The sequence below is a fragment of the Calliopsis andreniformis genome, chromosome 3, assembly GCF_051401765.1.
Source record: "Calliopsis andreniformis isolate RMS-2024a chromosome 3, iyCalAndr_principal, whole genome shotgun sequence".
NCBI classification, from domain to species: domain Eukaryota; kingdom Metazoa; phylum Arthropoda; class Insecta; order Hymenoptera; family Andrenidae; genus Calliopsis; species Calliopsis andreniformis.
Genome location: NC_135064.1, coordinates 12,611,940 through 12,684,028, shown reverse-complemented (window position 1 = coordinate 12,684,028; position 72,089 = coordinate 12,611,940). Strand labels below are relative to the sequence as shown.

At 39.5% G+C, this 72,089-nt stretch overlaps 1 protein-coding gene across 1 annotated transcript; it reads right to left on the bottom strand.

Moving 5' to 3' along the window:
• Positions 1-17,707: 17,707 nt before the first annotated feature.
• Positions 17,708-71,337, bottom strand: LOC143177181 (uncharacterized). The gene is made up of 5 exons (XM_076374994.1): positions 71,271-71,337; positions 22,653-23,032; positions 19,295-22,387; positions 18,883-19,223; positions 17,708-18,410 (listed from the first exon to the last, which is right to left on the bottom strand). The coding sequence occupies exons 2-5, from the start codon at positions 22,942-22,944 to the stop codon at positions 17,841-17,843; spliced, it is 4,296 nt and encodes a 1,431-aa protein (XP_076231109.1). The 5' UTR covers positions 22,945-23,032; positions 71,271-71,337; the 3' UTR covers positions 17,708-17,840.
• Between the last annotated feature and the right edge of the window lie 752 nt (positions 71,338-72,089).

Here is a 72,089-nt window from a genome sequence, read left to right as displayed (position 1 = left end):
GCCAGTCTCCTAATGGACGCAGCCAATTTAATTTGGCCCAGTGTTTGCCAGCGCCAGACAGTCTGTAATCCTAAACACCTTTGTGTCTCGTCACCGCCTGTAGAGGACGCCTCATCCTTTCCTAGGCTCGGTCCTCCGTTCCTACCTTTCCCGTTTGTTGGAAAACCCACAGGATCCAGCGTTGCAGCGCATCCCTCGGCACTTACGATCCCGTAGGTCCGAGCCGCAACCGAAAGCTACGCTTTCTCTCCATTGTCCGACCATTGTGCCCCGTTACCGCTGTGTGTCCGTTTCGTTTGTATAAGGGTGATTCATTTTCCGCGAAATATCAGTTCCTGCGCCGCATAAATTGCGAGTTGCACGGCCGCGTAAAACCGCGCCGCGTTTTCCGCCCCCTTCCACCCCTCACACGACACGCCAGCCCCGCGCGGCGCTCATTCGTTCCTGTCTCTTTCGAGGGCGCGCATTGTCGCGAAATCGGGTCGACGCTGGGCTGAAATGAGATACGCGGCTGGTGTCGCGAAAATTGGTCATTGCTATCTCGTTTTCCTACACCCCCTTTTTTTTTTTTCGTTCGTTTTCCCAGAGGGTCGCACTGTCTGACGCGTGTACGGGGTGAAATAGAAAACCGCGCCCGACACTTCCGCCTGATTGTTCCTGGCAGCCTCTTTAATTTCCGGCTTCGATTTTGGTGAGAATCGGATCGCCGCGTTGTATCGTCGGGGCGAAGTGTTCTTTAACGTAGAGGTTTCCAAACCTGTTTGGCCTATCGACTTCTTTTCAGAAAAAATTACCTGCAGTCGTTCTGGAAATCTACCCTCTGCAACCCATTCGAGACAAAAGATTTTTTGTAATGGTATTGTTAGACTCAGTGGAAGAATGCTCGTTCTTCTTCCATCTTCAGCAAAATTCAATTATTATGAATAGACGGCGGGTTTTTATGCATTTATAGACACTTTAAATATGTAAAGAATTACAGACTGCATATAATATACAGAAATATAGAAACTATGAAAAGTAGAGTGCGAATTGTGGTATTTGGAAGATGAAGCTAATTTTTGTTTAGGTTTCATTCCTTGAATTGTGTTTATAAAAATAGGAACTTGTATACAAATCCGTAGTCTAATTATGAATGAATAAAATCGATAACTGAAGAAGAGAATGCTCGTGTTACTTGAAGTTTGCTGAAGTGAGGGATGAAGGAATATTCCTTCTCTTGGTTTAAACTGAAACGCGCCATAAGACGGTCTCCAAGAGCCAAACTTTTTTATTTTGGTTCATATATTACACACACGGTGTATCATTCGTCTTTTTGGCTAGGTACTGCATTATACATCTGGTGTGTAATGTTTCTCAAATAGGTTAAACGAACAAGTAGAAAGATGCAGAGTTACAAATTTGCATTTTTTATGTATCTACATTTCTACCTACGTTCTACAACATGGTAAAGAAAGATGTGGTGAATAAGATAACCTCCCCCGGTACTCGTTTTATTGAACTGTTTTCATTCTACGCCCGTAAATGCAATCGGGGTTACAACCTACTTTCCTTACTCATTGTTCCAACGCCCTCAGCGTAAACAATACCTTAAGTAGTGTTTCTTGTATTGAAACTCGTGCGCGAGTATGTAAATTCCGAGTTAAGTTTCGTTTGTTTAATATTTTTCCTTGAGTAAATTCTTCGTCTATTAATATGTAGTGATTTTATTTGAAATAATTTGTTAGAATATTCAAGTACTTATAATTTTCAATCTTGCGCGCTGGTGTTATAAATACGTCACCACAATGTTGTATTACAAGGGTGTTACCTAATCCCAATGAAGGTATGCACACGTCAAAAGTGATAGAATGATACAGCAAGGCGCAATAACGCGTGTAACTTTGACGTCAACGATGGAAAAGGGATGCATAAAAGAGGGAAATAACGCGCAAGTAGTAATACGGCGTACATAGTCAGACGCTGTGTTCCAAACTCACAATCATTACATTTCCTCCAGAAGTCTTACCGTATGTACTTTTTAAAAATCTTTTAACTAATATTATCAAATATTTACAAGCTTCAACAACATATACACGTTTTTTAAATAGAGTTATTCGATATCCTCAAAATTCTCTCCAATATTTCCTCTTCCATAAAATATCGTCTACGCGAAAGAAAATCCAAAAATTCATGCTTCTATCGGAGCTAGCATTCAAGAATCGCTCTGTACGAGCCGCGGTTTCAGCATGTGTCAACCCATTAATTAAAGCAAACGACGACGCGTGAATTAATTAATAATCAACGACGCAACCCAATTCTCGTCTAGCGACCAATCCCTTGTAGGGAACGGATACGTGACCGCGCAACCGGCGGAAAAATTTCTGTTCCGACGACGAACCCGATGATTAACAGCTCGGCCATAACGAGCTCTTCGGTGCTACTTAATTAGAGATCGGGTAATTTATGCGACAGACGCGTTCCACGCACAGAGCGATACCTCGTTCTTTCTTCGTTTACGCTCCCGCCTCCTATACGTTTTTACTTTTCTCGCCCCGTTAGTTGTTACGCGCCCTTAAAGGAGCGCAATAAATTCCCGTCTGGCGAGCCTCTCCGGACGCCGCGATTAATTATTCAACGGCGTTTTGTGCGCGCGACGGGGTCCGTTGTCTCGTCGAGTCGACAGCCCCGTCGTTGGCGGAGTAATCGCGAGCACGCCTCGTAATCGTGCCGTCCTACCGAACCTGCTTTTAATCGAGATTTTCAAAAGCACTTTATCATCTGGCGGTAATTAAATTTCAAGTTTCATCAAAAATAGTCTCGGTTTGATAAGGGTAGAGGGGTATCGCGGAAGCTATCGAGGCGATTCGGTGGCCGAGGCTTTTATTTTTATTAGATGCGCCATTCTTATCGCGATTCGATAAGTAATCCCTCGAAGAGCTACTGCGGCGACTCTGCTCGATGGAAGGCCGCCTTTAGAAGCCCGCATTGTTTGCTCAAGTACCCATTTGGATGGGAACGGTGTTGCGGGTTGCGAAATTTATTTGATTTTAGGAGGAATTAGGTCGCTTCTGTATAGCGATGAAATTTCGGATTTTATGTGCTTGTTTAAACAAAAAATTGTTATTTGTGTAATAAATTTACTTTTTATTAGGGTTATAAATTAATTCGATGTTTTTTTAAGAAAAATGTGACTTTTATTTACTGGTCACGTAATATTTATAAAGCACCTTAATACTAGAACTACCAGGGTTAACGTATGTCAAAATTACAGGTTTTTGAAGAAGTACATAAATTATAGAAATAAAGTTAATTTACATGTTCCCTTAGCTTTATTCAATATTAACTAAGAAAACAGTAACGTTTGCAACAAATACAATGTATGTAAAATATAATCGTACCTGTCATTTTGACGTCATCGGTGGTTATAGCGTTAAAACTAGAATAAGACAGAATAATATTTAAATTTAAAATCGTAATTAAATCGAACTAATTAACACATTTAGTATTTCTTCCAAAAATCACAATTCCTAGCATTCTGCAATAACGCATGTAACTATTTTTAATTTTCTTTTTAGAATGTTTTAAATATTTCCAAGCACATTAGTGTATCCTTTTAAATGAGAGATCTTTGACCAAAGTTCAAGAAATTACATGTCCGCTTCGTGTTTGTGGGAAAGCAATTTACCTGGTTTTCAGTAGAAATCGTACTTATCTTTCGAGATCTCGCGGTGTTCCATATTACGTGTTGTTCCATATTGCGTGCACTTTCCCAACGAGTCCTTATTTTGTGCCACTTTGTAAGCTTTGCGGAAAATAGCAATTCTGTAACGAGAGAATGTGAAACACGTTAACGGCTAACAATATACTTAGAGAAATTATTCGAGCGATCATGGCACGATATACACGAGAACGTTAAATGAAGTACCAAGTTCCATCGATAACGGGCAATTCAAGAATAGAAACTTCCGTATAAATACAGAAAAACCGTTCGATAGGGCTCTCGGAATTTCAATCGACTGGGAACGCGAGTAGAAAATAAGTCGATCGAATCGTGATTCTGCTCGCCTTGCCTTGCTTTTTTCCTTCTTCTCCCCACGGCGCTGGCACCGAATCGATCTTCGTCGTCGTCGCGATCGGTTCCTTCGAAATCGTTTTTCCTCCCTGCGAGGACGCCGATAATTGATTTTACAAGTTCGAGCAGCCGCCGCTGCCTTTTCTGTCTGTCTGTAAATCGTCGGCCCCCGAGGCGTGAGCGTCGATAGTTCTCAAAATCGTGAAATTTCTCGGCTACCGATATCGACGAGCGTATTTCAGGGTAATGCGAGCGGGATCGTAATATTTGTTCGAGATTTCATCGAGATTTCATTGTGATTTCGCCCCTTTCTCTCGCTTCCCCGATGCACATGGTTTTCTTCAGCAGTACTCCTCTATCCGTTCTTGGTGTCTCATCTCGTTTCACGCTGCGCCATTTCTTATTGTATTTTTACATGTTCGAATCTCCTTGTATCTTCGTCTTATACTTTTTGAATGTCTACAACCGTGCTGGCCTGTTTCTGCTGGTTTCGCTTTTATGTATGGCAGGGTGTAGAAACCTCGTTTATTTTTCTATGAAAGCGAACAGGATTTGTACTTTTATGTGACGATTTATTATTAAGCCTTACTTCTTAATATTCTTTGCGACACAGTGTCTGAGGATCCACGCTGATTCTCTGTTCTTTTTTTAACTTCAATAAAAAGTTTTCTGAAACATCTGCTGAAATAAAGGTGAAAATTAGCCATCTTGGAATAGTAACCATCGTCAGTGAGTTTAAAGTGTCTGAGAACTCTTTCCGGGAAGAAAATTAGGGGACGACTTAAAATTGCTTGAATAAACCGGAAGACTTCAATTTGACTGGCATCTTTCAACATGGGTCTGAGAAATGCTCGACTATAACCCCGTATTCGCAAGTTCGATGGCTGTCTTCGCTCCCTGACTGTTTTCCTTTTGAATCGCTTCTTAGGAAGCTAAAACGAGGACACGATAATCCGTCCCGCAAAAACGTGGAAAAAGGTCCACTTAGGTTTATGTACGTCAGTATACTATGCAAGATATTGAGAAGCTTCGAGAAATGATGCTTCCCCATGCATATTGAGGATCGTTCAGAGATCTTGTATCGAACGTCTTTTCACTGCCTCCTTTCAGCACAGTTCCTCTGCCCGTAATTTTTCATCAATAAAATTTAGAATCTTAATTTTGAGTTATGTCGAACCATTCGGTTGTGAAAAATCAGACAAAGCCAACAGAAAGCAATTGAAATGGAAGCAGATATATGGAAAATATTTGATGAACGTTTTTAAAAAAAAAACCGCGGCGATTCGTGCTGAATGCTGATCGCGAACGTAGCAATAATTACCCAGCTGTTAAATCGGGCTAATCGATGCCATGTGAAATGCAAACGATGGTCACTGCTCGTCGATGACCAGAAGCTCGTTGAAACGTGCATCAATGTTGAATGCATACATTCTACGTGTAATTATGATCGTGCACAGTATTGTAATCTGAATCGCTTGATAATCTGCACTGTTCCGTTCAGAAAAGTTTCAACCTGGAAATCTCGTGTATGGTTACTTGAAACTTTTTGTAGGTATATGCGTACATCTTATTGAACAAAAAGTTTATGAAACAAATAGTAATGAATGTGGACAAACGACAGGTCATTTTCGTTTCAATATTTATTTTCTGTTGCGATTTTTGGGAGTTAAGATGTCTCCTTTTGGAAAAGTGTTCCCTCTGTTTCGACAACATTACAATTGGTATCCTCAGGAGGCAAACGGTACACTGATCCTCAGTATCAAAGAACGGCGACAATTTAAACTATATATCACTGGACCGTGAAAGCCTCAAATCTCTGATTTATTTCCTATTCATTCAGAAAGACTGGTCTTTTTTTGTTTCAGTATATCGTCTATGAAAAGATTACAGGATGCTTAAAAAGAACCACATCTCGTATCGAATTATTCTTAATCTAGAAAGGTTTTAAAGATTCCACCAATTGGACGATTCGGTAGGCGGAGCGTATTCCTCCCTTTTGTACCCTCTGCTAACGCTCATTTACACAGTTTTAATGATTTTTTTGTAATTCCTATCTTCTGGTCCAGTGAAATATGAAGAATAGAAGAAAAAGTGAAAATAATGGGAAAAATGGCTTTGAAATTTCAATATCGAGAAATTCTGTCGTGAATTCGTTCGTAAAGGTCGCAATAAGCTTACCAAGAAAGTATTCGATAAATGAAGTTAAAATCCAAGCTGCATGGAGTTTCATCGAATATATTGTTTCTGTTGAAAGCAGTTGTTGAAATCCATAACGCGTAAAGTAGTGGCATGGTTTTGCTAAAGTTGCATTAAACTCGGTGCAAGCTCTAGCAACAAATATTCTCGGTATTCTCTTGTACGAACACGATATGTGCTCACCATCAATTTATCTCACCGGGAACTGAATTTCTAATGCGAGAACTGAGAATGGCAAGTAAACGCAGGAGAGAAAGCATTTTACACGGTGCTCCAAATTCGCTGGATTTGGGTAACCCACATTCACGGGTCGATTTAATATCGTCCCAGTGGTAAGGATATGGAAACACAGGGAACTTAAGGGATATTTTCCACTGACAGGCCCTAAATTCAACGAATCCTTGAATTTATTTTTGAATTTATTCAAAATTTTATAGTCAGTTACGTTAGATATACTATAAATCGAATATTTTATATCTTTTTACGAATCTAAAGCAAGGTCAATCAAAGAAACGAGGACTATTTTTTTAACGAAACAAGCTTAAGGGATTACACATTCTGGAATTCACTTTTTTAATGCTATCGGAGTGAAGAGTAATTTTAATAAAAATTCAAGTTAATTTTTCAAAGTTTTCAAAAAATTGTTCAAGTTAATGAATTTGTTTGTATAGTTTAATTATTCGTTTTCGATTTAGAAATACTATCTGTGGCTTTAACAAAAAGTGTTCGCATATTTACAGGTCGGTAATTACTTAGTTAATTTTATAAAGCTTAGTTAAATAAAGTAATTACTACTGTGTCTTTTAGAACAATACCCAATGTTACAAAAAGAGTCTTTTGACCCCTTCTCTTATAATGAATTATGCTCGTTCCAAATATTGGTATAGACATTGTTAGATCGTCAAATTCATCAAAAAAAAGGTACTGTAGAATTTTTGAGCAGCTAATGGTTTCTTCATTTATCATGCAATAATGATTTACCTACCATTTAGTTAATTTTTTTATACTTCTCTTTTCTTTAAGCCAAAGAATAATTATGAGGCAAGATATTAAAGTTGTAGAAGATTAACTAGCAATATACAATCTACAATACTCCATTATGGTTGATCAGAGTCAGTATCGTAAAAATCATTTGTATGCATGATTATGATATAATATTTGATATAGAAATTAAACTATATCAGTAAAGATGGTTTTGGAAAATGTAACATTACTGAAAAGAGGTTTTTAGATTCACATAGTAGTTGTTTCATAAGCGGCTCACGATTTTCAACGTCCATTTTCCTTCCGCTACATTTCTGCCCAAATAATCCAGGGATGGTCGCGTGGAGGATTTTATTTCGTTTAATTTCCTCTCGGGGACAATATCTTCAGCGACGTGCATAATCAGCGCATCGACTGTATGGCGCGCGATGCTGTATTAAATATTATTCCCCAGACGAGGTGTTTCAACGAAATAGTTTTTGATACTGCATCGTTGACTCCGTATTATCACATAGGGAATTTTGTTTTTTTACCTCATTGTTCTTTTCTCTCTGGCTAAAGTAGTCGCATTACATTCGACCGCGATTGCATAATATGATTTGAAAGCGAAAATGCGATACTCAACTAAATTTTGAGAGATGTTCCTTTCAGCAAGTTATTCCCTAATTGTGTTTGTATGAACATGCAAGTTTCATAATACATATATCATTACGTTACCCGAGAAAATGAAAGAATTGGCTAGATATAATTAGCACATGTATTTGTTAGTAAAATGTTTGACTGATCATAAAATAAAATGTTTCGTCGAAATTTCAAGAGCGTCCTCGACTATACAAATTAAATCCGAGTATTACTATCGAGTATGCAGTTCCACTAATTGGCTACCCAGTTTGCTAGTTCTGTATTACTAATTGTCTACTAAATTCTACCATCTACTAAATTTCGGAATTACTAAATTTATGTGTATTATATGCCAATTGTGCTGTAAGTCTTTCAGGGCTAGATTGATTCTTTAATTTTAATGCACCTATGATATGATTTACTTTATTTAATTCTAACCTTGTCAGATATTACCGTCAAATTTTGAGTAATGCAATTTCGCTGAAAGTGGAATTATTACGCTTCTCCGAGATCATTTTTCGATGAAATGTTTTCATAGTTGTACATACACAGGAGTCTCGTCGTTCCCAGCGATATCGGTTATTGAAATCGATATTAAATGCGGTATCGTTATAGTTATGAGATTCGCCACCCGTGAAGTGTAATATACAAGCAATACCACGGTGTATTGCTAGTATGTATTGTTCTGTGATCGCGTTCATTTCATTGGAAAGTTTTTGCTGCGGTCTGAAGCACGAAGTTTCGCTATTACGATCATTAATGGTAGCTGTTGAGCAGATCACCACAAAAATTTTATACTCAATTTCCACACAAGTTGAAAAAATCTAATTGGTCGAAACTTTAGCAAACTTTTGCGAGAAAACGGTGGCTTCATGATGCATAGCTCTTTTTGCATTCTTAGTATCCACGTCAAGTTAAATACACAGTAATCATAGGAAAACATTCATTCATATTATGATTTGCTTCTACGCACGAAAGCCAGGTCGAACTTCATTAAGTTTTTGTTGATTTATGGTCTCGAGAAGGCAGAGAATATGGCTTCGCAGTTGCAACCCTACTAAGGGGAAAATTCATTGGTGTTCTCGTACCTAATGACGATTCCTGGAATTCGGTCTAAGTGCTCGATGGAGTTTAATTGACGGCACGGTCGTTAAGCCGCGAGAGTATCTCCATAGCTCAACTTCCGTGCGGATACTTTATTCAACTCTCTAAAGTTAGTTTCCCGCGAACGTCGAGCTGCTTAATTTCTTTCTTGTTTATAGCGCGAAATTGCGTGCGGCGAACTTAGGAAATTCATTCGTCAAAAAACTTTATCGGCTTTTTTATTACGCAACGTAATGTAATCTGTGGTTTTCCCTAAATCGAGACTCGTAGACATTCATCTCTTGACTCTTCATCGAAATCTCTACCTCCATTTATCAACTCATTAGGACCTTATCTGCAAGTTGTGCCTGCAGCTGAGCTTTTATTTCGATTGCTTGCAAATTTTGGATCTGGATGGCAAATACGCGCTATTATTTGCGTACACTGGTGCTTAAATACCTGCACGGAATGAAAAATATTCGCCACTTGATATACAATAGCTCAAAGGCAATCCTTTCATGTTTGACGCGCAATATTGATGGTTCTAGGATTTATACGGAAAAACTGTGCTTGAATCCACTTGTACTCAGGCCTCGTATAGCAAATGTTAATACACATTCTACTTGTCGAGAAGCAGATTTGCAGATATAGGTACGATTTAAAATAATCGGAATTCAACTACTAAACTAAAAAGTGCCTCTTACGCTCTATAATTATTTTTACTTTTACCGAATAAAACTATAAGTTTGTGACTGTGCAAAAGGCGAAAATGAGGACATATTTTGAAGAGAGAAAATTCGAAATAAATTTTCAAACCTTTTAAGACAATAAGCGCTTGAGGCAACTCTGTTTATTAATACTTCATAAACTCTGATCCATACGATGCCTAAACAGGTCGTCGACATAGAGGCCAAGTTCTCGAAATTAGCAGACTCATTAAAATATGTACGCAACACTTGAGGAACTCTCCTAGTGAGATTAACTCGTGCACTATTTAACCTGATCAAACCGTTAAACATCCAAATATCGAAGATACGAGTGATAGTATAAGCTTATGTATAGCTCGTTGCTTTAAATACAGCCAAGACGTAGAAAATAAATATAGTAATAATTTTGTAACAAGTTAGTACTATAATTACAAGAAATCAGGAGCACGGCGCCAAATTTGTAATAAGGAAATACTCGAATTATAAAGCCATCACGGAAGCTGTTCCACTAGTAATCCCAGATACTTTAGGCATCTCCTCTGAATTCCAAAAACGTGGAAACAAGACCATGTTTGGTCAGTTCCCCTCCTCCGAACCTTTACCACAGACAAGCAGCGTGGTGATTCCCATTCGCAGAACACGCCACCACGAAACGTCGGCCACGAATCATTGTGTAACACCGATGTCCAACCAAGGGACGACCATTTCGAGCGATACCGAATCCGTCTTACAGTGGAAGGGTAATTCCGTTGCTGGGACTTAATCGTAGCAAAGCACGTGCTACGACGGAGACAACATCCACTCGACCTGAATTCCAAGTACTGGACCCTCACCTCGCTCTCTATGGGGAGAAACGACCAGCCATCGATCAAATTCGATGGTGTAACTTGCAGCTGGCCGACGGGGAACTTTGGAAGTCGTCACCGAAACCGAACTAATACACTTAGCAGAGGGGGAAGATTGTCTGGCGATCTAATGGCAACCTAGGGACTATAATCGGTCTCCCTTAATGCTGATTCAGTGGTTTGTTGGTTGCTTGGTGGTCTGGTTACCGAGATTCTTTGAGTTTTGCCGTGGCGGAGAACTCTGCTCGCTTGAGGAGAGACGGTTCAGAGTCCTGGAACTTTTCATGTAAAGTTGTCTCAGACTGAATTCATGGAATTTGTAATACTGTTGGAAGGAACTGTTCGTTAAGAAATTTAGATTTTAGTTTAATTAAAACATTTAGATACCATTATAGAGATATCTTGTTATTTGGGAACTTCCTTCAGTTATTTAGCATTTCAGCAGTTTGTAAGTTTATTATTATGCAGGAGGTTTATCTTCGTCTTTGGAATCAGAAGTGCTTTACAGACTCTAGAGAATATAAAAAAAAAGAGTTAGTCAATCTAAAGTTAATCAAAATTGTCTTTTCAACTTGCAAGGAACATCGCTTTAGTGTTATCTACTGAGTTTGATGAAACTCGGTATACGACAGAGCATCAAGAAATATTAGATACATATCTTTTCTTAGCTGTTGATACTCATGTTTAAGAGTATCAACAAAGTTGGGGTGGAAAATACAGTCTCGTAAATATCTCGAAAATTAATGCAGGTAGAAAGGAATGATAAAAATACAAAATATCTTTTTTTTATGAGCAATAAAATAACACAAACTAAATTCCAGATATTTACGAAAATGTACGTTCCACTCCAACTTTGGGGGTGTTGTTAACCCTCTAAACATGATTACCAGCAGCTAGAAAAGAATACGTCTCTACTATTTTTCGATGCACTACTCGTATACCAAGTTTCACCAAAATCGAAAGATGACGCTAAAGTGATGTCCCTTGTTGGTTGAAATTTTGTTTACACAGACAACTCTGTTCAACTTTCGCTTGATAAACTCGGTTGCCCGACAAAAAGTTGCCTAATGTAAACCTAGCTTTACAGAAAAGTTCCAGTTACGTATCTTATCCTCGAAGGAAAAGATCGTATGTGATTTATCTCGCTAATACTTATATCCAATTTAGTTCTTGAAATATACTGTTGGAAACGAAATGATGGTAGAAGAGACTTACGTAATCTTAAAAAGGTTCCAGCCGGTATGTGGCATCGACTTCGACTCGGTTGGAAAAGTCTCGGACGTAATCGGAATTGTGAAGGGGAGAATTATGTGTGCGCGCGAAAAACGAACGGGAAATATCGATCGCCGGTACTCGAAGTGCTAAGCGAGTTGGCACAAACACGGCCCGGCGCGAAGGTGATCGCCTGGTGCATTAGTGTTCCTTTCGTGCCTCGGGAACCGTTTCCGAAAGAGGTTTTAACCTGGATCCAGAACAAAGATTCTTGAAAAAGCTTCCATAGTCTCTCCTTTGTTTCTCGAGAAGAAAGACCAGGTCTGAAACCGCTGTGCTCAAGCTGCAGCCGATCAAAATTAACCATTACCTTTAATTTACGACAGCTGGGACCAAACAATAGAAAGGATGTTAACTTTTAACCGCTGTAGTAGAAATCGTAGCATTTGTGCTAACTAAATTTTTAGTATTCATTATAAAAAGTAATTTATAGAGATTGGTAAACTGAAAAGTTGAGAACTTTTCGCATACTATTAATACTATTAATTAAAACTGCATACTAAAGTTAATGAATGATACTACATCAGTTAAAGATCAAATCGCAGAGTATAGAATTCTTGTTCCATCTTTATATTTGAGATTAATTATAAAATATACCTAACATGTGCTTAGCCATTTTTTTTGTTATGAATTTTTTGCCATGGCAAACGTCAGGGAGCCATAGATAAGGATGCTCATCGAAAGGTCGAAGGTGAGGGTTGAATTTATTACGTTCAGTATGTTTGATTAATAGTAACGAGAAAAGGGTGTTTGAGTTCATCGAAATTTCATCGCCAGTGGCCGGTAGTACGTGAAAATCGAACACTCGAAGGTACCATTACTTTAGACGGGACGTTGAAATAAGCGTCACGACTCCTCCTACCAGGGGACCAAGGGGTTCTATCAGTTCATTTCTATTCAGTCGCTAAGACGATGGACCAGCTTATTCATATTTTAATAGCTTAGTCAAAGTAATTAATAATAATCTCAAGCAAATATCGTTGCTACCACCATAGATACTTTTTTAATTCCATTGGGTTATTGCATAATTGCCTATGCTACACAGTTTGATATCTCGTCATGCTTATTGAAAAATATCAGTCTGTATTGGGTGATATTACTGCCTAATATTAATATTTTACTGGAAGTATATAGAGAAAATGGTGATTACTTTCATTAAATGAAATGGCTGAAAAAACGTGGTATATAATAGTATAGTATTCTATGTCTTCTGAATATGTGTCTTAAATGGGGCGAGTTTTATTCAATATATTTTTCTGAATAACACTAATACTGTGTATAGACTGGACTACAGTCGTTAGAAATTTTTCTGCACATGTTAACTGTTTTCTTATTCATACGATAGAAAAAGAATGACGTTGCTATCGCATGTTTCTAGCAATTATGTCCGAGTTTATATTACAAAAACTATAATGGGACATCTTGCAGAGTAAAACCCATATTATTCACTTTTAAAGGATATTCCAGTGCATAATAAAATCTTCATTACTGAAGAAAGATTAGATACAAATATGGTCTCGGTATGATTTTTATATTATATTTTATTGCTTTTTAAAGCATATTATCTGTTACTTATTGGAATTTTATCATTATGTGGATGCCATTTTACATACATTTGAACGTAACGTATATCTTCTTTTCAATAAATTCGTTAAATTCGGGTTTCATCACATCTGTTAAGTCTTTTGTAAAAAAATGTTCATTTTATACCACCTTCAATTCGTGTTTAACGCTCCGCAAGCTTTCTAAAAAGCTCCTCGAGTTTTTATGCGTTTCTGCATCCTGCCGCAACAGACGGGACGCTTTTACTCGTCTTTTTACCCATTTCTGAGCGCCGCGGTTCCAAAGTGCTGCGACTCCAAAGGGTTTCTTCCGACACTGTTTCTCGATTCTTTCCCTCACAGCCTCTTCTGCTTGTTGCGCATTTGCGTGAGCGTTTGCAATAACATCGCGATTTCGCGGAAATATCATTGAAATGTATTTGACGCTCTTCTGTAGAGAATGTCTGCGAGGGTCATCAGTGAAGTGATGTACTACTCAAGGAGAGCCATTTTACTTGAAAACAAAAAGGAAATCTAAAATATAGAATAATCTTCCTTAATATACGGCTTTATTTTCGAAAACTAAAGAATTATCAGATAGATACATACAATATAGCTGTAATTAGTGGTAGATTATATGTAGTAGTGTTCTTCTTAATATCACATGCGAAGTAAATCTTCGTGAACATTAGTTTACATCTTTGACTTACATTACATCATTGATGACACATTTTCGGCTTAATTAATTAAAAAATGAATTGTTTATTTGACTCGGTGTACAATGTAACAATGTGTACAATGTGAAATTTACATTTATAATAAAATATTAAAAAAATACCGCTATCAACTAAGCTGTGCATCATAAAAAGATAAAGAAAAGAAAACAATATAGGTAACAGAATAGAGAACTATCTTTTCCTAATATTTTTCTTATATTATTACCACTTTCTGGATACTATATGTATTGTATTTCATAAAATATTCGAAACAATACGCAAATTTTAATTTCATATCTTTTCGTTCGTATGTGTCAGGTTTTAATCAGTTTCTATGTACAAGTTTCAAAGCTGCAGTGTGCCGATGAAATCATATCGACAATATATCATTGATTGAACTCATAATTCTAGATAAAGAGCGGTATAGAATCTGTGAAATAATTCTTTATCAGAGACTTCGGCTATCAAATAATTCACGCAAAACTGCCAATGATAAGTCAGTGATTAAATTTCGCCTGGCAACGTGAAGAGATGAAAGCGCATGCATTTCGATTCACCGCGGTGCGCGGTGTCGGATCAAAAGGGAGTTGTTTCAGCTGAATGAGCACGGTGGAGAGAGAAAACTGTGACTTCCGGTGTAACATTTTTCCCCTTCCGAAGCATTCGCGCGGTTTAACGCGCAGTCGCGATTAATGAGGCTCGTTTCGAGCACGGCGACGATGACCGGTCAAACGAGATTAAAAGCCGAAAGGGGAGACGCTTGGACAGCTCTGTTGCCCGAGAAATATGCCTGCGCTGTGAAAATCCGCGTTTCTATCAGCGTTATGAGCCCCCTGTTATTTTCATTCATGCAAACGCGCATTTTTGCACCTGTCCTTGTTTCGAGATTAAATAGTTTTACGAGTTTTTTTGTTACTGCTGTACGCGGAATCCACAATCGCAATATTAACCGCAAAATACGAGATTTCATTGTTCCACTAAAAAGAAAGCATCATTGGCTTTAAAAAAGTAGTGTACTAACTTTGAGTGTCAGGCTACAAAGGGGTTGTCCTTTGTGCTTTGTCCAAATAACCACCATATGCAAGTATAATTTAATTTATCTCTGTCGTATGAAATAATGCAAAATGCATTTTTATGTGACAGTTTATATTTTGAGTGCTACTAGTAAGAATTAATGAATCTCATTAAACTGAATTATCATGAAGGGAACATTAAAGAAAGAAATTTTATTTTGAAGCAAATTGATCTAATCAATATGTAAGGTTTAAAAAGTACTAAGATGAAACGAAAATATTTCTATTTTCTAATAATGAACAAAATTTGTTTTTAGCTTTTAAGATTAAGCTTGCATAAGTCTTGTTTCCTTAAATGTCTCTGCTTAAAATTTAGTTCTTAATAATCGAGCTCAGATTTAGGCAGCTTAATATTTTCATTAAACTAAAAATAAAAATAAATCTTTATTGAACCATGGTCCTACTAAATATTTCTGCGTTTTTCAAAAGTACTAAGTTACTAATTGCAAAGAGAAAATATCCCGACGTAATATTACATTTTCTTCCTCGGTAAAAGCATAATTATCAAACTTTCTCGACAAATGGATTTTAGCTCACTGTAGCGAAATTTCGAGATGACAAGTTAACTCTTGTGCCTCCGTTAATAAGTCAATTTAAGTTAATGGTTGGCCGCAAAAATTGCACCGTTTCCGCGTCAAGGACGCAATCTCTAGGCTACAATTACCATGCCCCTTGGGTTAGTCCAGGTGTCGCGTCCTCTCCCATTACCAGCACCCTTAACTCACAGATTTCGATTCACTGGCCCGCCAGGGGTCACCGGCCTTACCATTCCGGAAGACAGGGTCTGGGAACGCGGCAGCCTTTTCTCCGCGTCACAGGCGAATGAAATATGCAGAACGCCTTCCCTTTCTCCTCGGGAAACAGCGTCAGGCTGGCCAGGAGGGGTTAATTGCAAGGAAATACGATAAAGCGGATGGGAAGCGTTTCGTCGAGACGTCGTGGAAAATTTATGCGAACCCCTGGCGAACGGGCCTTCGTTGAGCAAGAGCAGGAGGTATTATATGTAGTTGTGAACACGTTGTGATATTTAAGGATGTTCTTATCGTTTAGGGAGTCTTAGAGTCCTGGTCTCGAGTATTTTCATGGTTCTCAGTGTGCACATTTTAGATCATTCTCACTAAATGGTAACAACATTGTACTTGTCTTATTACTTCAGAGTTCAGCTTCTTTTGGACAAATCTAATGATTCTGAGGGTACGGTGAAAATAGAGAAGCCAGGTTGAGAAAGAAACCTGTACCAATCTTCTCAGTAATTGTTTTTTTGAATCTCGACACCAGGTTTATAGTGAACTTGCTTGTTTCAATTTTTATTCATTAGTGAAGAAATGGAGACACAATAGAAAGCAGGTTAAAAAAGAATTTGCATTTTTATTACAGTGACGTACATATATGGTACAGTACACGGTGTGTGGTACATCTGAGATCCTTCGCAATGCAACTGAACGTCGATTATGTGCGACAATCGAGCAATTATTTTCGGTTTCGCCTGACCAACACACAATTTATCACAACCATACTCTCTTTCTCTCTTTCACTCTCGCTCTCTCGCTCTCTTTCCCCTTTTCTTTCTTTCTCTGGCAACGTGACACTGCCATAAACCTAAACCCTCTGTATCATACGAACCGCAATTCGCTGGATATTACGCGACGCGAAATCTCATTTCCAATGTGCTCCTGATAGCATCCGTGGTCAGCCTATAGCGTGGCCAAAGAGCGCGATATACCCACGAATATCCAATTGTTCGTTTCGACGAACCGCGAGCCTGGTCACGATAACAACGACCATTCTGTCAACAATTATCCTGCCGCAAACTCGAGGATACATCTCCTGAACGCTGACCTCTCCTCTGTTTCGCTCGACTTCGCGATGCTAAAAACGTGTTGGCGATTCACGGTATCTACGTCGAGGCAAGCGGAGTCGATGCTTCGGGTCCTACCTAATAACTACATTCGCTAAATGAAGAGTCATCGAAAGTTCGCCTAATACGTTACTCCTGTCGCAACAATGAGATCTGGATTGATCGCGTATGTACAAACGTCTCGCCGTTTGGCTCCGAAGCAGTCCCTGAACGATACAGCGCAGCCCTACCGCATAATCCATCATCGTCTGACAGGGTTACTGGCCCCTTGGCGCGTTGCGATCGGAAGTTCAAGAACGCACTTACACGAGACACCGTGTCGCATTGTCTACCATGGCGCGAGCGGTTTGCCAAGCCATTTAGAAGACACAATGCACCCTTCTGGACAAGTCCTAGCACGTTGTCCGCTCGTACATTGTACGGCAGACGGGTTCATAGAAAGCTCCTGGCTGATCCTTTGCGTTGCTGGCCACAGCTCGGACCACAGACACACGCACTTCCCGTTGCACAAGACTCGTGCTCCTTCCGTTCTCGGTCCAACGTGTAAAGCTACATCGAGTAAAGTTAAGATTCGTAGAAAATCACATACAAAATGCTCGGTTATCTGGGTCGTCCACTTCGTAGTCACATTTACGCGCACACGAATCGATTGAAGTCTTTCGCTGCGACGACTTGGGGGATGATTTGATGTAGATTCGTTTGGGTGACGTTAATTCGGTCGAGCACTAGACGAAAACTGCTTTTCATCACTGGTCGAAAATTGCTGGTATCCTGGGTGAAAAACTGCCGCGAGTCGGAAGTATTTCGCGTTTGCCGTCTCAGGTCACGGGGTGAATCGGGCCTGCTACTCAAACGTTCGAAACCTCCACGAGTCGGGAGTTTTTGGGCATGTCTCATACATTCAGGGTGGTGTTGCCCATACTGTTGATGTAGTTCGAGTTATGGCTTTCTTGGCTGGCTTGTCTGACGGCGTGACCAGCTTCTCCGCTTTGTATGCTGAAGTGTCTATACGATATGTACTCAGGTGGGATCGGCTGTTCTCTTTTCACGGTTTCTCTTTGCTTCTTTACCTTGAGGTAACCGAGAACAGATACCAGAAGCAAGAACACCACGAATCCCATGCAGCAACCGACTATTAAGCCTAGACGCCTGGTTAGAAAGCTACTGACACTACCAACGTCGCCCATTGATGAACCGTCGCTACTGATCACAGCCTCCGGGGCTTCCAGGGTCTTTACCTCTGTACAACGACTCGTCGAGGAGTCCGTCATTTGTATGTCTGATGATGATTCGAAAGTCTCGTGGTTGGAGAAATTGAATTGGTCCAACGTATCTTCTTCAAGATGCTGCGACATCCAGTTGCCCAGGGCGAACACGCAAATCAGGTAGCGGTTATTTGAAAGCAGCTTCGACAGCTTCGTGGAACGTGAACTCGGCTCAAGAACCTTTGCTCGGATCTGGAACTTAAGCAGGAAAAAATATAAAGAAATTTTTTACTATGCGATTTGAAATATACATAAGGGAAGTGCCCTAGCTGATAATTTCCGATTGTAATGACATTTGGTATGTTTGTAGAGTAGTCGAAAATATTCGACTTTTACTATGTTAATATCTCGGAAGTTACTAAGTATTTATAGCAAAGAAGTTTGAATTGAGTAAACTATAGATCTTCGATTTGTAACCTAATTGCATCTCATACTCAGCTAAACAGCTTTATTGAGAACCACATTTCAGTATTCAAAAATTCGAAATTTCCAGATATTCATATTCTGCGTTTTGGCCTATAGTACCCACATACAAATTTACAAAATAAAAATCGGTGTTAATATTTTAACCAAATAGATACTTTTAAAAACTATTTAGAATAGTTTCAACGATATTAAGCTAAATATCTGATCATTTTAGATAATTCCCTTGTTAGTTTTAGATTGTTACCTCTTCAAGATTTTCTAGAGCATGATATGCTACTTGATAGCCTCGGATGCCTGAGTGATTTCTACTCTGCCAGGACACCAAAACGGAGAACGGTTGAATGTCCTGAATCGCCAGTTTCAAAACAAGAGGCGCCGAGCAGAAAGCGTGCGGGTCCAAGTCCAGGAACACCAGCCCTCGTAATTCTGGAGGCTGTTCGCACTTCAGTAATCCGCTGTCCATGTCGTTCATTCGTAGTCCTCCTCCTCCCCGATTTCGACCCACACCGCCGCCCACTAGTTTCTGATGATCGCGCAGCCACTCCCAAAGCTCCTGGGAATCGCAGTCGCAGTGCAGTGGATTTTCTGTGCAGAAAGAGATGTTTAATATTGTCCGAGTTTTACCGATAATGCTTTAGAATCCTTGATAAGCTTACCATCGGCCCGAAGGCTCCGTATCTGTGTTTCCAACGGTCGGAAGGCGTTCAATGGTAAATTCGCTAAGTAATTCCTGCTCAGGTCCAGGATTCTTAATTTCTTTAAGGGTTTAAACGCATCCGGAGAAATCGAGGATATCCAATTGCCATAGAGATGAAGCTCCGCTAGATTCTCGAGATGTTGGAACGTGCTTTTACCGACTCCGCTAATCTGATTGTACGATAGATCCAATACTTGCAGAGCTTTCAAATCTGGAGGGAAGTCTTCGAGCTCTTTCAGCCGATTGTGCGTGAGATTCAGTAGTCTAAGGTGCTCCAGTCCTTTCAATCTTTCCTGGGGAAGCAACTCGAGCTCGTTCATGCTAAGGTCCAGAGTCAGAAGCTCGAGCAAGCTTCGGAATGCGCTTGGAGATACACGGGAGATCATGTTGTTGCCCATGAACAGATGCATCAGAGCAGGAAAAGCCTCGAAATCTTGACTGGTGACAATTGTTAGGTTCGTTCCTGATATGTGTATTTCCTTAAGGGCAGGGTATTTGGCTTCGGAACTGATTTCGTGTATCCTGACGAGAGGATTGGCCGTGACGTTCAGCCAGGCTAAGCTAGGGACATTCTGGGCCGAGAGGGCAACCGCTGGTATCTGGTGGAATTTGTTGGCAGCTAGTTCGACCTTGCGTAACAGGTTCGATCGCGCGAAGAAGTTTGCTGGTAAAGCAGCTAAGTGATTGTGACTGAGGTCCACGGATATCAGGCGGGACAGGTTCACGTCGGCGAAGCCGGAGAGGGTCGAGATGTAATTACCGCGCAGATCGAGTTCCCGCAGACTGGCCAATCCATTTAACCGTGACATGTCCACGTTGAGGATTACATTGTTAGCCAATGACAGGAACTCGACCGTGGTGGCGTTCGCGAACACATCGTACGGGATCTCTTGAAATCTATTGCCGTCGAGCTTCACTTCTTTCAATGAATCCAAACCAAGTAAGAGCAGGCTGGGCAACGCACGAAGGAGATTATTACTTAGCAATAGTTTAGCCAGGTTCTTGTTCTTCGAGAATATCTCTGAAGGCATTCTATGGAGCTGAGATGAGTCCATAGCGAGATGTTGAAGGGATGGAAGACCGTCTAAAGAATTACCGTTAATCTGGCTGAAATTGTTATACGATATCCTCAAGACTCTCAAACCTGGAACATCTAGACGGTCTAATGCAGTGGCAGTGAGGTGATTATGTTCCAGGTTTAGCTCGTAAAGGTTGTTAAGACCTCTGAACGCTCCATTTTCTATAATGCTAACGCTGCAATTCTTCAAGTTCAGCGTTCTGATAGGCAAGCCTTCCTGAAAGATCTTATCATGTAATACGTTCAAATGATTGTTAGCTAAGTCGAGCACTCGTAGTCGCTTGAGTGCGGTCAAGGCATACGGATCTAGCCGACGAAGGCCGTTGTCCTGTAGATACAGCTCTTCAAGTTCATGTAGTTCTGAGAATGTTCTGACTGTTACGTGGCTTAATCGATTCATACTAAGCTCCAGAAACTTCAGCGCCTGCATCGGTTGGAAAGCGGTGTCTTCTATTCGCGAGATGGAGTTGTTTGTTAGGTATAATCGCTCGACTAGCAACAGGTCTCTGAACAAAGGAGCTTGGAGACGGGTTAATCTGTTGTGTCCAAGCCACATGATTCTGACGGAAGCTTGACCCCTTAGGGAGTCATTGTGCAGCACGCCTAAACCGTTGTTGTCTAGCTGAATGGAAACCAACGAGCTGCCGCTGTTTCCGTTCTGACCCACATCGTTTGACACTTGAAATACGTCACCCAGGACCGCTAGAAGATTTCCTTGAAGGTTCACATGCTGCAGGCTGTGCAGGGACTTCAAAGCCCCAGTCTCCATATCCGTGATCGCATTATTCTGTAAATGTAATTCCAAAAGTGATGGCAGAGGGGCAAAAACACCCCTTTTTACTTCGGTGATCTGATTGTCTTGGAGCCGCAGTTCTCTCAGTAGCTTCGCTTTTGCGAAAGTCCCCACTTCCAGTTCTCGTATATTATTTCCATCCAGCGACAGAGTGGAGAGGTTCTCACAATGCTCGAGGAAATCGCGAGGTACCTTCTCAATATAGTTTCCGCTGAGGTGCAATTGCGCTAATTGGCTCAACGTTGCTAGACCTCTAGCGTCGATCCTCCTGATCGCGTTTTGTTGAAGATACACCACCGACAGGCTTGTACTGCCAGCAAACGTCTCCGCTGGTATTTCTAAGATGTTGTTCTCTGCGAGGAACAGCTCTTTCAGCTCAGGCAGTTTCGAGAATACACCACGAATGTAATGAATATGATTGTGACTCAAATCGATGGATCTAAGCCTCTGGTTCGCCCTAAATGTAGCTACGTCCAGAGACACAATTTTGTTATGGCTGAGATCGATTGATTCGAGATCGATCAGCGATATGAACGCGTCCTTATCGACAAACTCGACAGCATTATAGTAAAGGGACAATGTCTTCAGGGACGGACAACAGCGGAAACAGTTGAGCGGAATTTTCTTGAAGTTGTTACTGCTTAAGTCGAGGAAGTTCAAAGCTTTCAATCTGGAGTATCCGTCCTCTGGGAGTTCAGACACCTCGTTCCAAGCGAGTCTGAGGGATGTCAGGTGTTCTAGTCTCCTCAACGACGTCATAGGGAATACTCTGATTTTATTTTCAGCTAGGTCCAGGTCCATCAAAGTGTTTTCCAGCCCAGCAAAGGCGTACTCCGATATTTTTATTATCTGATTGCCTTTCAAATTCAGTTTAGTCAGAGATAGCCCGTAGAAGCTGTAGCTGGGAAGTTCGTGCACGAGATTGGCTTCTAGATCTAAAGCTTTCAGAGAACTCAAAGTGGCCATCGCCTTCTGTGGCACATGAGGGAGACGGCCTGACACCAAGGCCAATGATTCTAGGCTCTTACTTAACCGCTTGAAAGCGTCCTCGTTTATCTCCCGAATCGCTGAGTGCGATATCTGCAGGTGCCTAATTTGAGAACCAGGTGGAAAGACAGTCGGTCGAAGCTCCTCTACCTTTCTATCTAGCTCGTAAACGCTCAGAGATTGGACAATCGCTCCTGCAACAGCCACCAAAAGCAGTAAGATTTCGATACTGAAACAACAGAGTCTTTGAGTTTCTGTTAGACCGAGATAAGCAAAATTTCATTCAAGGTACCTTAATGTAGCATACAATATAAACATATTCGGACGTTTATCTCGGTCTCTTTGAATGTGATTTCGCTTAAATGTATTTCCAAGGAAAGGACAGGAAAATTCGGTCCGAGCGAATACGAAATCCCTTGTTTTATTCTAATGCATTCGCTCGTCATATTTCATACGCACCTTCTCCCTCGGCGGCATGTATTACTCCGGACAAAGCACTCCGGAGAGATTCCTCGGTGGTTCCAGCGCACTCTAGAAACAGACCGTCCTCGAAATTGTAGCAGGGACAGCCAGGTATCGTGTCTTGTGGCGGGCACTTGGCACTCCTCGCTTCCTGTGCTGCCATGCAGGCCGCCAACACTACCGAGTAGATGAAACGAAAGCTGTCGCGGCTACTACGAGCTTCGTGTTTGCCGCGCGACGAGCCCGAGTCCCGCCACTTGCGCCTCGTCCGCGGCCACGTCGTCCACATATTATTATTATCGCGCCGCTTCTTGTCTGTCTCGTCCCAATTCGCTCATCGTTTCTCCCGAGGACCTTCGGTGTTGCTGTCGCGGCACCTGGGAACAATGGAGACGTATCTAAGATTTTAGACTTTGTGTTGTAGTAGTGTGGTGTAGGTCTGTTTAGAAAAGTAGCTAGACTGGTTACATAGGAATTTATGTAGAAATTTTATTTATGTAGAAATCTTTCAAAGTACATGGAGTCTATTAAATATTTGTTGCCCTTGCACCTTCCCCCTTGTAGCATCTTCTGTATTTGCTTCCGAACTTGTTCTTACAGAGGAACTTTTATTGATCGTATAATGCTTCGAAACTTTTGGACACTACCCCTTATGATATTGAGTTATGGTTCAAGTGTCTGTTATAGAGTTCGGTAAACATCGATTTTGCTTATTCAGGAATCCTAGGTTTATGATCGAAGCAACCAAGACAACTACATCGAGTATTGTGGTTTTAGTATCCTTGCAGACTTTTGTTCCGTTCACTATCTAAAACCCTATTCAATCATTTATAAAAATTCTTGCTATGACTAGCAGAAATCAGTAGTATAAGATAACATTCTCCTTTTTCATTATTAATGCCCTGCTGTCAAGAAATATGCGATTCCTCTTTGATTTAACTAAAAACGAGGTCTGGATCTTCTTTGACAATTATTGATCTAATAATTTGCCAGTAATTAATTATTTAATCACTGTTCAACTCTCACATTCACACTCGAAGGAAGTTGTTTAGGCAAACATTCAAGGTAGCCACCAAAACTGTCCTTCACGTTATTGATGTTTCTGGAGTTGAGTTCCAGTACATTTTGGGAGTACACAAATGATGTTTTGCTGTCTTTCACCCTAAAGTTCCATCCCCCAAGGTTTACAGTGTTAAACACTGTACAATTTTAGCTGAGTTGCTGATGTGGCGTAGAGAAACTCCAAGAGTTCAATATAAACTGGTATACCGCTGGTCAAAAGTGAGTACGGTATATCTTGTGCGGTGCAACTGTTCGTGTTCGCCTAACAGACAAACTTGAGTATGCATTTCTCATGGCGTTCAGTTGAATCCTTCCCGAAAGTTACAATATCGAAGCAACATGTTTGTTCGTGTAGCAAAGAACCATGGTGGCCGTTGATTACTCCATAATGGTGGGTTAAGGACTTGGTCGCGTGCCACGTGCCATCAGATATTACCAAACAATCTAACATTTTTTCACTTAGACCTTATCGCGACGATACGTGAGTATTTGCGTGTATCGAAGTTAAGCCGATATGAATTTGTAATAAGTTCGGTTGAAAATGGAAATTGATGTGGGTACAACGAGGCTGCAATCAGAGGGAATAAATTTGTCACCGGTTCGAGTGAATCAGATTTCACATCTTCGCGAACGATTCTTACGCAAATACGCGCCGATGAGTCGTTTGTATGCGACAGAAAAAGGGAACATTATCGATTCGAATGCAAATACCACGTTTCGTGACGACATTAACATAGTTTAGTCGCTGCACCGTGCTTTCACTTTTACCCACGTTCAAGATATTTGTTCTTCCTGATAATCTTCGGGTATGGTATCGAGTCGGTTACGTACGTTGGTGTGTGCGGGTTTGGCCTAGATGGATTGCCTATGTACGCGAAGAAATATTTCAAGAAAATGTTAATGCCCGATAAGCTGATAAAAACGCACGCGAAGTTTTTCATGCGTAATTCTGTAACGTAAGTCTGCTCCCGGGAAAGGTTTGGATTTACGATTAATCGATACGGGTGTTTTATGTTTCTACAGTTTCTCCTATATTTTGCAAGTATCTCAAAGTAAACGGTCTATGAAGATAGTGCTATGTAGCTTTTTGTAGCTAAGTTTCTGTACCTTTGAGCACGCGAATAAAGCGGGATGGCTTTCAAACGCATAAGGTAGCCTGCTGAGTAGAATAAAACGCACATAGTCGGGCGCTGAATGTACATGTTGGTACGGACGCTAGAATGGAGTCGTGTTGGTAGGATGCTTGGTAAATTAAATCCATTAAGGTAATATTTGCGTTAAGAGACTTTCTTACAAGGGAGTACTGTAGATTCTTATTCTTAAACCACAACAAATGATATCTTGAGATTGTATATATTTGAAATGTATTTTAAAATTTGTTTGACTAGGAATATGACTCAATAATTTATACACTCAAATCTATTCGACATGTATGTGTTTTTACAGGTGATACAAATTAAAATTTCAGAGCTTTTTACGTTAAACAGCTTTATACATTCTATCGATTATTATACTCTACTCGAGTATGTACATAAATACAGAGGAAACTTGTTCTTGACGTAGATTTATGTTAATTTTGCAGGAATGCTTATCACTCAGAAACTTTTCAGTATTCTATTTGCATCTAAATCACGATAATATATCCAGACTTATTGTTAGGTACCTTATTGATATATTTCAAGTCCTATCTAGTCTAATCCTCAATATTGCAATTGCAAAGAAGATAAGCCAGGAAATATATGAGTAAGAAAGATGTAACATTAAATATTTCATCGCAATTTAAGCACAGGTGAAACATTGAATAGTCTCTAAATTCTTGTATGATAGCGTGAAGTTGGCACGAACCTACACGGGGGTCACTTCTCCTTTTCCAGCGTGCATGTTGAGCCAGAATCAAATAAGGCGTCTGTACAATAGCCCCATCCCTGCAGGGACAAATAAACCGAGATTGCACCCGATTCAGCAAGTAGAATCCGCTGCTTTCTATCCAAACAAATATACCGCGACCATGCCTATTTCGACAAGTAGAATGGGACCCTCACTGAATAGACAAATGGTGCGAAATTATACTCGACACGGCAAGTACAATAGCACCATTTCCTCGTGGACGAATGCACTGCGGTTGTGTATAATTGAACAAGTAGAATATAACACTTCGTTGTTAGGCAAATAGACCAGATCTGCACTTAATTCAGCAAGTGAAATGGCACTATATATAAATCCCCCTATAGGTCGCACTCTCGGTACGTTCTATAATCATCTTTCCGTACAGTTCCTTTCTTATCATCTCTATGACAGAGTAAGATGATATTCTCTGCAGGCACGAGAAATTTAATACATCAGATACAGTTAGGTCCCTGTGTTACTCAGTACAATAGATTGTGAACAAAGTTCAACCAGTCGTAATTTAACGTCTATGGTAAATCTTCGAGGCTCAGATGCTGTCGTGTATAAAATGACCCATTTGGAAAAATATGACCGGATGATTGGTGGACTAGGTCTTTGGATAAGTGTCTGCGTGAAAGGGTCACGTGGAGGATCACGATCGAGAATAAGGCGCGGAACCACTATGGAGTCTCCAGCAGCCTGTGCTCCACACGGAGTTAAGTTAAGAGCCTTTGTCAAGGGTCAGGCTTACCAGCGGTGAGTTTCACCGAAGTAGAAAAATCAATATGTTGCCCCGTCTATACTCCCTGCTACGAGCTTTTAATTAATGCACACGCGTAATGCAAGTTTTTCATCATTATCGTTCGCGTGCGGCCAAAGCCTGATTACGCGTTCTATGGCTGCGTTTATTAATATGGTTTTTAGAACGACCCTTGTGCGCGTAATACCTGCTTGAGCCGCGTGCATTCCATTTACAATTATAGCTAAGTACCCTTTCGGTTGAGGTCGTTGCTTCGACAGAGCGTTGGAAAAGAAATAGTTCGACATTTTCGGAAAGTCTACTCTCGGGGGACAAAGTAACGATAAATCAGCATCCCCTGAGCTTCCAATTGGTCGAGCTCGCTAGAAACACTAGTCAAGAGTTCCTTAACTTCCACAAGCGTAGCAGTAGCTGGCGTTTAAAGTTTATCCACCCCGTCTCAACTCGAGCAACCAATTTCGAATAAAAATTTTCTGAGCAAAGTGTCTTGGAAGAGACGACTGGATAACTTTCCAATTGCATTTCTATGAAGTCTATCTTGCGTCTGTTTCCTTTGACTTGATTAGAATTTATCAAGCTCCTTGCCACTGTCGACTAACATTCGTAACAGATATGTGCGTGCGTGTTCTATACACGCGAGTGTCTTAATGGCTTTGTGTTATTATTACGTTTCTCATTCCGTCTGCTATTAATGTTCCGAGAAGTGTACAGGTGTCGTGGCAACGGAGCGATACCAAAGGGAGGCCGTAGTAGTTGAAGTTGTTTCTCGTCGAGAATGTGTCGTATGGGAACGGAACGAAATATGGTAGAGTTTAATAAAGGACACAAACTACCTACGCGAACGCAGGCACAGCTGCACCGCGAGATGCATTCGGTGGCACGTTTAATTAAGCGTCACAGCGACGCTTAATCTCGGAACTACATTCGCCGAGTTGAAACGCACAGACGAAATTGAATATTTTCCTTGGCTTGTCCTAAGGCTGCGTCTGTTTATCGCTTCGGCTGAGGAAACAGTCGGACCGATTACAAAACCAGGACCTGGTTGATTAAACCAGAGCTAAGGCAGCACGATTTCCAGAGGATGGGAATGGTTTTTCCTGCGGCCAGTGTTAGCTCTGACTTGGTGTTTCACCATCTTCAACAATTAGTCTTCTTCCAGAGGTCGTATTGAGCTAACTGCTGGAGTTGTCACGTGGAACAAATGAACGTCTATTTTTCATTCAACTCGTTTTTCCATTTTACTTTCCACGTCATTATTTCCTGAAAAGCGCAGGATCGATTTCTTTCCTTTGCATTCACGTCATCCTTCCATATGAAGAAAAATTGTGGTGGCTCTTGAATAGAAGGATTTGCAATTGTTAGGAGAAAATATTGCGATTGTGCATTTTGAGGGACTACATTTTCCTGCAGGGAGGAATTCTTCGAACGTAAATTTTAACGTATCGTGCTGCACCATTCTTGATAGACAGATATATCCCTATCCTGTGGCTATAAATATTGTCCTCGAGGTGAACCTATCGGTTCACCTGGGAAACGTATGTGGAATGAAGTTGAGATTTCCATACAAGATATGTACCTCTTCGAAAGGAATATAGAAAGCCGTGTTTCTGCATGAAAATAGAATATATTTGTGCCCAAAATTTATGTAACAAAATTTTCTTTTATTTTCTCGAGCATTAACAGGGATGCTAAGTACTATGCTGAATATAAATCCGAGACTATATGGCAAACACTTCCTATTTCGACCGCGAATCCCCTAGAGCTCGAGTGTACTTGAGTTTCCATTACTAGAGTTTCGCAAAGCAGAAGTAACTTCCCAACTGATCGAAATTAGGAAAGGGAGAAAGAGCTGCTCCTTTCCCGAGGACCAACTTCATTGTTGAAACTTCATTCGATCGGTGTACACAGAACTTCAAGCAGTTTTGGTATTTCACAATGAATTTACTTCTTCTTGAAGCAGACGATTAGCTTCCTTCTAGTTGCGTTAGGCAAGTTGTCGTATTCCATTCACTTCAATCCTCTTACTACCCACAGTTTTATTCAACATTCCTCCAGTATGACGAATTTTGCAATCTTCCTCGAGGTACACAGACTTACTCTGCTGCTGAATTATGTCGATGCATTGAGTACTTGGCAAACTTCTGGGTTACTCCTCAATGCTCAGTGAACTAGTTTCACGGACGTCAGGGTCCTAGAATTCTGCTTCAGCAACTGACTTCTATTGCTAACATAATCAGAATAGAGCCGAGGATTACGAACTAGGAACATCTGTTAGAGGGTGTTTAGACATCTCTAGACATCTAACAATTCTCCATCAGTAATGTCATGAGGTGGCATTTTAAGGTGAACAGTTTTTACTTGCTAGTAGTTTCTAATTAGTTACAAGTAACAAGGTTATAGAGTATACTGGATATTCTTTTAAAGAGATTATTAGTTTAACTAACAACTAAATTAATTAATTTGAAAGTAAAATTGAGAAACACGGCTGCAAGGTAATATTATAATAAAGAAAATAATGCAATTCGTATTTTCCAAAAAAGTTCTACAGTGAAGAAGTTTTAGTTCCACTGAGATTAAAATTTGTGTGTATAAAAAAGTAATCTTGTTTGTATTCTGCAAGATAAAGACATTCTCATACCGTTGACTCTTGATGGTATATATCGTAGCCTTCATACCAGTTTAACTTTTGTTGAATTAGTTACATAAAATTGGTTATGCAAATATTAGTTATGCAAAATATCTGTGTATTAATATTCGAAATTTTTTATAATAGTTCTACCATATTACATTGTAAGTAGACTGCGGATGTTTATGCAAATTCATATCTCTATAAACAGAATTAAAGAAGAGTACCCAAATAGATTTTTTTACGCCCTAAATATTATATGAAGATATTTTACATATTTTGTACATTTTTACATATTACGTGTATTTTGCATTTTGCAGAAACTAAACGTTCCAAATTAATTACAATATTGACGTAATATAAATGTCCTAGTAGTTGACCATCTTCTGACACCTAAACTAAACATTAACATTAATTTTATTCAATTTTAGGTTTATATTCTGATGCATTAGACGTAGCTAATGGAAAATAAAAACTAGTACCGTAACATAGTATCCTCAGTTTCTGGGACCTCATAATTAAAGTACCAGGCCATACAGTTTCAGGTCTTGGAACATTTACCTCACTATCAGTCGAAGATTATATTAAATATCTACTAACATATTAACCATCTACACTCATTAAAACCTCATTAAGAAATGAGTTGCATCAGATCCTACAGATTTCTTTTCATTTAATATTTGCTCTTTGCACTCGACTGGCGACTTTAAATCAACATTACGAAGACAAAATTTTAAATCTCCGAGTGTAAATATTAAACTTTTTAAAACTTATATTTTCTGATCTGACCCATTTCGGTAACAAGCTGCTCGCTATTTGATAAAGTGCGTCAAAGTGGAGGGCACTGAAACCAATTGAAATGAAGTAAAAAGGTGGTTTTTAAAACGCATTTGACAACATTTCTATACAATATTTAATTCACAGGGATTCTTCAGAAAAGAAGAATCTGCAATGCGAAAAAGTTAAGAAAGAAGTTTACAAAATTATCTCTTCGTAATCTCTCGCTTTTCTTAGCCGCGCTTTATGGCCGCGAAATGGAGGCCTTTGAAATGCGTAAAGGCTTTCATACTATCATCAGAGCAAATAATTGATCATCTAGAATACGCGATCTGGATAGAGTTTACGTGATTTGATGGATCCATTGGTACGCTATCGATTACCTTTCATTGGTACGGACAAAGATCGTAGAACGGTGGACCAGAACGTTTTGGACCATAAAGGCCGCAGACAAATTGAATTCCGGCGCGACGCCGAGCGCGCAAGCTCGGATTAAATCGTTGCGGTGCAGGGTTGAAACCACGTTCTCTAATGAAGTCCGCTACACTAAATTTGAAAGGGCCAGGCCCGTCGAACCCTTCGAGCATGACACATTCGGCCCTTTGTCCATTTCAAGGAAAGAAGACGCAATTACATTCGATGGTTCCGTGCCTCGAGCAGGATAAATTGTAGGAGTAATTGTTGCCACATGGACGGAGTTATTTGAAAATTCCTTCAGAAGAAATGAGCTCAATTTCCTAATTTGTCCATTCTTCAGTGTAGATTGCTAGGCTGTCGGGTATTCACCAAATTGCTGCACCTCGTTCACCGGAAACTCAAACAGCAAAGAGTCCGCCGCTTAATTACCCCATACATTTCCTACGTTCCTCTGGCTGGGGCCCTTCTTTCAAGAAGCAAACGAACGAAACTCACCCTTTAATGTTTCAACGACGAAACGTAGCCATTACTCGACGTCTTTTCGTCGACTGTGGCGCTACTTCGAGGCGAATGAGCCGCCTCAAGTCCGTGCACGAGAATGTCTAGCCCACCGAGTGGCTCGCAGTTGTTCACCTATTTAAATAAGACCGATGGTAATGAGAATGCAAATACCGCGGCACGCCCGAAACAGCTTTCCTGTATATGTCACGGAATAATAAAAGGGAATGGTTGCTCCGAGCTCCTGGAGACACCTGTCCTTGCATTTGCGTACTCTGTTGAGTAGCTATGGAATTTCGGGGAATGAGATTGCTTGGGATAGACTTTAATTGATTTAGTGCGTCTGGCATCTAGAATCCAGTCGTATATCTGGTGTTAGTGTCTAATGTTTGGTATGTTCTCTGCTCTATGGTCACTAGCGTCTATTATGTAGTAGCTAATATCTGGTATGTGTTGTCTAATGCTCAGTGTTTACTACTTGTTATGTAGGAACTAGTATCTCGTAAATAGTGTGCATATATGTTTAGCTCTAATGTATCGTGTTATATTATTACAAATAAATCACGAATTGAATTGTACTACATGCAAGAAATTAGATTTATACAAAAGATGCTCAGAAAGTAGTACAGCCTCGATTAAAGTCAGACATTGACTTACATAGAATACATATAGTTTCATATTTAAAAAATATAGTATTTTAGTATTCTTTCACCGTGGATATAATGAAATATAAATATGCATATTTTACAAATAAAAAATGGAAATCTCTGCATCTACATGATCAGTAGAATCTATCATAATTCCCATTGTACGTAACTAACAGTTGACTTACTACTTAATCTCGTAACAGGAAGCTACTAAGCATTAATATCTAAATATTGAATTTCGGTAAAATTATATGGATTTTAGGGAAAGACAGAGCTACTAATTAACAATTCTTCGTGCAGCTACTAATTAAGTTGTCGATAATTTTATAATTAGCAATCAATTACTTCCTACTGTTTCCTTCCTCAAAGGTGAATCTAGCACACAGCAAACTTTCGATTCCCTGTAGTTTAAGAGAAATCATAAAACAAGTTACTGATTAAAATTCAAAGGAATACTCAAAGATTTCCTTTATCGTGTTTTTCCTCGCCGTGGGCCAATATCACGCAACCTGGTAAGCCGCGATGAAAAACGTTTTCCAGACCAGTGGACACGATTATCCTCTTAGAGCAACGAATCCTTATAACGCGGTCAAAGAGATGGTTTCCACAAACGTCGACACGAGCTTGCCAGCTTATACCAGCTGGCTGATTATTAAAAGTTAAGCCGTGCTCACTGACGAAGTAGAGGGCGAGGAAAAGGCGAAACAGGGCGGTGAAAAACGAGGGTTGAACGGTGGGTGGCGGGAGGAGGAAGGGCTGTAACCTCCTTAACCTCTTTGCATAAAATTAAAGGTAATCATATTCATTTCGCGAGTACAGTTCCCCGAAATCCCCGAAATGCCGAGGAAACGTTACGACTCTGAATTTATAATGATGACAATGAAAATTTGTACGCCGAGTTTCGCCCGTTTCTTCCTCCAATTTCCTTGTCTCGTACCACCGCTCTACCGAGAATAATTAGGCTACAGTCTCGGAGTCTTGACGACCATCGAGAACGGCTGTGTTTGCGGCAAAGACTTTTAACGTCAAGCCTCATCTAATTTCTCTATCCCGCCCTTTAATACAGACTTCTCAAATAATTTGTGGACCAAACATTTACCCAGAATTTCTCACGATATCCTTTCCCTTTTTCCGTCTCCTCCTCGAAAAGCACGAAGTATGATCTTCTTCTAGAAAGCATACCACGAACCGCCAGCGGTTGGTCTAAAAGATCATCAGCGGTGGAAGTTAGCTAATTAAAGTGCGCGAAATTCCGCGAGCGCGTACCCTGAATTATAATTTCAAATAAATTTTCAAGCCGAACGTCAGCGCGGTGGGGTGCGGCAGGGCGTGGCGGGAAAAATTCAAAAGCAGCGTTGACACGGTCTTTGAGGTCGCCCGAGGAAATTCCTTTGATACCGTTGCTTCGGGCACGGAGCCTTAGACACGAGGAATTCCATCGGGAAGAGACGCCAGCGCCGCGCAGAATTATGGAAAATATTCTTTTCGTTAGTCATTCGTGCCGGTCGCAGCATTCACTAGGAAAAGGCTACAGTTCCTTCAAAGGACCCTGCACCAGCACGAAGTTGATACGCGAATCTTCTTAGCATGCGAGAGAAAGAAATTTGTGTATTCTACTTAATAAGAAAAAGAAGGCAGCGGCTGTGGTGGGAGGAAGGATGCAGGAGAGGTCGTGCTCGAAACGCGAGCTCTCGCGACTCTGTTCACTGTAATAGCCTCGGAATTGATCCAGGACTAGACGTATGAAAATTTGTTTCGTTGAAAGGAGAAAAGGGATAAGGTAATGCAGGGTCAAAGGAGACAGCGGTGCAAAAATTTGTAATATTTAAGGGGCGCGAAAAATTGCACGCTGCACGTGACTACTTGCTGAATTATTGGTCGAGGTTCTTTGTCGGGGTTTTGCTTAGCCGCTTTCGCGCGTGAGACGAAGAGTTAATGCCCTGTTTCGCAAACTGCCCACCCCTCTATCGACCACGGAGAGTGCAGACCGTGCTTCCGATGGGAAAGAAGCCGTGAGGATGTCTTTAAAGAACGTTTAACCTCGTTGATCTCGTAAAAAGCATCGGGTGCCGACGTTAGTATGCGCGAAACGAGGATCTTCGTTCTATGGAAAAGATTTCATTACCGATAATTGGGGAATTTTAAAGGCAATTAGCGAGGAGAGTCGATCACGAGAGTTTAACGACGTTAACGTTACAGCGATTTGTCTTATCGACAGTGATGGATATCGATTGGTTGACGATTTTCTGTGTCGAATACGCTCTAACTATACCTTGTGCGGAACGCATTTCACTGAAATTCAAATATGCAACGTTTGCTGAAAGGATCGTTTTTTGGTATGACGTTTCAAAAAAAAATTATTCACGAAATTTACGGCAGACAGAGTTACATAATAAAATTGAAAAAGCATATTTGGCAAAATTTTAATAACTATATGATATGGCTTACAGTAGGTATTATAGAAGTAACAAAATACTTACATTTGTATGTTAGGTGGATAAAATTCTGCGTAAAAACTGATTTATTCATGGCGAATAATCGTTCATTCGTTGTTTATCTCGTGAATAAAATTTAATATAACTCTCGCTCGATATTTCTATTTTTAGACTACGAATACTTTTGCATATATGGAAAATTTAAATGCACAAAAAAATGTAATATGCAAAAGCATAGAAAATACACGAAGTACGTGTTATAATATTTAAAGAGCTTTCTTTAAATATTCTTTTCATTTTAAAATGAGCAGAATTTTCCTGTTTTTAAGATAAACTGAGATTCCTTTGCATAAATGTCACGACATGTTTCACTGAAGTCTAATTCACCCCTTGCTGTTAAAGTAAGACAATACAACTGCAACAGCATTTACCTTTCGTTAACTTGGCAGAATCATAAACCGTTGTGGACTGGCATTAAACTTTCATTGAACATGGATAAGCCTCAGCGGAACGGAAACAGTTGTTATCGTGGTTGGGAGAAGACTTTGTCAGAATTTACGAATTTTCAACTAGCCAGTGAGGGAAGTGGTTGCCCAATTTTCTTGCAGCTGAACTTCACCCTACTACCGTCGATTTTCTGAGGTGTCTTCAAGAATGCATTAATAATGCAGGCAAACACCGCCAGATATCTTTCTTCTTAGAACATTCGCCGAGAAACTTCCAGCTCCCATTTATTTATGCAACTTTAACGAAACTTCGCCTAGTTTGTAAAACTTTAAACATGGAGGACGGGTTAATATTAATCAGCTTACAAAAAATGTTGTTTCGCACAAACCAGCATCGTGGTTATTCATCTACCTTAAAATTACACGAAAGAAATTGAAAAAAATAGAACGATTATCCAGAAAAAGCAAATTATGTTGTCAACGATCGTATCACAGTTGTACAAACAGGTTCGCCGTCTGATCGTGATACTTGATACGAGTATCACATGTTCCGCGTTTACGGTGAAAACAACCGTAGTCTACGGATCGCTTTGAATAATAGCTGCTCTCGTGAATGCCCGACATGGATTCTACACCATTAGAGACTAGAATAATGTGGGATCGAGGACACCTGTTACAGAAGTGGTACAAGTAAGCGGAAGAAGGGTAATCAGACCGTGTGTCGCAGTGGTGCAGTGGTTAGGGTATTTACTTACCACGAGAATGGTTCGGGGTTCAAACCCCGATGGAAGTTCAATATTTTTTCACCGCGCCTCCTCAAGAATATTCAAATTGTTGAAGACACATACCATGAGCAACAAGATGGTAGTTACTTCAAAGGAGTCTTTTGTTATATATAGAGACAAATTACGTGCATTCAAGCCACTTGAATTTTCAAGTGTCTTGACTAATTTGAACAAAGGTTTAGGGAGCTATAGACAATAGTAAACGTGTACTTTTTCAAAGAAGACAGAAAAATAAGAATACACATCTGTCACATATCCACATATCATATATCTACTTGCCACATATTAGTCATCTCGGTCTGAGAAAGTAAAAAAGCAAAGAAAACTCAGAGACAGGAAGAAAATACTTATGCAAGGGAAATATTCAATAAGAATGGAAACTCATGAAAACAGTTCGAATTTGAATGGCTTAACAGATCTCCAAGTACCTTTCCCTTGATTCTGCTCTCAGAATTGCGATTCAGGAAACCCACAGAGACTCCCTAGTAGAAAATCGTGCAAAAAGTAGCGAAGAAAATTCGTGAACCAGTTGATTTTCGCTTCGCTAACTCGTGTGCCTGGCGCAGAATCGCGGCTTTTCGTCGGGCGAATCTCTGAATAACACTGATACGGGTATTGAAAGAAGTTAGCGGAGCGTTAGTTAGAGTATCTGACTTAGGTAGTATCTGATTTCCCGGTGCACAAAGACGGCGGCTTTCAGCACCTTCAGAGAAGCGATAGCGAGTACGGCTTCCAGCTATCCGTAGGAACCACATTAGTATTCTCGGAGGTATTAAACTATACGTTCGTAATTCATACGGAGCCGTGCTCGATGAAAGACCTAAGTGATCCCGTTGAATGGCCACTAATTTACGGACCCGCCACGTTTCCTCTAAAGACGCTCGCAAAATAGTTTCGCGGGATTTAATAGATGTACCAGCGGCGTGTAAAACAGTAGCTGCTGTTCCGAGCGCGCTCTCGAATGAATGCGTAATCTCATTGGAAATTCAACACTCGTGCATCACGTCGCGCGCGGCGAGAGTTAACGAAATTAGCATGCATTTCGTTTCTTCCTATCGCCGTGTCGCGATAACGAATTTCTTAGCCAGGATTTATCATAACAGCCCCTACGATTCAGCGTCATTTTATGTCGCGGGATTTGCAACGAAACGTAAACTAATTACGATCGCAGGTGCTCCATTCAAAATGACCTGCTCTTTCCCGTCTACTGGTACGTACTTAAACAACTCACAATCTCTCGTCATAATCGCGTATCAGCCTTGATGGTTGGCGCAATTCCGTTCCATCGAGCCGATAGTAATCTGAAGGCATCGTAACTCCTGTAACGCGCAAATGCATGCCCGCATTACGACGCTTACGACGTAGGCTTAAGGAACCGTCGCCGCGAGGGATCGATAAGTTTGTACAGCCTTGGTGTATTCGACGCTAAGTTCGATACGGGATGTTCAGAGACGTTTGGCGAACTCATCTCTGGTACGTGTTGAAATTCGACCATCCTGGACTACGGCTAATACCTGACGATCTCGATGTTTGCGACAGTGATCCGTAGCTACTGTTTGATGGGCTATTTGCTCCTCAATCTGTGTCATCGACGTCACATTATTTCGAGACATAGCCTACTTACGCAAACATGAATATTCAAAGCGACGCAGATTCGTGTACACGCTTCTTTGGGAGATCACGATCAGTGCCTTATTGCTACCGAAATGTGTTCCGCCGTTTCATAGATGCTTCCTGGAGGCAGTGATCACAAAAGAGGACAGGATTTAGAGAGTCTTCGCGAACCGCATCTATTCTACTCGATCAGAGCGTATTTGTGGAGTTTACGAGTGCTAGGAAATTTTCTCGACTTTCCTCGAGGAAGGTGATCGTGAGATGGTGCAAGGGAACTCGGGCTTAGGAAACAGGACTCGTAACGTTTCGCGATCCCGAGCAAGCAGGCGTGAAATCCTGCGAGGACCGGCGGATCCAATCTGCTTGTAAAAACAGAAACGCCACGACAGTGGCGCGCTCTTTCTCTCGTAAATCCGAGACGGTCCCGCAATCTCGATGGATTACGTGTACTACGCCGCGATTTTACAGTGCAACAGGGACAACAGTCCACGGGTATATCTCTCGAAACTTCCTAAGTCCGCTGTCCAGTCCTTGTCCACTAAATTTCCAAGGATCCAGTCGCGTTTCCAATGCCAGAAATGACCTTTCCTACTGTCGTTCAGTGGTCCGTGTCACACGGTTGTCAAGTCTGAGAGAATTATGTGGGCTCCTTCTCTTCGATATAATATTGCTCAGAATCGCTGAAAGACCTTCATGTGGTCGACCTAGATATGCAAGGGTTTCCGTAAATTAACTCTACAGCACTGCCATAGGGAATATGATACTTCCATATGTCCTTTCATACACTGGTTAGTCTACATACATAGTTTCTATGCATCTGAATAGTTCTTAGTTTTAGTGTAATTTTAATACATATTTATGAACATTGCGGAGTCACTACAGTAATTACTGTAGAAACAATTGGCATGTTACTTATATTTTGCAGTATGATGTACAAAAACCAAAATTCTACAGACCTAACGACAAATAAGTTGAAAAAGCTTTCATACAGACTAGTTAGTTATTGATTTACATATTTTATTAATGAGTAGCCTGTCTACCTATTGCGAAATGTGTTAATATATGCAGAGAGGATTAAGATTTTCAATATTTCTGCCATTCGAACAGAATTCACAATTTTGAAAAGAGTAGCTGCAGGTAGAACTCTGTTACTGGCTATAAAATTACTGTACTTCTAAAAGTAACGACTACCATATTTTCTCCACTTATGGTTTTGAATAATACAAGTTTCTCCATAAATCAGCAATTTTTCAAAGGCGATCGATTGATCGAGCATAGCTCAAAGTCATCTCAATTCTCTTCTGACTTGGCTAATTCGATCGTTCGGCCTACATCGTTACCCAACTGTTTCACACTCAACCTCGTCACAATTCGTTAATCTCGTATTTGCTTGTTTCGCGTTGAAGAACTTTACGTACGATCCGTTGGGGAAAAGTTTCTCGTGTAATACCAGGAATTTGGCCCTGACCTATCCTCAAGAAGGTAGAAACACCACCATCGGAGGGATAGAAGCATTCCGTCGTTAGAAACGAAGGGGATTGTTTCGCGGCGAAGGAGCTCCGTGTACCCAGGATTTTCAGGCTAGATTGGAAGGGATTTTCGGAACTGGACAGCCACAGTGGAATCCTTTGGTCGTTCGTGATTCGATTTTGCTCCCTCCGACGGGAGTTATCCTTTTGAGAGATAGTCTCTAGAAAATTATTTATAACGAAGGTCCCCCGGTTCTGCCAGTGAACCGATACGTCTGAGGAGTTAAAATTGCAAGGGCGTCGAAGGTACTTTAGGTCGTTGCTATTTATTTTTCGGAGACTCTGTACAGAATTTACAGAGACTCGTTAGAACCTTTTCTGAAATTTCAGTAACATGAAAGCATGGATAGAGTGTTCTGCTTTGAAATGTATTAATTGTATTAAATTTAGTTTTCATTCCTTTCCAATTTATAGAGTGAATTTTATAATGAAATTGTACCTCTTCAGAACTACCGACGAATATACATATATACATATCCGTTAGTACTTTAGTACATGTGTATATTACTGTTCAGTACTGAAAAGGTTAATTTTGAAGCATCAGTCTAATGCTTTCCAGTATGAACGGAAACAATTTATTATTTAGGTATCCTTTCAATCAAAGGATTCGAAGATTTGAATCGTTTCGGCGGAAGTGCACATGTGAAATATTTTAGTCGAAGCTCGTCTAGCTATCGCGTAATTTAAAGTTTTACGTCTGGTAACGCGAATGGAAAAAAAAGCAGCCCAACATCGGGGAGGATTTGCCTGGGAAACTTGTGTTTCAAACGGCGCCCCTTCCTCGCGTCGAATCGCATCTCTCGATCCCTCGCACGTTAATTGCTCGCTCGCGTTTGCCACGATTCACCCCATTCTCGCGTTTCATGCTAAATTCGACTGGTAGAGACACGGTGGCCCTTTTTTATTCGTGCTCGTTTACCGCTAATGACGCGTCACTTTACGTTGTCATCAAAAAAGATTCACGCTCGTTAGAAGTCTGTTCGTTTTCCATCGTTTCGACGCGTCTTCTTCGGGATTCCCCATAAGACACCAGTAACGAAGCTCATCGCGGCAAACAGACGACAATCCCACGTAGAATCTCTATTTGAAGTTTAAATCCAAGTGATCAAAGCAGATCAACGAATTATAAGTGTCTACAGTTTTTCATTTTCTGAATTGGTATTAGCCTGGAAACAGAGGTTCAAATTTAATTAAACGAACAGGATCTTTTAGACGCTCTAGGAGAGGCTGAATGTGATTTGGGGATTATTTTATCGGGAACTTAGTATTAAAACTTACTCTATATTTGACGCATGCATTTTCATATCCAATGCTCGAAACATTAGAATTTGTAATGTATATTCGTGTACTAATATAGTAAGGAATTTAGAAGTTGAAATTTTTTGTTATAAACGAGGAAATGAGATCTTTAGTTAGTATTTTTCTATCTTTAGAGAGCGATCGCGCTCAACCATGTTACCAATCGACAGTCATCAACCTAATTTCGAACATGAAAATGTCAGAAAATGTCAAAGTTATGTATTGAACTTGTCATTTCTATATTCGAAATTCAGTTGCTGGCTGTCAATCGGTGGCCATAGGTGAGCGTGATTGCATGTTTAAACATCTAGTAAGATAAATGTCCCCGTACCTGAACACTACCACTAATTTTATTTAATGTTAAGCTTAAATTCTAATGTAACTAATAAAAAAACAAGAGATGGTTTTATCAAATAGTACATTCAGCTGTACTGAGATATAATTCAAACGACATGTACGCACTGTGACGTGCAGTTTTAGGTTGCCTAGTTACTAAGGCTGCGGTTACAGTGAATGCGTGTTCTGACGAACTGATATTCTGGTGAATATGTCTGAATTATTTATCGTATGAGCGAGACAAGTTCAGACATAGTCGTCAGAACATCCTGCGTTAGAGAACGCATCCAATGTAACTTCAACCTAAGACATTTGATATCTCAAACATCAGGATATGGGAACACTTACTTTAACTAACGACGCACAAAAATTGACACTGTCCTCAATAAAACCTTGTCTTTTCCTAAATCACACAAGAAACTGCGCTGAAGTTTTCCGTAAGGGAGTGCAGAGTCATAAACATCCCAGTCATCCCTCTGTTCTTCGGGGCTTGAGAGATCCTCTTCATAGCACGAACAATCCCGACCAACGTCCCTAAATGCACAGCCTTTCAAGCGTTTCAGTGCGTCCGGTTGGTGGCTGCGGATGGTCCATCACCGCCCAGTGAGACCATGGAACCCTCCTCTATCTACACGCGAGATCAGTCAGGTTGAACCCGTGTCCCTAGCCTTCCAAGGGTGTTTTCGTTGCTGGCGATATTAACGAAAAAATGGCGGCCACTGTTCGCCAGTATCCGACTCCATTTCAGATTTAGGTCGCGATAGACGCACGATGCTCGGACTCCCTTTAGCCTCGGTTGTTTCCTCGACGCTGGTTATCTCCGCGTACGAACGATCTTCCTCCCTCGCTGAGCCCTTTCAAAGCGTAGCTCGCCCCGATGGAGCTCCAGCCCACGGCGCTACCCTCTCGACTACGCGTCAGGGAAAATCCCTGGAACGGATGCGGCTAGAGTCTTTTATATGCGCCACAAGTAAGGGAACCCTCCGATTTCCAAAGCGATAACGCGTTTCCATAGTGGATCGGCTTGAAAGGATCTCGGGGTGTGCATCTACGTCAGAGATACGATGGTGACTTCGATATTTAAATACAGTGTATCTGTGTATCTGTCGGTTAACTTGTTTCGTAGTCTGAGCTTAAAAGTAGACTTGCGTTGATGGGAATTTCGTTTGAGTATCAGTAAGGAAGATTTATTGTGTTAACTCTTTCGTAGTGTAATAACCTGGTGACAAGCGTACTAAGAAATGTGTCCTTGCTAATTGCCTCCGTTTGTGAATCACTAAAGTTCTACGCGTATATATATCATTCTACGTCCAAATGCAGAAACGATACTGGCTTTCCTGAATTACGATTTGTTTTGTATAGATGATCGAAAATCAGAGTTTCTATACACGTTTGAGAGAGGAAGATCATTTTCAAAGAACAACTTCGTAAACAACTGTCTTCGAAATTACAGTTCCCGAAGATGACTTCGAGCCTTGAAGGCTTCAATTTTAAATTCTTGCTGCTGGAGGCAGTCAACCATTGCAAAAATGCAAATCACAAGTCCTTTACGTGCTCGGGGTGCAAGTTCTTTTACTCAAAGTGGATACAATCAACGTTAACCTTGACGTGGTCTACTGATTCACCTATTAAATTAACTAAAAGTAAATAGGTTGTAGGACACCATTGAATGCAATTTAGACCAAGTTTATTTAAAACTTCAAAATAATATTTCTTGTGATGCGATAAAAGGAACGTTTTAATTAAAGTTAGACGATTTATTTCAATTTATTTCTTTACGTAATTCGCGCAGATATCTGGTCGAACCATTTAAAGATAAAAGGCGACATGTCTACCGGTAATGCTTTGTATTTTCACCTTTTTTTGACTATATTAAAAACGTAATTAGGGGAAGTTTCATATCGGATTAAAGAAATTTAATTTTATGAAATCTGAAATTTAAATATGCTTTGAAGTTAAGTGCATTATCCAATTCAATCGAATATGGAACAGCTCCAAGTTTATTACATTGAATGATTTCATTATGTAAAGGGAGATGAAATTTCAAAAATAACAAAAATCTGCAGAAATTGCACAAACGAAATTAAAGTCATAATATATTTTGTTATTTTTTACTGAACCACATCATGTTTCTAACCGTTTTAACTGCCATTGTAGATAAGTAAAATTAAAAATACGATTTAAAACTCTTTATATGCATGTACTGGTGGAAGTTACGTTCCATGAGTGAAACTTGGTAAACTTCATTTTCATGTATTCGAGTCTATGAAAAATTCCGTAAAGTCTTTGCGTTTAGAGAGAGTAAACTTAATTGCATTACAATTACTTGGTTTTATAGCTGGGCTATTTTATTTCGAATAAGGTAATCAGCTTAAAAACTCTATCGTATAATCCTGATGGTATCTCATTTTATAAGGTTTAATACCGCCATTAGAGGCAAGCCAAATTAGTTGCTGAATAGTCGATCGCCTGAAAGCATGGCTGCCTCTATTAGTTATCGCTTAACTTCATACCTTTTTCTATAGAGCTCGCGCAAGAAGGAATATTAATTATCACCGCTATCGACGTGAATCCATTACCTAATTCTTGACAAGAAAATTAAGAAAAGTTTGACGAATTCATCCGAAGAAATTCGCTACAGGTGTTAAGTTCTCTCGAAGTTGATATTGAAGGAAAGTTTCATTTTTTCGCGTACCTCCCAGGGGATTTAACCCTACGAATTTAATTTGCAATGTGGACAGTCATAATAGCTGTAAGCTGCAGTAAAATAGTGAATAAACAACGACGTACTCTTCCAAAAAAGTTTCCTGATTCAGGTGGCCGATTTTAACAATGCTGCCTCACGGGGCGCCATTATATCTCTGATAATTATCTGAAAGTTTCTCCAATTAAGAGCGACAAGTTTAATTTCTGCTTAACCCGCTAAGTGAGCAGTTAGACCTGGTCGAAAATCACCGGAAACAGCGAGGAAAAACTACTTCAATTTCCTGTACGAGGATCGCCAGTCACAGCCAACAAAAGAACGTCGTTCTTCATGACTGTCTAAAACTTTTAACTTTAGAGAGGGTGAGTTAAGTTTCTTTTCAATCACTTCCGTCTTTTCAACGCTTATTGCATGTAATATAAAAAGGCACAAAGTCTTTACTGATGCTCACAAGGCTGTCTTGTGGACAGACATATGAAAGAAAATTCAAGTGAATAAAACTGTTTTACTCACAGACAAAAAATAACGTATGTATATTCATGTGTTGTGTTTCACATTCAGATAATCATTTGGAAATATAAGTTGGAAAATATGACTCTTTTATAATATGGAGCTTATTTTATTTTAGTTTTCATTTTTTTAAGTTAGTAGTCTCATTAAGAGGTCTAAGTATCAGAGGATTATGAAATTCACGTATTTTAGTTCTCACGATAATTTACTTTTTATATTGAAGTTGAATAAAATTGTATAAGAATTAAATATAAAAGCATGAAAATGAGGAAAAACGATATACTGTAGTGGTTTCAACAATTAACTAATATTCTGAATAAAATGTAAAAATTTTGTAGGTTTCTATATGATTTTTTTGAAGATTTCTTTTGTAGATTTCTATATGACTTCTTATCCTATAATAACCAAATATTTTTTAAGTTTTTTTATATTTAAAATATATTCTAGTAATTGTTGGCTATCGATATTATAGATGTTAAAAAAATTTGAATATAAAAAGTTTGAGTGTTTTAACTACAATATAATATTATCTGCTAACAAAAATTTGCAAGTAGATATATCATTCTTAGACGTAAATCTGTAATGAAATTTTCAAAAGGGTACACGTTACAGTTTTCTCAAAAAAATTCTTCTTTTCCTTCGCGATCGAGCTTTCCATAGAAATACCATTTTAAACATAATAGAACCCGTTTCACGATCTCTACTACAACAATAACAGATTCCAGACGTCTGATAATTCTATAAAAGTGTCGCATTGGGGTTACCATTAATCAAACATGGTTCAGTCGTAAAAGCATTCATTCGCTCCTCTGAAGCCATCTTTCACCGGGTCGCTCAATTCCTCGAGGAAGTCGTTCCGTAGAATTACAGGGCGCGTGTATCTGCTGCAGTTTTACGACGCTCCCGATCCTTCCGCAGGGAATAAGTCATCGGTGTCGATGTAAGGAGCGCTATCGGTGCCATATGTTTCCGGGTGTGACGTGAAAATGCAAATTTTGCACGGGCCCAGTCGCGCCTCCACGCGCGATACGCAACGGATGTCTTTAATTTATATGCAAGCCACGCTCGTGAGATTTACGAGCGCCACCCCTGAATCGTCCGCCAGGGAGAAAAATTCTGCGAATGGGAACGAGATCGCCTGGCCCCTCACCAATTAATTAGCTAATTTCGCACAAGTCCTGTAACTGGGCTGATGGGGTCAAGAGGTTCCCCTTTTAACGCGATATGAATAGCGAATCGGCTGCATTGAGGAGGCTCTTGCAGTGAAGATTGCCAAGAATAAAAGTGTATTCTTTCGTAATAGAAAGGCCCTGACTTCTTAGTCGATTGAATGTGACAGGGAAGATGGAATGTAGGGTTTCGATGTTTGATCTGCACTGCAGCCAACTGTACTAAGAGTCCTCGTCAGAAATCGGGGCGAAAGGTCTTTTTCCAAATTGACTGTAACTTCTAATCGCTGCCTGTGTCATCTGATGTATTACTCTCTACGAAATTAAGAGTTAGTAGATCGTCTGAAAACACCGCTATAGTTGGTAGTTTTCATTAATTGCAACTTGAGGAAAGGATTAATGCTCATCTTCATTTACTTTGGGTTTCATAAAATAATCGCTCTTGCAATGTTCATGGCAGACTTTGATTATCCAATGGGCGACCTATCAGGCTCCTACAAAGGGTTTATGGAGTTATATAATCCTGTCAGTTCTGCACATCACTCTTTCGAAGTTTCTGTCGAATCTGAAGCGCTGTGAAATAATGAATGCAGCGGAGAGTGAGGTTTATTGCCAGCTTTACAGCCGCAGACATGAAACTCCAACAACCCGTGGTCGTGTCATGGCAATTGAATCTTATCCAGCGTACAATTAATGAATCACGAGATTTCGTAGTCTTTTAGGAGAAAAGGAGGACTGAAGTTGAACGAACTGATTGTTTGAAGAACTCGTGTTGGAGCTATTTTTAAAACCCTTCCGGTGCTTTTAACTTAATTGCTCAGACCAATTTCGTTTTGGGGTCGCCAGTCGTGGTCACGTATTCCTTCCTGCGGCTTCAGATGCTTTTAACTCTTCATGCGTAACATTTTATCTGAAGAGTTTTACAGTGGAATTTTAACATACTCGAGGAAAGGCAGATACAAGATTAAGTATTCATAGATTGAGACAATTGAGAGATTTAACTTATTCACATCCAATTTCATACTGATTGCTGTACTATATTTCAGATAAGATTTTGTTCTTAGTAATTAAAGTTTGGATCATTTCATGTTAGGGCCATACTGAATGGGGATGCTACGAGGTGACTATAGAAGTATCTGTAAGATTAAGAACTCATTAATTATTACTATACATATGTTACACACAGACAGGGTGATCAGTTTAACTGGAAACCCTGTAGGTACTTAACCACAGCATACGATACGAAGTCTTCATATCCCTCTGCCATGTGAAATACTTAATTATATTTCTTAGATACTCCTAAGAATAGATTAAAACACCACAATGTTGGATTTCTTCTTGTTCAACTTTTAGAATCATAATTAATGCACCATTTCAGATGTAACCATCACATATTTTGGCAGCAGGTTAGTCACGCAATACTTTCCAAACAGTACCAACATTATAAAAACTGGTACTCCAGAAAAATGAAAATTATTACTACTTCGAAAGATTCACAATTATTCTGCTGAAATATGACACTTACTGAAGATGTACTCGTCAACTATGAGGTTCTAAACTATGTTCGGCAGTCACGAGCCGGATTAATAGACGGCAATGTAGCATCTTGGTAAGCCTTCCAGTTGGAATTAAATTTCCCCTTGTAAACTGTGCGTATAGTTTGCATAGCCATTACGAGTCTCCCGAGCCACTTTAACTGTTCCGCCTCGGTGTCGTGCTACCGCGGTTCCGCCTCGTCGTGCTCCTGTTAAATTAGTAGCCATTGCTTTATGACTTCCGTCGCTGCTTTCACGGTGCGTACATATAATTATTCTGTATGCCAAAAATATTTGCCAACTTCAGACTGATTTTATACTGGACGATAAACCAGTGCCAAAGGAAGAAAACATAATTCACGAATTATTATCGTATTAATCATACTCTGGCCTTTAGTTTGTATAATGTTCATAGTCTTACATTTAAAATGCCATTTTTCATTACAATGATAGCTAACACAATATTTTAACCTGCATAGATGTACACTTGATGTGCAGAACAAATTTGTAAACAATTCCGTTTAAAAGCATCGTTACCATAAAATAAAGGCAAATTGGCTATTTTGTGTGCCATTTAATGTCTTGTTCCGCCCGTGAAAATACACGACGTACACACATACCTGTACTGAAAATATCTAGTATAGGTGTATATTTTAGAAATGAGGAGTGATTCTGAGTGCAGTGAAGTATTCTGCAGACAGCTTAGAACAGAGCAACGATTTAATCAAGAACTTAAGCGCAGAACGCAACACGAGTGGGGTCAATATTTGCTCGAGGCTCGAATCTGTCAGGGACACGCGCGGCCCACCGTATTTCGCGCCGTTTTTAGAATTATTTTTGTAACTGTCACTGGTACGCGTAACTCATAAATCTCGCGGCCGCGTGGCCTTTTGTTCGTCGTGTTCGGGTTCGTGACTGGACAAAGCCTGCTACGAGCTCGGGCAATAAAAAATAGCGTGATACACATTAAACGCGAAAATCGACTTGCTCGAAATATTGTGATCGGGGCGCGATCAATCCGTCGATTTGACGACGCTTTTTACAGAATCCATTTGCATAAATGTGTACAAAATCCGTCGAGCCCTATTTTCACCCGCGAACACCGATGAGATCGTATTATTTTTGTATTTTTCCATCGAAGTCCCTGGGACTCGGTCGTTCCGACCGCCGCTGACGCGATTTGCATAAACGTTTTCCATTAAAACGTACACTCGATGAAAGTCGCCCCGTCAGCGTCGTTACGTTACAAATTAATTTTTAATTGCGGAACGATCGTGTATTCCCCTAGTTTCAATTGCAAACGACCGCACTCACGGTTAATCTTCGGGCATTGGAGCAAACAGCACTCGAAAAGGCCGAAACGAAGGTCCGACGATTTATTGCTGCTTAACGAAACCGAGAATTGGAGCAGGGATCCGTTCGAAGAGAGTGCTTTGCATTCAGGACGCGTAGCTCTGTTTAGTTGAGTAACCTGAAGACTTTAGTTTCTCAGTCATCTCCCGGTTATGAGCCATCGTGGTCGAGTACTGACTTCGTAGCTATTGTTTGGCGGACTAAGTTTGCATATTGCAATCGTTTCTGCTGCTTATGGAAACACGACTGCGTCTTGTGCTTTCTGTTTCCTCGTAAGAAGGGTTTACTTATTAAATAGGTATCACAGCCAGTTGATTTGATGGTACTGTATCTAATCGGCAGTGTCTCTATTGCCCTGGAGGTTTTTCATTCTCAGACGACATCACTTCGTTTCGAAAATTCTTAATAATTTAAATATTTCGATTGTATGGGGTTGAAAGTTATAGTGCGACTAATTTTTATATACAGAGTATAAGGGAGAGTGAGAGAAGTTAGTAGTAAAAGAGAAATAAAGACTTGCAAGTGTAATTTGATGAATAGTAGATAAATTGAATTCAGGAAAATCAGACCGCGAAAATAACAATTATATCAATCAAATGTTTAAATACTATGCAAGGTGTTTGATGACAGTTGGCAGAAATTTTAAGGGATGATTCTACATGCTAAAGTGTAAAAAAATAAATTTGTGTTTGATGCTTTGTTTCTGAGTTATTAATTGTTGAGAATACGTCTAAAATATTCGTGAAATGTGTCTGACTACGAACATATTCTACTGGGTTTGCTGTATCTGACTTGGGACTTATTCTACTGGCTTATTAGTGTCTGACTCAGAACATATTTTACTAATTTTGCTATGATTGACTTGATTAATGTAGATGTGCAGTAGAATAAATCCCTAGTATGTAATTTTAACAATTAATATTTTATTTTAGCATCTGCAATTACCCCTTAAAATTTTTGATACCTGTTATTGAACACTGAATAAATTCAAACACGCATCAGTTAATTGTAGGAATAATAGTAGTGTATATTCTTCTCTTATTTAATTCATTTTCAGATTATACAGTTACTTCCCTTCAGTTTTCCTAGTTTTAACATGAAAATTAAAGTTTCTTTACCAAGTGTTTAAATGAATTTTATAATCCTTTATGAACAAATGCGTGAGTATAACACTGTGTACATATACATTTGGTAACACATCCACTTTGTCTGAACAATTCATTTGCTGTAGCCACGTAACTACAATTACAATGCATTTGTGTGCAGTTACAAACTACTGGTGTAGAAACACAATGTAATTTTATGACTGCAGTTAAATGAACTCGGCGTACTTTGTCTGCGCTAATAGAAACTTACGTAGGTATCTTTATGCAGTAGAACCTCAAACTGTTTAAATTACGAGCGTAAATTCTCTTACATCGATCTCGATAACTACGCTTTGTCGGACCGATAACTTTTCACGGTTTATGAAAATATTGTTTCCTGCCACGGTTTACTTTCCACGGGCATCAGCAGTTGGTGTTTACAGGCGACAATTCTTTAAGCGAGCCTCGAGCGAAGAAACAAGAAGGGACGGTACTCACTTTGCTTGTTTTTAAACTGTTAGCCTGAGGGAAGCAGTACGTATCGACAAGATCTTTTCATTGGCTGGATGTTAACGCGATCGATGTCGTGTTAAAACGAAGCCCTTTAATAAAACCTGAAAGGACTAATAATATATAGTAGCGGAGGTTGAAGCTGTAAGTCTTCTGCAAGCATAAAACGTCTCTTATCAGCATGGAACAAAGTATAATTATAATATAAATTTTTATTATTTAAACAATGTAAATTATTGACAATATAAAATCTAAATGATTATTTGAAATTGTTATGTAACCAGGTTTCTGTTAACTTTGAATCAATAACTCGTTCATTTAATGGCCTGTATTCAATTGCTATTTTTTATCAGAGCCATTGATTATATTTTTATAATAGCTATCCACTCGATATCTTGTCTTTATCTCAATAGGTGGGTAATCTTATTTACCACACAATGCAATTAACGGCTACAGTATTTCTCTACCATCGACCCCATTAAATTATTTTCTTTCAGCATTAATTAAATCCATGCTTCACGTTATCAGTTCCATTTCCCAATAGAGGTTAACGAATTGTAGGTGTAGAATACGCACCATCCATTCCCAGCTTCAAAGATGAAAATTTAAATGCGCGAAACAATTCGGCGGTAACATAGAGACGCGTAAACGTCCATTATAAAGGCAGAAGATTCAAGTTAGAATTGAATGCGGATAACGAATCGTAAGGTTGTAATTTGAACGTGCAAAAGTGCGATCTTTTCAGCAGAGAGATCCCAGCTCTTTGAGAGATCAAAGGATCCCACAGACATGAGCTTCAAAGCGTAAAATTGTAATTCTAAAGAAACCAAAGCGCTTCGGTTGAGTTTTCGATAGAAAATTCTTCTGCTTCCGGTCTCAATGCACCCCACCACCCCTCCCACAGTCGTCGCTGCGAAGAAAAGGTCCGCGGCTCTGGTTTCCAATTTAAAAGCACTTCTAATTGAAAAGATCCCCGCCGACGATTCGCTTCGCGTCCCGCTTTTTCTCTCCGTCATGTAAATAACGCGGCCGAAATGCATGCGACTCTCGTCGTGCAGCGCAGCACGCGCGATCATTAAAAATTCTAGCGGCGTAAGCGGAGATTAGCACCGTGGCCACGACGTGCGCTACTTAATATGCAAACTAGAAAAATTGTAAGCATAAAAAAAGGAGTTTATTGGGCCGAACCACGCGTCCCTCTTCGCAATTTCAGTGCCTTGATCGAGGTTACTACTGTTCCACCTCGAGCATTCTTGTAACAAATGGCACGTTTCGTCGAGAAAAGGGTAACCTATATACTAGACGATTTGATTTTTGGTGTCTACCTATATCTACAAATAATCTTCTAATTAGTACTTTCGAGGGAATACATAGACATTTTCATGGAGAACATTTAGGATAAATGGTGGCCTAGTGGAGAGTATTGCAGACGTTTCTAAGAGAGATGGGTCTTAAGGGATTATGCTAAAAGCGTGTCGCTAACTTCGTGTAGACAACTATTTGTTTTGTTCGTAATGAAGAAAGCTTCCCTTTATGGAAATAACACGTATTGAGCATGAATTACTAATAGGTTATAAGATAGTACCTAGATACTTATAACAATGTTGCATTAATATTGCACTGCACGTCTGGAAGATGTGGAAATTTAAATTAATGAAATTTAATTGTAAGATACAGTAAGCTTATTTTGATGTGCTTTACTAATAAACTACTAAATAAATAAATTAACCAGTAATAACTGGTGATTATTTAACTGCCTCTAGACTGAAAATTAACACACTGGAAAGCTGCAGCCAGTATTTACGCATTACTGCATATTATCCAAAAATATGGACATGTAATGTGAGGCGCGTTCCTGTGACAGTTTATTTCGTGACAATTTTGCCACACACGAAAAGTACATTAATTTGTACAAAACTGCGCGCATTTGACGATGCGACTGCAGAACCAGTTTTCGTTCTATTCGTTTTTACGATGCAACAATAACTGTCGTATAACAATCTGTCGCCAATGTGCATCGATCTCAGTACCAATTAAGTTATCAGTACCTGCTTTTCTTTATCTGCCAACCTGTGCTTTCGTCTGATCAACACGTTGAATGTAAATGTTGCTCTTAGATAAAAATGAAAAAATAATATGAAATAAATGCAAATCTTGGATGCACTATAATATGATCGTAGTTGTATTATACCTTTCTAACAGTCTCTCTAACGACTATCGTAAAACTTGCTTTCATGAGATTGGCATCGTCGCGTGAAACATCGACGAAATAATTTAACGAACCTTTTCCTATTAGTTGAGTCGACGATGGAAACTTTTTCTTGTTGGAATTTCACGCCGCTTCCTAGTCGATCGACTGGTTTTAGCATGGCACACGCCACGTGCAAGTGTCACGCACCATCGGTACCACTAATTGCTCCAACCATTAAGGATTCTCCAATTTGCACAATAAATGGTCGTTACGAGTGCTGGGGTTATGGCACGGGGCGTTATTTAAAGCGCACTTCATCATGGGGGAGGCTTCCTCTTTTATCGCAAATTAATTAATCCCAGGCAGTTTCCATTAAACCGTGGCGGAGATGTGGATCTACCTCGATCCGCCTCGCGGTTTCGAGACCCTTCGTCTGTTAATGTTTCCCGGGTATTCGATTAATTCCTTAGCTGTCTGTGGTTAACTGACGAGAAATATAGAGCCGTCTAAATTTTTCCAGGCCTTTCATGAATTGGAATGCACGATTCGTCGCTTCTGACGTTCGTAATTGCTTTTTGATTATTCTTAATCGATGTTGATAACTCTACTTGTAAGTCGCTCGTTAAGAAGAGTGAAAAATTGGGAAATTAGAAAGTTGGAGTGAGATCAACATACCTGTCATATTATGACTATTAGGTATATTAAATATCAAACACCTAAGTGTCTTGTAAAATATTGTTAGTGATTTCGTTCTTTCATTTTGACCAATAATACCTACTGATAAAATAACAGTATCTATGTTTCTTGTTATACTATTAAATTGTGACAGATATACATGCATACAGTAATATAATTAGAGATAGGTATATTTGTTTCGTTTAGAATACGGTAGATATCCAGAAATAGATCAGTCATTAGTATACTGTTATTAATTATTAGTTATTATTAGCTTTATCTATCTCAGTCTACTATTTTAGACTATTTTAAATGACTTTCTCAGCATATCCTATCTTACTTTTCACATTCTTATTTCTCGAATCTGATATATCTACACATAATCCCAATTTTATTAACAACGTTCTAACCAGCAGAAATCTTTCCAAACGTCAAACCAACAGCTCTGAGAAAACAACCAAGAATCTCCGCAAGTGTCTATCTCAGTCATCGAGTAGCTGCTTCCGTCTAGTAAAGGAGACGACAAAAAATTCGACTTCTCGATAGAATCGATAGTCAAACCGTATGTTGTGAGCAATCACGGTCTCTCGATTGCCGAACTTTAGTTATTCGAATCCGCTTTGACCTCTGTTCACGATAGTGTTCGGGTTTCAGGAGGCCACTGGTCAGAACACGAGGAGTTTGAAGAATGGGAATCCAGCGGAAGTTTCCACGCAGGAGATTCGGTTTGAAAGTTGGCGTTTCGAGTGGTGGTGAAACGGAAAGTTTGATCGTAGAAAAGGCTGCAGTCGGATCTTGGGTAAGTTTCGAACTCTTCCAATCGCTCTACGATCGCAAGAGGCGCAGGGAATCGCGTTGCGTTCGACACGAATCTAGGGATCCTCTATTTTTCGAGCAATTTAATTCCCTTTCGGTCACTGCACCTCGCCAACGGAATTTCGCCGCGAAACGGCGTTCGATCGATGGATTGCGAGCTTCTTGTACGCGCAGGAACATTTAACCGCATTTCAGCGTTTATGCAGATCGGTCGTGGTCTTTACAAGCCTAAAATTGGGTCAGCCTCGCGGCGATCTAACGATTTCGCCATCACGAAACACTCACGCTCTTATTTCCCAGCGTCGTAAACTCGTGCAGGGTAGACGAGATTCTACAAGTAGTTGCAGCACTTTTGGCATAATACGATCGCTCGTAAATTGTGCCAAGGATTAGCTAGAACAGCTGCCTCGAGACCCTTTTTGCCACGGTTTTTATTATTCGCGATATTTCGAAATCATTCAAAGCGGGGATGGAAATTTGATTTTTCACTAAAAATTTTCATCGCTTCGATGAAATCCATCGTGTCGCTGGGCGAGCGAATTCAAAATCTCGCAGAGGTTGAAATTGGTGCAAGTAGCTCGAGGCGGATGTGAAAGGGGCGCGAAGCCGAAACCACATGCGTGATTTCGTCCTCATTATTACACCGGAAGCTATACGATGTTTCAGGGCAGATATTCCCGCAATAACGGGAGATTTCGAGCAGTTAGTGCTCTAACCGGAGGCTGGCTTCGCCGTTTCAAGTTGTCACAGGTTGCCACTAGCGTTTCACCAACGATAGGGCCTAATTAAGATCCCAACTTGTGAGCACGCTTATGAGAGTCGATCTAACGATGTAACCGTGGCTGAGGATCGTGTCGGGAAATTAGAGAGCGATACGCAGCAACTATGAGCACCGCTACGATCATTCATCGATCGCGAAGTACCTCCAGTAATTGCAGTTGGTTTTGTCTTTCCCAGCTTCGACTTCGTTTCAGGCCAAACGAGTTCCCTTATTTGCCTTCGCGAAAGAAACTACCGTCGTTCGGTAATAACTGAAATCCATCGTCGGAAAATCTACTAAATGATGCTGGCACGGTTCCAGCACGAAAAATAAAAAGGCGCCCGATCTCGAGATGATAAGAAGCCATAATTGCTAACGACCCGCTGGCTGGTTGTTAGCAAAACGTACCTTCGTTGGCAATCAACAACTTGGAACAGCGCAGGGCGGCGCAAATTGAACGCGCCTCGTTAAGCGTTTCCGATCTTTATTTTTCGACTGGAAGGGCGTCTCTTGTCTTGCTGCGTTGCACGACCACAGAGAGGAGCGGCTCTTCAGCCGAGAGAATTCGATTGCTCTTCACAATGGCTGCTTTACTTGCTTTGACCGGCATTATCCGTGTCTTGATGTCCGTCGATCTGATGGATGCACAGCAAATTCCATTTGTCGTCCTGCGTGTACCGTAGGAACGCCATCTGCGAGCCTGGAATTCGATCATTTTACGGTACGATGGTAATCGTGGAATCGGCTGTGACATCAGAGGATGGTTGCGCCTCGCTGGATGGCTTGATCCCAACAGGTTGCTTCCGAGAAATTTACTAATGAGATCGTCTGGATTCGCCGCGGGAAAGCGGAGGAATTCGGCTAGATTTTACGATTGTTGCTTGTCGGCATTCTAGGATTCTAGTGTTATAGTCGCAAAGAAGGAAATTTCGCTTTTTTAGAATAACAATATATTTTTTAAGCTTGTCTTTCTAATACATAACATTTAAAAATTAGAATGAATCGAAACTCTAAGTTTTACGGAGGTTATCTTCAAACATTTATGTTTAAAGTCAGTCCCACAGCCATCGCGAATATTCTGATGTTTGAGTATAATCGATGGCGAGTCGGATCTCCTACTTCTCGTTCATACTTGGACTCAGATAACCTCGTTCTCGTTCGCCCTAACGGGTGCTTCAGGTTCCACAGAACCATTTCTTTCTCTAGTAAATCAAGAAGTTCAGAAATTTGCTCGTTAAAGAGTTCCATGCCATATTTTATTTCTTGAATTTACGTATGTACGTCAAACTTAATAGCGTCACTATTCCGTTTCACGTAGACAATTAAGTGCTCGTGAACCCATGTAAATAAGGTAAATGTCCCAATAGTTGACTATGTCCCAATACCTAAACACTAGCGTTAATTTTATGCAATTTTAGGCTTAAATTCTAATGTATTAAGTAACCTAATTAGAAATAAAAACTAGTGCCATAAAATAGTATCCACAGTTTCTGGAACCTCATAGTTAAAATACCAGATTACACAGTTTTAGGTTGTTCACTACGAAACTCTTTAGAATTACTGAAATGAGCTACGAGTACCTAATTTTGAAAACTCGAGTTATGCGCACACACTATATTTTTATTAAAGCATCACTACATCAATATATTTAATCCCTTTTTTAATTTCAAAATATTTAACCTTAAGCGTATCGAGAATCGAGTGTTAAAGCTTCAACAGCTTGAGCTTCAATGATGTTAGTTCTAACCAGTGAGCTCCAAAGCTTCGAAAATTTAGGTTTTATACATGACTAAAGTGCTTTCAGCTCGAACCAAAAATTCTTCTAACGCCCAGTAAACGCAGCCTTTAAAAGGAACAACGTTTATAGTTCATACTTCACACCATCCATACGATATCGATCATCCTTTTTTTCCCCTATAAAAAAAAAATCTAAAACCAAATCTTTGAACTCATAAAACCACGAACAAACAAAAATCCAGAACCAAGTCTTTGAACTCTTAAAACGATGAACAAACTTGAAATGGCAAAGCAAGTGGCAAACATTCTCGTCCTTCGTGATTCTAAAGAACAGGAAAATGAACGACAGAGTGGAGGCATGTTCAGTCTCGACGAAGTTCATTCAACGGTCCGGAAATCTTTTTCGTGGGACGGAAGGAAAGTGGGCGAAGAAACTGGCATTCACCGTCGAAACCAGTTGGTGGACTCGTCCAGTGGTAAAAGTGCGTGAACGGGTCGCGTAATTTGGGCAGAAGTGTTGCCAAAGCCATGCGTTTTAATTATGACCAACTCGTTCTCTTCTGACGCAGTTCTAACCCTTGAGCACGCTATGCTGCTATTAAACGTCGCGAGATTATTCCTGCTAATTATTTTAATTACGCGTGCCTACGAACCGTGGCACGGTGTACCGAAGGCGGCGGAATATCCAGCGATCCTACAGCTGCTGCAGGTCTGAATGGATGGTTCGTGACAGCATCTCGTGATGGAATTTCGAACGTGTCGTAAGGAATCTTGAGATGCTTCGCGAGCGCTCCTTCCCTTCAGGGTGCTTTGTTCGAAGTTTGTGCTAATATCGTGGGTTTGTTAGGGGCTTTAGAATTCTGCTATGCACCTATACATACCTACACTTATGAGGTAGATTTTTCTGGTCTCTTTTAATTTTGTAATAATAGGTACGACCGCCTTTGTGGAATAGTTATCCTGGACATATTTTGATAAAGAATATGAAAACTGTATTTATATCTTCATAGTTCTGTAGTCATATAGAGATTCATTAAAATCAGAATATTGAGGTTTGAAACCTTTCCTTTTAGTTCATATAAAAATGAGCTTTTTGGTTATAGTAGACAGATTTTTTTTATTCTGAATGCAGGGAACAGGTTTACATACGTAGTGGGTATTCATTTTTCATTGATTCTACATGCAAGGTGGATAAAGGGCGTCAGAAATTTGAGGGGATGATTTTACATGCGAAAATGAGATGAAAATCGAAGAGCACAAAATTGCATTTGACGCTTCGTCTTTGAGTCACTAGTTGTTAAAAAACCACCTAAGATGTGTCTGACGCTAAGACTTATTCTCCTATAGGTATAAGGTGTGAGAGATGACAGCATATGATTACAGAAATATTTCTTCTTTAGTGGGGATATACTATCAGGCAAAATATTAGCGACATTATATTCTGCTTACTTAAAAATACAGTAGTATTATTGGAACTTCCAATTTTAGTAAATTTTAAAGAACTTAAGTAATTGCATTTAAAGTGAAGAGAGAATGGACATATATTAATTCGACAGAAAATGTTTCTTTCATCGACTTTTTCATCAATCGATGTAGCGAATAATCTCATAAATAAAGAGTATCGTTAAATATTTAGTAGCAATTCAGCCGTTTTAATTTATTTAATATTTCGCTGAGAGGGCGAGGAAGATTGGAGGTATGCAGAGTGACAGGCGGAAAGTTTTGACGTTGAATTACAAGCTGTTAAGCCGCCGAACCGTGAGATTTCATCCCGATATTACTTTTCTTACATTAGAGCGATGCTGAAATGCAAGAAGTTTCTTAATTACGCGTTTCTCGGATACTACGTAATCTATTCGCAGGCTCGAAGATATTTTAACGGGGCTTATAATGCTGTCCACTGTCCTCCCAAGATTCTTTCATTAAACAAGTACATTTTTCCTGTCAGAAGATCCAAACATTTTTTAAATTACAATTTACGTACGAAAACATAAATATCTCGTACAACTCATTTACATACAGTTAATATTAACAGATTTACAGTCTACTGAAAACGTACTAATTCGTTTTTACATTTGTGCTCGTGATTATGAAAGTGGTATAAGTTCAAAATTTAAAAAAGTTATTTTATTAATTAAATCCATGGAAATGAGCCAAGTCATAAAAACCATAACCATTGTAGAACAAATTTTGAATTTACACTACTTTTATAATAGCTGTCACATTTAAGCAATCGACACAAATGTTACAAAATTATTAAAAATCTCAAATGAAAAAGATGAAGACAATATGTGATCATTAACAGAAGTCTAACGAAAGTATCTTCAGGTTTCAACGTTTAAATTTCCTTAAGTCACATACGAATTATAGGACTGTAAATGTGTTAAAAATCCCCAGAAATCTCCGTGTAGCATCTCTTCATAACTAGATTTGTCATCAATAACGTTTTGCCAAATCCTCCTCCAATATTGCTTTATCGCCATGTCGAACCATTTGAATGGGTTTTTTCGACGCGTTCGAAGTTTTCGGAGCAAGAGTCAATGGTTGGATCGGCGTAACAGCGTTTTATCTCGCAGAATGTCTCACTCCGTTTGCGCGAAGCGATCGAGCCACCCATTCAGACGCATTTCCATCGTTTTCTTCGTCTGAATAAGCGACAGCCTGCGCTTCACGCTCCCTGCGCGCCGCACAGCATTTTTCGTTGGTAGCTCATAAATATCAGACCTTGTTCCGTGGCTTCCTTCGCTCTTTTCTTCTTCCGATCCGGTGTATTCCGTGACAAATTGATGGGAGGAACAATAGTTCGCCGCTGAAGTCGTCTCGAATGCTTCTATTTCGTGAAACACAGAGATTGTATTTCTGTGATTAGAAAATGAAGCTGCGATCGTGAAAACAGAATATTATTCCCATTTTATGAGAGTTCTTTTCTGGAGATTGAGTATCAGAAATAGAGGGTATAGATTTATTGTAATTAATTTTAGTGAACTTTTGCATGGTGGAAACCTATTCTTAGATATAGATTTTGCTTCTGAATTGGTACAGAGTATTTAAGGTATACGTTCACTTATTTCTGTTGATCCGGAAGTCTAAATGAGACGAAAAGGAATTTCTGACAAAATATTTAATCTACTTTCGTTTTGGTCTACTTTTAAAATTCATTCGATTTTTGTCTTCACATACATACATACCTACTTAGACTGAAATGTCTCCAGTGTCCAAAATATACACGTTTCCTAGTACTGTCGATATTCTTGTTACTTATCACCATTCATCAACTCTTTATCAATACAAATTTATATCTTAAAATTGGATTTCCTTTTCAAGTCTCCAGTTAAATATAATTTCTTAATGTATTCTATGATGTCTTAAAATCCAGCTTTAATATCGACTTGCCTCTTAATAATTTCTCTAATAAGGAATCTGATAATAATGTTTTTTTGAACATTACGTAGCACACTTCACGTTTATAAAATATTGAATGTCTTAAAATTAAAATTTTTAATACAAAAGTTCATTTTGGCACAGGATCGAATGCGCAGACTTATTATCGATGAAAAGCTACCATATGAAAGCCCATTAAAATTGACGATGAGTCGATAGTGTTCTTCTCGCGTCAGCGGAATAACTCGTATTCACGTGAGTCTTATGCAGCAGCATTTGCTATATTTTTTATAAACTTTTCTCCTGAATTACGTAATTACGCCGCGCGCAATTAGACCCAGAGAAATGCGGAATGGTCGTACTTTTTCTCAACCCCTCCTCTAAGTGCGTTTAGCAAAATTATTATTCGCGAAGTCACCCCAGTTTTTACCAGACGCAAACTATTCAGCCTTACAAGTAATGTTGCCGCGTATATGCGCCACGCTTGGACATGAATACGACAGTCTGTAGTTCCCGCTAATGAACAGTTTTAATTGGAGCAACCACTTTCGTGTGTCTCATTCGCTTGCTGGCGTGCGTGGTGTATAGAAATAATTTAGATAAAGGCGGGGAGCAATGTAACGACCTTTCCGACCGCCCTCTCAAGTAAAGACATTTTACAGTACCAGCAATGGGGACAGCAAGCCTGCGTTTGCAAAACTGAAAAACAGGGAGGTGAAAGTGTAACAGAAAGTGAGGCAGTAATTTTTCATAATTTCGTTATTACGCGATACCGTTTCAAGGATAGATACTGCATGTTTTCACTGTAAGCTCAGGTGTAGCTTGTGAGATTCATGAATACCATTTACGTGCTGTTAGTTTTCATTGCTCTTACCTGAAGTGCATTTTGACGCTGGCATGCGTTTCAAAATGGAACTGTCGATCCTGATATACTCAAGTAACATGTTTAAACTTGGAAAGGATGCTTCGAGGTGTATTCCTTTGAGAATATTCTTTGAATCCCTTGATCCCTTGACTGGATAGGGAGGCAGACAATGAAATCTGAGTACCACCTGATAGTGGTGGAACATTGATTAGTTGGTGAATTTTTAAGATGCCTCTCCCAGTGAATGAAAGTCACAGATAAAATATGGACAAGAAACCAAGGATTTTGCGAATCCTACAGAGTAACATTAGGGGTGAAAAGTAAGAACGAGGGGAGGAACTTGTTCACACTAAGCAGGTTTATGAAAGAGGGACAGTTCGAATGAACGTGTAACGAGGAAATGCTGTGCTGTTATAATTTTGGTCAATTTTTGGGCCAACCAGTGGATTTTCTATTTCTTGTTCGCACAGGATTCTATCATAGCCGTGTTTAGTTTTATATCTTGCTGGCGCGCGTACATACGGAAACGGGCCGCGGCAATTTCCATTTCAGAGGCGGCAGCGGCCTCTGCAGCCGGTTTTTAGTCGAAAATATGAATTGCAAAACTTAGGTGCACGCTGGACCGCGTTTGTGCGGTGCGCTGGGCGGTGTGCTTGGATGAAAATTGGAGTTTTCGAGATTGCGAGGTCCCTCGCGGAGGGAAAATCCTATAAAAACCGTAGCCCTCGCGGATCCACCTTAAAAATGAATAAATAAACGAAGTAACTTTTATCCTACTCGAATATTCAATTTGATGAGAGAATAAGACGTCTACACTAAGACATCGTTCTCTCGTTAGTTTCACTATTGATTAGTTAATTCTTGTTCCTGCCATTACCTGCTGAATCCTCTGTTGAACTTATAAGGATTCTGTTTTACAAAGATCTTGTAAGTCTTCGTTTCCTTTCTCATTGAAACACGATGTTCATTTATTGATTCATTTATTTGCTATTTAAGAGTTATGCTTAAGAGAATTCAGAGAAAAGTAAAAATAAAAAATAAAATGAATATTCAAATGTAATAGCAATAATAATTTAGGAAAATTTAATCAAAATTCTATCATAGAGCATTGGCAAACACTCAACATAATATTTTCAAAGAGTGAACTCCTTAAAGGAGCTGCTTTTTAAAAATTTCTTTAATTTCAAACCAGTACTCTGACATCCCAACAAGCAACAAGGATCCTATTGTAATGTATACTCCAAAAACAAAAATAATCATGACTTTTATCTTTCGACATGCTTAATGTATGTATGATAGTATAGCTACTAGAGAAGAAACATTAAAAAAAGTAATAATCGCGTAAACAATAGAATCAACAATAATATACAACAAAAAAATAAAATTCACCCAAGCATTAAAGTCTCCATTCCATTATTCCAAGCAAAGTAAGTAAGTAATTACAGAAATTACTGTTTTGAAGTTTGGTAGTTCCTAAATTTTCCGTAAGCCTTTACCAGGTTTTACAGAACATAGTATCGCGCTCCCCATTTCGGTTTCCTTTGGCCAGATGTTTTTAATAAATTTTTTTATTTCTTTGCTAGCTTTCCCAGCTTCTTCGGTGGAAAATCTGTGGTACCTCTGAAAATTCTCAGGACCGAAAAAATTGAAACGTACAGGGGTAAAGTCGAGCTGCGGTTAGTCTGTATGAAGTCTGGCAATCTTTGCCCTCGACGCCTTCACGGCAGCGCGTTATTCCGGAATTACAGTGGACGCGCGTTATTCGGACCGTAGCCACTTTCGCGGCACAATGTCGCGTCTAAGCTACCAACGCTTTTGTGCACGGGGGAGAGAATTCTTCGCACCTAACGAAAACCTTGCAACCCCTACACTCACCCTTGCCCCATCCTGCCTCGTCGTCTCATTTTCTCTGCACGAAATTCTCCTGGCTTGCATCGCGCGACCCACTGTGTAACGAGATGCCAGACGGTTGCTTTAGTCATTTAGAAGCAGACCCAACGAAATGTAGGGCTGAAGATGAGTTGTAGGGCGACGCGACGAGTATTCTCTCATAGAACAGACTGTACCCAAAATTGGATATTTTTCATTTAGTTGTATAACGACGTGGATCAAATTTTCCTTAGATCAAATTTTGTAATATAACAACTGGTAGCTTTGGATATTAAAGTTACCTTATTTATTCTTAATATTTTCTAATTTAGTACTCCATACAACCATAAAAGATTGTTTAGGAAAAAGTGTGTACAACCTATGCAAAGGATCTTGTAGTGCAAGTCTTCTACCTACAGGGTGTTTCAAAAGATGTGGAACATTTTTGCAGATTAGGCTCTAGCTACGAAGACAAGAAAAAAAGTTCGTGTACATATATGTTCAGAAACTCTTAGTTTTTAGTTATACGCTATTTTATATTGCGTACGATGTGATAGTTTCTTTAAGCACCTGGGTCTAGTAGGACTTTAAAGGAGATAGCACATCGTGCAGTCAAAAAATGGGCCAACGCAATACAGAATAGCATGAAACCAAAAAATTAAGCGTTTCCAGATATGTATCCACATGAACTTTTTTCATTATCTAGGTACGTAGAACTATCCTCTAAAAATGTCCTACACACTACTGGTACTGAGACGGTTTTGAGACGTTACTGAGGCGGTTCTGAGACAGTACCGAGATGGTATTGAGAAGGTACTGAAACGTACTGAGACGGTACAGAGACGTTACAGAGACGTTATTAAGAAGGTACTGGAGACGTACGCATCGATAGTGTGGTTCGATCCTAGTAGTTGTCAATGATGCGTGCGTTACACGCTTTCGCCTCGGCAATTATTCGGAGAACGTGCTTTAATTTAATTTCATGGAATTCCGACTATGTTGATTTAGTGGATGGTCTCACGCCGACTGAAAATTTAATTAGGATCACATTGCTGGCGCATGTTGTGTTTCCGATAATAATGCGTGTGCCGCTTAATTAATTTGCAGTCCCGCGTGCACACGACTGTGTTTAGCGTTACGCTCGTAACATGTCGGTACCATTTTCCGTCGGTTCCACACCGTTTTTCATGCTACTTTGGTGATGCTTACTTTCTGAAATTTATAGCCAATGTAAACGATACCGTGCCTGAAACCAAACACAGCCTGAAACTGTATCAAAAAGTATGGGATGGAAGAAACATGAAACTGTGGTTTACAGTTATAGGCGCCCATATGAATGTATAACAATGACGGATGATATACGCGTTTGACGCTATTTAATTTGTATCGGATATTGACAAAAATATGGAATATCTTTCATTCTTAGTTGTACGTGTTAATATAATTACTAAATTCTCAAACATTTGAACCTATCAATTTAAGAAATTCACAATTTCTTAATATTCGAACCTACAAATTTAACAAATTTTCATTTTCAAACATTCGAGCCAACAAATTTCAAAAGCTTAAAATTATCAAACATTTGAACCTACAAAATTATAAAATTTTAAATTTCAAAGTGTTTCAAGTACCTTAAATGTACGAAGAAAAAATAGGTAAATATTTTGTTTCGTATAGTATTTGCTGTGTATGCAGAAAAGATCATATTGGTCTATTTGACTCTCCAGTTTCCCATATCGGGAAAGCTACCTTTCTTCGTTAATTTTTTAGTTCCATACTACTATTCAAATATTTTCCATTACTCTCACGCCTGAAACTGCTTCTACAAAAATATTACACTGTCCCCGTTCCGTATCTGTATACTCAGCAAAATATGTAACTAAGAACGACCGTTCGGCTTGAAACTCCATTGAAAAAATGTCTGACTCTGATGGAACGAAGCCCGGGACGAAGGGGAAGAGATTGGAGGATGATTCCCCGGAAAGAGTGGTGAGACAGAGTCCTGTCGAGCGGAGGGCTACAACCGCGAACGAGGGCTAATAACCTAGGAAGTTAATTACGGCCGTAAACTGCGAGGGGGTTGTTTGACTACCCCACGGTAGCGAGGGTATCTGACAACGTGGCCTCGTTACAACGGGGCGCGCGCCAGTCCCTCGGTCGCGCTGCCCTTTCGAAGCGATCGCGCATCGTGAAAAGCCTCCCGCGCCCCTTAACCCCACGGACCTATGAAAATTAACTTACGAGCCCCGTCTGGACCGGAAACCATTCGGTAACGCGTCGGTTTCCTCGTGTTTCGCGTTTCACACGCGAGGTACTCGCGTCACGTATCGCTGGCGACAGAGTTTCCACGGTTCCTCGTCCAAAGAAAATTCTCTGCGCCGATTAACGAAGCGAAAGAAAGGATCTCGCGGACTGGAACCGCACTGGAGGAAGACTGATAACAGAGGAGGAGGTACCGATGTTTATAGCATGAATAATTCATTGTTTCAGCGAAATTGTCCTCGGCACGGGCGTGAACAACGAATGAATGCAGTTCGCAATAAGCCAAGAAGAAAATTACGCGCATAAATAATGCTCAAGCTAGGGTAAGAGTGGGGGACGAAACTTTGTTCCCGTTCCATGGTAGCGTTTCTACACGAGTATCGCGTTCGGTCTTCGCTGGATCTGTATGTATCTTTCCGCGTAAATCACGCGCGGCGGCGTTATTTCGCAAAACACAACGCCCTGTTTTATTGTTTCTGACTATTATGCTTCGAAATTTATTATATTTACACCGGTATCTCTTATTGTTGTAATGAACTGAATCCACGACATTCTTCCACAACGATCAATGCTTCATGCTAAATTCTACAAAGAGAACTTAAAATATCGGAACACCTACACAGTTGAGTTTCATTATTGTTCTTTTGGAGATAGATGTTTTGTAAAAATAGGTCGATATACTAATAATATTCATATGCATTTTATGTGCCAAAATTGACTAGGTATATTGTGTTGTATTATCGTTCTTCTGCTTCTCTGCAAAATAAGGGTTTTGAGGAAAGAGTTTTTTTATCTTCTATACAGTTGAAATCCACTATCATAAAAATGCAAACAAATAGTAGTTACCCATGACAATATGTGCTGTGCCTCACTATCCCTGAAAAACGAGAATCGCTAGGTCTCTCAACACAGTTTGTTGCAAATCCTTTTCATGCGAAAAAGCTGCCAAAATTCAAATCCATGGTTCAAACATACCTTTGATAGCTTCACCTTTGTTATGTACCTGTATCATGAGAGAAGGTTGAGCTATCTGGTGTGTCTGTACTTTGAAATTGGATTAATTTTTTAGTTTAACTGATTATACAATCGGAATTTAATTCTCTTAAGAAAAATTCACTTTTAACTTACCATGGAATTTATCTACTACAATTATTTTGATTAGAAGATTAATAAACGACAAATAACTATGCTGAGTTGCGTTCCTCAGACTTAAATCCTCTGAAATATTATTCATGAGTGTTATTACAATGGAAATTCCGCAATGTCTTAGAAGAAGTGTTCTTACCAAATCTTAAACAAGTTTCCTGCCAGTTCCGATCCGTGTAACTTAAAGACACTTAAAGACATTATCTACTACTTTCAACAAAGTCTGAAATGCTTCAGAAACTTACTGAAACTCCTAATTTGAGTAGAAAACCATTACCCACGATATATTTACGCTGCAATTTATCTTAAAAATCAATTAAACGCAAGCGTCAAGTTGCAAAATCTCCTGCTTTTGAGAGACTATATTTCTAAGACATCTATTTCTTCATTTCAGTATCTGCCTTTAATAATCGTTTCTCCCTTCACATAAAGACGAATGAAATCCTCGAAGGCTGAAGATTTCTTTATCAGCTCGAATTGGCGCGCGTCACTCGCTGACGAATGGCGAATTTATCCGTTGTGGCGGTTCTTGATGGGGCCGCGAACCTAAATTGGCCCCGGCACCCAGGAGAGAAAGTATGGAACGGGCCCGATAGACTGTGGCTGGTCGTATAATTAGCCACGGCCGCGATAGCAGTTACGAGGTTGGCACGCATAAACGTGGCGAACACGCGAGATCGTGCGGGCCTAGGTGTTTGCCATTTCCCAAGTGGCTGCACGCCCTCGACCATCTTATCGCGAGCGACCGTTGCACGCCTCGTGGTGCATTACACCCTCTCACCGACTGCAGCCCCGCACGCGTCTTTTCTTGAATTGGAGGGAACAAATGGGATGGAAAAAATAATTCAAGCTGCAAGTTGTCTGCTTTGGAAACGTACATGTCTACTTGGGTTATTAGAAATTGGGTTCTCGGGTTATTGGGTCAAATATGGATTAATGTTTCGTTAACCCCTTACTTTATAATATCCAAGTTGTTAGGTATAAGATTAGGTATAGTCACGTGATTGAAGTTGATAAAAGGGAAAATATCAAGGAACCCTTCGATAATTATTAATTCGTTTATTCATCTTTTAGTGAACTTTTTACATAGTAATTAATCAATTTACGTATTTTTTTTGTGTAATGTAACTTTTATGAATGCAGTTTGAGGAAGGCCAGTAAGTTGGGGGTATTTTAGTTTGAGCTGAAGTATGATTAAATTTCTGATTTAGCATGATGTTCCGAATTTTATCTTCTTATCAATATTTAAATATTTATTAACAATGAGAATTTGTATTTGTCAACTTCATTGACACACTATTTTCGATATATAATTAATTACATATTTTTACACTTCTTTACTTCTCAAACAAGGTTCACAAAATTCAGAATGGAATTCTTCAACAAACGGAAAAAGAGACGTTTAATTATTATGAAAATATGAATTTATGAATTTCAGCAGATTTATTATTATCCTCTTCCTTTAGAGAGATCGTACAAGTTTTCAAATTGCCGTCACATAATCCGTATAGCAAAAGCCCTTAGCAGTTAAATATTCATAACAAATGTAGTAAGCCGAAGCTAGTGTACCAATTTGTGTAATGGTCAAAACAAATGTTCAAAACAAAAGCTAACTCATTCGTGTATGCATCGTGTATGATGCATTCATGTTGCTGTGTAGTCAGAGTATTTTCATTATTCCATTTATCACTAAATTCCATGACACATTCAGGTTCTGTTCCAAAAACGACAGATATAATTTCAAACGACTGACGTATGCAGCATAAATAATTATTGACCAAATGGTACACGACATATTATAAACGAGTGACATTTTACTTAGGAATTATTCTTGATCTTTTGGTTTTTGCGTCGGATTTTATGTGTCGTATTGGACATGAAAATATTCGAGATGCATTATATGATAGATGTATAATATTTTCATAGCAGCATAAATTATAGAAAAAATTGACGTGCCCCTACAATGGTCACTTCGATAACTAAACAATTCAGTGAAAGACATTGTGATAGCTGCGACAGCATGGAATCGGCAGGTTCCTTTGGAAATTTTTCGTTCTTTGAAGTAAAAATGTCTTAGCTATCGTGCACTGAATTACTTCCAGTCGTAACTAGTGTTCATTACCTTTTATTACTACTTTTATACAAAGTTTACATACTTTCGATCAAAAATTCATTCGATATCTTCAAAAAATATAAAGTGGTTCTTTGCGTGCTTCTTGTTCTTCGTTTAGTGTTAATCCATACATATCTATACATATACATTCGTTTAAATTAAATTGCAATTCAGTTGTTACATATTCACAATACGCTGGCATTTATTTGAATACATTTGTTTTAAGCTTGTATTTTTTTAATCTGGATACACTTGAAACGAAGAGAGTTGTCGCGCCTGACTATACGACGCCATGGCACTTCAACGATCAATTTAAATTTAAATATTCTCGTGCTGTATCTAAACTTCAAAACTTTCGTCTATCCTCTGTTTTTCTGGGAATTTCGAGCATCTACGTTTAAGTTTCAACTGGATGTATCACCAAAAGAAAGAATGGTTTTTGTAGAAATGAGAAACTACTAATGGCTCGCCTATTTTCAAATAGGAAATCATTCGCGGCACTTATATGGCAATGTACTCGTCCTTATATTAATCTCGTAGTAGTTATTTTATTCAACCATAATATATTAGTATTGTCGTCGTGAACGTGGCTGTTTCATTTAGTGTAGTAGGTTGAAAATCATTAAGGAATTGTAACTTCTTTGTTGGTGTGTACACGAATTAATTTAAAGATGATTATTTCGAAGAGTCTTCAAATGATATCACATTAATTTGACTTTTCCCATGTTCTCAGTTTTTTAAAAAATTGCTTCAAAGGCAATTATCATGGAATTAATATATGGAACTACTTAATTAATTGAATCGTGTGTAGGGGCGTTTACCAATTCCATCGCAAAGTTTCACGGAAAATTGATGTCGAATGATAATGAAATTGCAAATTACTACTACAGTGTCAGCTGTTATGCATTCAATATCATAAATTGAAGCGAAATTATTGGAGAGATAAAAATTTCACAGTTTTTTAATACGAAAGTGGGAGAGTCTGTTCGAACACGCTCATTTTCACACTTTTCTTTGATCGACTTTATTTCTTTCCTTTCTTAATCGAAAGGAAGGCACCGCCAATAGATACGTGGTACAGTCGGTCAACTGTACGCCCTTGGATTTAATGGGACTGAATTATTAAAATTTAGCTGATGACAACGTTTTATGAATTTTCGATTATCTATAGAGTAATTAGGTATAGCTGCTCTTTAAGCTACTTATTCTAGGAAAAAGGGCTCTCATAGATAGAATAATCAAATACTGGGTGACCTACTTAAGAAGTTACGTATATACATAGAATGTTTCATAGCTGGCGGTATATACAAGTCAAAAGGAATGCTACATGAATAGTTAAGTCCAGAATATAGAATAAAACTGTTCAAGTACAGTTTTAAGTTCCTGAAGGGTGCTCAGAGTAAAAAGAACGTGCACGGTCTGACCACTGACTTTCTCTACTGTAAGTGAGAAACGTTCTAAGTCAAAGTTAAATTCATAGTCAGTGTTCTTGCAAACGAAGCATATCGACACAAGTTTATTTTATTCAGGGTGTTTGACAATAGATGTCAGAAATTTGAGAGAATGATTATACATAAAAAACAAGATGAATATTAAGAGGGGTGAAATTGCGTTTGGCGTTCCGTTTCAGAAATTATATTAATATTAATAATAATTGCAGAAACATCTATTTTACTGTCAGCATACATTAGTCAGGTAAAAGACAGGAAAGTTAGTAGAATAAATGTCGAGTCAGACACATTTCACGCTTACTTTAGGCATTTTCTCAATAATTAATAATTATGAAATGAAGTTTGAAACGTTATTTCCTCTTCTTGTAGCATATAGAATTACCCTTGTACAATTTCTGACCCTTGTCGAACACCCTACATTTGCGACTTATTTTTTGCATGTAGTATTACCATTTTTCCATATGTACCACCAGTTCTGAAACACGCTGTATTTGACTATACATATATAGATATACATAAAAATAGTGTTAAATAGTTGTCTTGACTGATCACTTTTATCGATTCAATTTTTTGAATGAAAAAATACACAGAACTACTTTCAAATGAGGCTACATGAAGGAAGTATTCAAACAGAAAGGCAATAGATATCTTCAATAGTAGCGTGAGCGCACTTTAAGCAAACCGAATCGAAAAACTTTATTTACTTTTCAAATAAATGAAAGGTTTACCTTTGAATTCACGCGAAAAACTTGTTTTCTACTCTTTCCGCCTTTGTGTCTTTTTCGTAATTTGTTTAAATTTACAATTAATTCAAAGTTCTGCGTATTTGTTTGAAAAGAGTAAAGTATAAAATGGAATTTATCTCGATGCTCAGAAGTCTATTTTAAAAGAATCTCCGAATTTACTACTATTCCTCCAATTTCCATTCAAAATTTAACTAACTTTAAACAAAATCTGCTGCAATTCAAATCAAATTATCTCAACCAATTAGTTTATTCCAAAATGTGCATATCATGCCTTCAAGACTCTCTAAGATAGAGTCTATAGATTCAAAACGTGTGTCAAAGAAGAAATCAAGTTTCCCGACTCCAGAACCTGAAGAGACCCCTTAACCAGCCCCTTAAACTTGCTTGGGGCGATAATCGACCGAGGAATGTCACTGTCTCGTATGAGCTCGAGTGAAACTGCGTATCTTGATATTTTCTAGAACGTCGAGAGGTGAAGGGGGCGCATTGTTTGGCCTTTCTCGCAAGACACGGTGAGTGTTCGTGCGTGTACGAAAGCACACACCTTGTACACGCACGCACACACGAGTGCCCGCGGAAATTCTCAAGTTTTCCAAGCAGACAACCGGCCGCTATGCATAGCCCGGCGTTGCACCAATCACGTTGAGTGCACATTCTTCAACCTATCCCCCTGTTCCTTGTTCCCGTTATTTCTCTTCCTCTTTTAGACGTCGCTGGAGACACTTGGAAAGGACGCGCTCGCACGGCACCGACTTCATTTGTGTACATACACGGCCGACGTGCTCGAGGCTTGACAGAGAATCGACGTGGACGTGTCTCTTTTCCCTCTTTTCTTTTTCCAACACCCGCTCGCAGCACCCTCTCCCTCTGACACTTTCCTCCCTCCCTTGTCGTAGAGTCTTTATCTGTTCGAGACATAGGGCCCGTATCTTCGTTTCTTTTCTCTGCGATACGATCAATCGTGGGCGAATCGACGCTTTGCTTGCCTGTTCCCCCGAATGGAGAGCAGTTTGCCACCGCGAACAAACCCTATTGCTTCGAATGTATTGTCGCTGTATCGTGCCTCGGAATCGATCTCGATTAACCCGTATTGCAAATGAGAACTTGATAGCGCTATTAATTGAATATTGACAAGCCGACGGAGTGATTGGTATAATTACGATACATTAGGACTTCGTTTGTTATTGCCATAACGTATAAATAGGTTTGCGGTTCCCGCTGTTGGTCAAGTATTGAACGAGAATATTGTATATTGGATCGGCCTCGTTATGGGTAGCTCAAATAATTACCAACCGAAATTAGAGGCCCCTGATGCTGGTCTACAATCATTTGTCGAGTGATTTGTGTTACATTAGACAATTAGGTTTAATATGTCGACAGATTTAATGTATCCTATCAGATTTGATTTATTGTAGTTTATACGGTTCTTCAACGAATCAATTTTTCTCAAAGTTATACTAGGATTCAGGGTTGAATGGTGAAATAATTTATGGAAGCTTTGGAAGTGCACTAACATACACTGTCGCTCAAAAGTTTTGACCACCCCTTATTATTGGAAAAAATAAACTTTTTTCTACGTAAATAGTTGCTTTATTAAGTATCAAAATTTATACTTAATTATACTAAAACTAGATTACGTAGCTATAATCATACTTTCATGAAATAAAATTAGAAAAGATAATACTATAAACTAAAGAAAATCCGTAATAATAGACTTCAATCAAAAAGTAATCTTCAATAAGTAAATCTATTAATAATAATACATAAATCCTCAGTCTCATTGCGTACCTGTGTTCACACAAGCAGAATTTTCAAAAATTCTACCATCTCTCGCTTCATCATCCCCGTGCATTAAGACAGTTCAGAAGGAACACCCTTTCATTCTCTCGCCAATACCTCCAGACTAAGTAAGTCCATGGGATTAAGAGTCGTAATAATTTAAGTAGCCCTGATACACCAGCCCGTCCTAAACGAGTGTCTAGTCCAACGTTTCTTGAGTTGTCGTGCAAAATTGCGCACGGTGTTCCTTGTTGCGCTGGAGTTAAGGCATTTCAGTATCCAGTAATCCGAGCCAAATATTTTGACGACAGAAATTCCGGAAGTCTGGTTGCCGCGTGGTGGCTCACAGGAGTCACAGGCTCTTAATTAATTCCTAGCCCCTTCCACAACGGTTTCCGGTGTCGTCTCTGTCCCCCTTGCCCCTTCCCCACCGAACTGTTGGTTTCTTCCTTTCATTCCGAGGACCGTGAATTTTCGAGAAGGAACTCGGCCTTTGAAAGGCCTTCTCTGTCTGCGTACTCCTTTATTTATATCTTTTAATTTCATGGAAGAAGGAGTTCGCGCAGAGATTGCGCACGATTCATCGTTCGCGAGGAACTCGACAAAAGCGGTGAGAAATTTCGCGAAACGGCGCGGCGACGAATCGTTGGCGCGTGCAGCAATTAATTCGCACAATGCAGGGACAGCTCGGAAGGGAATCGATTTTCGACAGGTATCGCCCGTGGGACGGTTATCGAGCGTCGAACATCGCCTCGTTAGCGGGGGCGAGCCAGCATTATCATAAAATCGAAGCACGTAACGAGCGTGCAACATAGACGGATTAAAAATAACTGGACTCACCCTTGCTGGTCGCGCGAATCCTATTTAAGGGTTACTGTCCTTGATTGCGTGAACCGGGTGTCTCGACGATTGATACACGAACGGGTATGCCTGCAACATCAGATTATAATTAATTTCAACGACTAAACTTATCGATAACGGAGTTATGTCGCGTCAAGTTAAATTTAGCGGGATAAAACCTGGCTGATCGGTGATACGATTTTCAATCGCGCCTGTGTACGTGGGAATTTATAGGCTTTGACTTTAACTAGTTTTTATATTTCGGGGATATTGAAAGCTATTGGAATTCTGTCGGCTTTTCCACTTTGGAAATCTGACGCCGCTAAGCCGCTGAACCGCAAGATTTCATGACTCACTTGAACCTGACTTGACTATTTTGCGCGTACGCGCTAGTTCAATTATTTAACGATTGTGCTCTGTAATTATGCTGCGCTAGATGTCTGACTTAATGAACGAAATTACTGTTAGGAAAATATTCAGCATCGCAAGGTTTTATTATTCCCTTCTTGGATAGTTTGTAATTTATTTCTAATTATCTTTTGAAATCACGTTGTCAGTTTATTTTTTTACAAAGGGTTACTCATTATTGTTAATGGTCTCACAAAAGATTGAGCTTCGAAACTGTTTCCTGAGAAAAATTAGTTAATGGGATGTCATGGAATTTTCAGTTTTAAAAGTATAGTCTTTTACGAAGAAAAGTTGATTGTGAAATTTTATTGTAATTAAAGTACAGGTATTATTAAAAAAGAATCTTTCTAAATAGATACATGAAATAAATCGTTCGACACGCTGTGTTCGCAATGTAGATAGATGTCTGTA

What these genes read in the sequence shown, in the direction of transcription:
- LOC143177181 (XM_076374994.1), bottom strand. Translation starts at nt 22,944, where the DNA reads ATGTGGACGACGTGGCCGCGGACGAGGCGCAAGTGGCGGGACTCGGGC. An exon ending in ACATGCCGCCGAGGGAGAAG is followed by an intron (nt 22,388 to 22,652) that starts GTGCGTATGAAA and finishes TGGCTGTTGCAG; the next exon opens with GAGCGATTGTCCAATCTCTG. An exon ending in ACGGAGCCTTCGGGCCGATG is followed by an intron (nt 19,224 to 19,294) that starts GTAAGCTTATCA and finishes CTTTCTGCACAG; the next exon opens with AAAATCCACTGCACTGCGAC.